Source organism: Eschscholzia californica, unplaced genomic scaffold (genome assembly GCF_041429995.1).
Source record: "Eschscholzia californica isolate CP2 unplaced genomic scaffold, dmEscCali1.0.p SCAF_6, whole genome shotgun sequence".
In the NCBI taxonomy this organism is placed as follows: Eukaryota; Viridiplantae; Streptophyta; class Magnoliopsida; order Ranunculales; family Papaveraceae; genus Eschscholzia; species Eschscholzia californica.
The window spans coordinates 7,806,240-7,864,884 of NW_028238483.1; the positions used below are offsets into that span (position 1 = coordinate 7,806,240).

A 58,645-nucleotide genomic window follows, 5' to 3' on the forward strand; every position below is an offset into this window, starting at 1 on the left:
TCTGGATAGTTGGTTTATTTCTTTATGGGTTAATTCCATTTTGACCCCCTAAAGATGACCAACTCGCCAAAATGGCCCCCTAAAGATGACCAGCTTCCAATTTGGCCCCCTTTTTCATTTTTCCGTCATCTATTCCGTCAGAAGTAACTGAGCTATCTTTTTCTACCAAAGTTACCCTTGAGCCATATCTTGTCAGTCGATTTTTTGTATTCCCTAGGCTAATTATTACTTTCTCTCTCTTTTTCTACCAAAAATGTAAGATCCAACACAACTAATGTTATGGGTATCTTAGATGAATCGAGAAGGGCAACTGAAAGATTAAAAGAGAGAACCCCAAACTAATAAAATTTAATTATAACAAATATTTGGGTAATTACAAGATTAAGCCATTAGCAATGGCACAATTAGTATCAAAATGAGTTGTTTTATAAACAGGAAGCTCTTCTCTATACCTTTCAATCCCACCAATAGTTCTAAGATGATCAAGTTCAAATAGATCCGAACTTGAATAACTTGCTGCATCATCATCTTCATCTTCATCTTCCTTTTCAAAACTCACATTACGATCTCTCGTTTCATAATCTATCTTGGTTTCATGATACCCTTTAAAAAGATCTCTAACTTCTTCAACTGATCTCCTGTTCTTCATCAATGGAAATAAAGATAAAGATAATGGTGATGATATTTCTTCACACCCTTTTTTGTAAATTTTGTTGAAGACATAAAACCTAGTTCATGATGTTCATAAATACATTTATGTCCAATTGTTCTAAAATCTTCATCTACTATCACTCTTAAAGAATAAAATCTAACTGGTTTCTTAATTGTAGTACTTGATGATGATGATGGAGTTTTACTTAAACAAGATCTTGAAAATGATGAAGCTGATGAACATGTTGAACTATACCCTGATTTTAAATCTTTATGATCACCATTAATTGATGAATTTGATGAAACATTGATTTTTTTGGGAGTTCCTCCTGTAAACAGAGAATTAATGAAAGTTGCAAGTTTACCTCCTGGAGAAATGGGTTGTTTTACTTTCTTCAAATCTCCATAAATCTTCAGAGCTCTTGATTTTGTTTTAGTAAACCCATTTCCAATTTGGGATTTTTGTTGAGGATCACAATTTCTCTGTTTGTCTAGATTAAATTTAAATAAACTTGATCTTCTCTGTGGTGCCGAGGTACTTGTTCTGATTGGTTTTGGATTTGATCTGAAACCACAAATTGATTCCGTTTTAAATGATGAAAACCCATCACCACAACAAGAATCTGAAGAACTTGATCTTGAATTGAAAGTCATTAAACCACAACTACCAGAATCTGAAGATCTTGACCCTGTATTATTAACATCACCAAGGCTATTTCTTAGAACTTGGCGATGATGATTCGAATTCGATACACCATTAATGGAGTCTTTAAGGTAATTAACAGTCCGGGTTTTGCTTGATTTTGAATTTATTGAAGAGGGTAAATGAAGAAGAAGAGAAATTAGGAGAAGATAAAGAATTTTGTTGATCAGGTAAGATATCTAACCCCATTAAACGAGCTACAAGAGTTGGGGTTTTAGTACATGGAGAATTACTACTTTCTGATGATCAAAAATCTGAAATTCCTCATTTTCTTTTTGTTTGAACTCGAATTCCAACCAGTTTCATAAGATAATTAGTATGAGATTTGATTGAAATTAATGAAGTATGAATTTTTAATTCACTTAGAGGGAAACCAAACTCTTCTTCTTTGATCTTTGAAGAAAGTACAAGTTTTCAAGATCATTTCCAAGATCTTCAAGTAATCCATCAATCCCAAATTCCTTCCTCCAATTAATTGTGTTTTTAATCATATTAAAAGCTTGATTTGACAACCTTGGGACTATAAATATTTTATGTGGGTCATCAAAGATATGGGTAGATATGTGCAGGGGTAGATCTGGTAAGAAATTGTCAACTCACTAACATCTAACGGAGCAAAGGATGGAAAAATGAAAAAGGGGGTCATATTGGAAGCTGGTCATCTTTAGGGGGTCATTTTGGTCAGTTGGTCATCTTTAGGGGGCCATAATGAAATTAACCCTTTCTTTATTGGTTTAATGTTTCTGTGTAAAGGGTAAGGTCCTTTCAACCCGCTGACAAATTTCAAATAAAAAAATTGGTTCTAAGTAGATGATAACCTAGTAAACAATAATGATTCAAAGCTATTATAGTCCTACTATTCAAAACTAGGTTAAAAATTGAAGAGGGCTATGTAAACCCTAGGGAAGAAGAAACCTACCTGATTTGTTGCACCGAGAAGAAGAAACCAAACCCTAGCAAAGCTCTTTGATCCTCCCTCTCTTTCTCCTTCACTTTCTCTCTCTAAAACACCCAAACTTTATCCCTCTAGCACTCTCACGGCTACAACGAAGAAGGGAATGGGAAACAGGTAAGTGATGCTATTTGGGTTATTAAATGGGTGTGTTGCTATAGAGTATCCTAGTTTTTTCTTTAGAGAAAGTGACTCTAAAACAAATCTGGCCAGCAACGTGGGCATATGGGTGGTGCCTTGCTATAGGCACCCCTTATAATACTCAAGGATGTTACACATTTAAATTTGCAGGCTTCTACAATCAAATTCCATATCCTTTGCAAGACGAGTTGTCAGATTTATAAGCCACAAAAGGAAGATTATTTCACGAATCAAAGTTATTTATGCAATTTTTTGATTCTGTAATTTTTGACTTATTTAATTTGTATTGTTGCTACTTTTTAGTTTAATGCAGTTATCTTTCAAAAAAAAAAAAAAAAACAAATCTAAGAGTGAATGCCACCACTAAAAGTCACCTTTCTATTAAGTCCCTCCAAACCTGATTCGTTTGTTAATCCCCCACGTGAATTTCCTAATTAAAAAAAACCTTAAATCAACTACTCTTTGAATTGGTTTGTGTACAAAATTACACATCTATCGTCATATAATTATTAGCTTCGCTTTTTCATAAAAAATAATTAACTAAATTCATTTTGTCGAAATCCAACTAACGAATATACATTACAGGCAATTAATTGATTTCTTGTGCCTGTCTTTGGCATCCACTATTAGACGTCTGCCTTTTTTTCGAGTTCTTCTTCGAGAAAGATTTATGTTTGGTTTGCTGGAGGTCTGTATTATTCGTTTAATTTTAGGAGCGTTTCCTCCCCCACTATAACAGACTGCCACTAAAGAATTCTATTTTGGGCCGACCTGGCAGGCCTGGACTGATAAGCACCCCTACTTCTATCATTACTCAAATTGCATACAATATTAAATTCACCGAGTGAGAAGAAGAGAAAATGCGGAGACACCTCTCCAGCTAAGAAATAGGGAGAATTACTGAAACCCCCCCACTTTTGATAATCCGTTTACTGAAACCCCCCACTTTTATTAGTAATTACTGAAACCCCCCACTTTCGTTAGATTTAACGAAAAATCTGGGTTAGTGCTTGTCTATTTACTTCACTGCCCTTAGTGCTTGTGTATTTACTTAACTGAAACCCCCACTTTTATTAGTAATTACTGAAACCCCCACTTTTATTAGTAATTAGTGAAACCCCCCCACTTTCTTTAGAGAAAGAGAGATAATTTCGAGGTGTCTCTCTCTCTAAAGATTGCCGATTGGAACTACATTTATTCGAGCTAGGAATCTTCGAATTAGTGGTGTACTCCATTAAAACTTCTTCAATTTCGAGCTAGGATTCTTCGAATTAGGGATATGTCCAACTAGGTTTCCATTTTTGTCTGAAATTGACCATTAATTTGTTCCAGTAAAAAAAAGATGGGGGTTCAGTAATTACTAATAAAAAGTGGGGGTTTCAGTAAACGCATTACCTAAAGGTAAGGTAAAACGTAAGAGGGCAAGAAAGTAATATTGAAAATATCAAAGTTAAATCTAACGAAAGTGGGGGGTTTCAGTAATTACTAATAAAAGTGGGGATTTCAGTAAACGCATTATCAAAAGTGGGGGTTTCAGTAATTCTCCCCGAGAAATACCAAGTGAGTTTTGGACCTTTGGGTTTCTTTTGTAGAAGGGGCTCTCTTTTGGAAGAAACCAAGAAAAACCCAAAGACGCAGAGAAGCCAAATTCATATTTAAACTAGGGGTTCTAAAAGCATCATAACTGGGAATAAATCGTGATCTAATCAAGTATGAAATATGTTTCCCCTGCTCTTATTTTGTAATTTTTATGCTGGTGATTGAAGATGGAATGCCATCGGTTCGTTTAGATTACATAACGCTTCATCTTGGTCAGTGAATCTGATTTTGTTGCAATTAGGGTTTTTTCTTTCATAGGAAATTAAGGATTTTGAGTATTGGATTTTGAGATTTCTCTTGTTTGTGGTGATAATGGCTAAAAAAGAAGATTTTTTTCTTGAATAAATAGATGCTTAGGATTCAGTTTGGGTGAAAAGATGAGTTCTAACATGACTGAGGGTTTTGTTCCTGGAGCTGGAAGGAAGTTACTGGTTAATATTGCAGAAAATGGGCATTCGTTTGAGCTTGATTGTGATGAATCAACTTTAGTTGAATCTGTTCAGAGAGTGATGGAGTCAGTTACAGGGATCAATTTAAATGATCAGCTTCTTCTCTGTCTGGACATGAAACTTGAATCTCAAAAACCCTTATCAACTTATAAACTCCCTTGTGATGGTCGTGAGGTTTTCCTCTACAATCGGGCGAGATTACTAAATGATTCGCCACCTCCACCATTAGAACAAATCAGTCTCCCTGAAATTGCCAACCCTTCGACGCCTTCGTCATCGGGAAAGTCACATCCTTTAGATGATGCTTTAGATCCTGCTCTCAAAGCATTGCCTTCTTATGAGAGGCAATTTAGATACCATTTTCAGCGTGGTCATGCAATTTTTAGCCTAACTCAAGCAAAATTTGAGAATTGCGAACGGCTTTTGAGAGAACAAAAGGTGCAACAGAGGGCATTGGAGACTGCAAGAGGTAGTATGGATCATTACTATAAAATGATTCAACAAATGTACACAGAATTTATGAAATGTTACTCTCAACAGCATCGATATCATTCAGACCTCTTGATGAATTTCGAAAGGGATATAGAGAAGTTAAGGTCGTGTAAGCTTCATCCTTCTTTGCAATCGGAAACCCGAAAACGTCTGCTGGATTTTGTGAAGGAAGAGAATTTGCGGAAGTGGGTTGACAATTGTGACAGCTCCCATAGCCAATTTGAGACGAAGGTTTCGCAGCTGAAGCAGATGTTTCATGAATTGAAGCAGAGGGTTGAAGATTTATTCTCGTCTAAAGCTTTATCTGCAATTAGAGATGTAGAATTGATGATTAAAGACTATAAAAAACATACCAATGAGCAACAAAGTATAATGCAGTCTTTAAGGTTGGTTTCCTACTCTCAACTTTAGAGTAGTTTATTTTACTACGAGTGACTAGAAAATAGCCTGATACCAGTCGTGGTTATTAGATTTTGCCATCGAGCATATACACTCATACAGGTAGTGGTATCCTACACCCATACGAGGTATTAGAGATAGTCAATCTTACAGAAAACCAAAAGTTCAACATATGTTTTGTTGTTTTAGTTACTTGATCCTTTGGTCTTCCTTACAGTTGTTTCAGAATTCAGACTACTTATTGATAAATTATACACTGTAATAGCATTTCTTAGAGTGATATCATATAGTCCTAACACGATTCTATGCAACTACACGCAAAATGTACATACAAAATCTCAAAAGATATATATATATTGAAGTGTGTGCGTATTATCTGAGTGTTGGATATAAGTAACCGAATCTGACACAGTGAAATATTAAAAAGGGTGTGTGTGCATGTAAGCATGTTGTACACTGAGTTTGCATGTAAAGAATCTTCGTAGTTACTTTTTTCACCATTAATCCCTTAGTTCATTATCTAGTAGGTGCAACTTTTGAAGGTTTAGTTTTGTAAATAGACATGCGACAAATTGTTATCACAGCTGTAGTCATCAGTTGTGATTAGAGAAAAGAGTCTCTTATCATAGTTGTTATCCAACATATGATAATACATCATCCAGTTAATCATTAGGTTCCCTTATTGTGGTTTATCCTTTGTTTCTTGTAAACTGGCTCTAGTCTTCAGCTGTCATACTAAAACCTTTGTTGCCTGAGTTTTATTTGATTCGTGTTGATTGGAGTAGATTCGTGATTAAGGTTTTCTGACTAACATGATTGAGTTTTACCTTTTTTCATAAGGTGGAAATCTAACCTAGGCATGTGCTTTTTGTGTTGCTTATTGCAAGGTTCAGAAAAATGGTTCAGGTGTACGTGAAACATACTATTTCCACGCCAAGGCACACATAGTCTTGTATACTCAATCAGAAATTATAAATACTTTTCTTTTACCTGGTTTAGAAGACTTTGTCCACTTGTCTTTGTTCGTTATATTTGTTGTTGTAGCAAGGTAGCAAGCTGTGTCTCACTGTCTTGTTTAACTTGCTCTGATCATGAATAATATTTATTTGAGCTCCCAAGATTATTTGCACTAATTACCATCTTGGGGGGGATACTCTCCTTATCAGGGTAAAACGTGTTTAGGACTAAAAATTTTCTGTCACGGCTTTATTAAAACTTAGTTCTGTGCTTTCCAAAGTCCATGTATTTTATTTGGGAAAGTTGAAGGTGATATCATTTTGGTATAATTCTTTGTTGTAACTTCGAAATAATTTGCGCGGAAATTCAGTTTTGTTTTTCGTGCAGCAAAGATGTTAACACTGTGAAGAAGCTTGTAGATGATTGTCTGAGCTCTCAGTTGTCTTCTTCACTTCGTCCTCATGACGCTGTCTCAGCTTTGGGTCCTATGTATGACGTCCATGATAAAAGTCATCTTCCTAAAATGCAAGCTTGTGATAGCGCAATGTCAGAGCTACTAGATTTCTGCAGGGCTAGGAAGGATGAAATGAACCTATTTGTTCATAATTGCATGCAGAAGGTAGCGTATATCCAGTTTACGATCAGAGATCTTCGGCTACAATTTCCAGCTTTCAAGGAGGCGATGACCCGGCAGGATGATCTGTTTAGGAATTTAAAATTGGTGCGTGGGATAGGTCCTGCTTATAGAGCCTGCCTTGCCGAAGTTGTGAGAAGGAAAGCTTCTATGAAGCTCTACATGGGAATGGCCGGACAGTTGAGTGAAAGAGTTGCCACAAAGAGGGAAGCTGAGGTCAGAAGACGGGAAGAGTTCTTAAAAGCACAAAGCACTTATATACCAAAGGACATATTGATTTCGATGGGTTTATTTGATATTCCAAATCAATGTGATGTGAATATAGCTCCTTTTGACTCCAATTTGCTTGATATTGATATAGCTGAACTCAACAATTATGCTCCTGAATATTTGGTTGACATGTTGTGTAAAGTTGAGAAACATATAATTGCGAAAAGTTCCCTTTCCATGTCTGCTGAAGTTGAAGAGAACACAATCAGTATTGGCGAAAAATATGATTCCGAGGAATTCAACAATGACTCTGAGTTGGTGGAGATTGCTGGGACTAGCAAGATGGAAGTTGAGAATGCGAGGCTCAAAGCTGACCTTGCTTCTGCACTTGTTTTTATTTGTTCATTTAACCCTGAAAAGGAGTACGAGTCACTGGATGACAGTAAGCTCGAGAGTATACTTAAAAGCACAGCTGAAAAAGCAGCTGAAGCCTTGCATCTGAAGGATGAGTATGGTAAACATCTTCAGTCTATTCTAAAAGCAAAGCACATGCAGTGCATGTCTTATAAGAAACGCATTCAAGAGCTAGAGCAAAGATTGTCTGATCAGTACTTTGAAGGGCAGAAGCTTACACATAGCAAGGATGTGTCTGATTCTGCCTTTTCAACTGCGAATGTCGACGAATGCAAGTCTGGAATATCAGGGGATGGAAAAGCAGACAAGCCTAACATATGTAGTGAGTCCATGGATGAGATTTCTTGTCTATGTTTAGATGCACATGGACGGCCGGGCAAAGCCCGGGAGAGTGTAGATGAAAATATGTCAGATTCTGTGGGCCTCTTGCGTTTGCAGTTAGATTCATCAATGGCTGATTCACAACGATATGAAATTCAAGAGGGTGATACAACTGAGAAAAAGGCGATGGACTATTTGGCTCTTGAAGAGAGTGGCTCAGCTGCTGGGAGCACAACAGGGTCTCAAAATATGCTACCCTGTGAGACTGTGGCTAAACCAAATTCAGCAACTGACCTCGGGGGAGATCTTATGTCAGAATTGCGAAGTGCACTTGCAGACAAGTCAAACCAATGCACCGAAACAGAAGTCGAGCTCAAAGTTATGCTGGAGGAGGTTGCCAACCTCAGGAGAGAGTTGGAAGTCAGCAATAAGCTCCTAGACGAGTCTCAGGTAACTTTACCTTCTGAAGGACTTTTTTTCTACGAACCAGTTGATTCATATCTTTCAAAATATGTGCTCTTTTAGGTTGCGTTTTAGTGTTTTTTTTTTTTTGGAATATCACGACCCCCTCCCATCACTGGCCCAAGAAACTCTTCTTTGTATTTAAGTGATTTTTCTATGACTTTTAGGCCTCATTTGGATACACATATAGCTTATTTTTAAGAGCTTTTTAATTAGCCCATAAAAAAACGCTTAATAACAAGCAGTTTTTGTTGTTTGGTAAGACATAATAAAAGAGCTTTTTTTATCTCCAAAAGCTGTAGCGAGGCGTTTGGGTATTACTCTAGTTTGTATTTTTACTTGAAACAATGCAGTTTTATTCATCTCATTTGTAACATGGGGACTTCTTTTTAATACTTCGTTGTTTCGGCCTTTCTAGTACTATAGTTGTGTGCGAAGTGCCCGTGTCGACACCTCATACATGTGTCTAACAGTGACACTTCTCCCAGTTTCCATGTAATATATGTTTTCTTTAGTATATTTGGTATTACTCTAGTTTGATTCCCCGTCGCGGACAGATGTGGATGTGGGAAACTTTCATAAATTCTCCTTTTAACTTCTGGCTTAGGGAAATGCTATTTTATAGCTGTTTTTCGCTAAAGAGAGGCTAGATTTCTGTACCTTCAAAATCTCCAACAGTAGTCCCCTATTCAATCTCTATCAGTTTGTACTTTCCAATTGGGATAAATAAAAACTAGTAGAGTAACCTATCATAAATCCATATAATCTGGCTGGGTCAAAAATGTCCAGTGAGCAAACATTTGATTAATTACATTGCATAATTTATTTCTTGATCTTTGAAATTTAATCGGTAAAAGAGTGATTTGTAGAATAACTGTTTTGGGGTGGGTCAGAACGACCCTATCAACCAATGTAAACATTTAGTAGAAGCTAAAGTAATATAGAATGTTTTTCATGTGTTTCCTCGTTCCTGTTTGAGTTATTTTTGTTAAGGACACCTTATAATATTGATGCACCCCTAATTTATAGTTATGCCATTCTGATAGAGATCTTGCTTTTATATCCTACCATCCTAATCTTCCTTCACATGTCTTCTGGATTATTCCTCTATCAAGCAGATGAATTGTGCTCACTTGGAGAATTGCCTGCACGAAGCAAGAGAGGAAGCCCATACCCACCTTTGCTCAGCTGATAGGAGAGCTTCTGAGTACAGCACACTGCGTGCTTCGGCTGTGAAAATGCATAGCCTTTTTGAAAGGTTTAAAAGCTGTGTGACTATCTCCGGTGGAGTGGCTAGTTTTGTCGAAGCCTTGCATGCTCTAGCTTTCTCTTTGGCCAAGTAAGCTGTTTGATACCCTTTCAGATTGATTTGGAATATTTAGTTTAACATATATCTTAAGGTGGGTCTCATACCTTTGATACTGGTATCTTGATTGGTAAAATTTCTTCGCTTTTCTTTCTTCCAATTTGATTATAGTTCAAATGATACGCAACTGATTTTTCCTCAAGCAACTGTTTTCAAACCAAATTATAAGCATCTCAAGTGATGCTTTTCTTGACTTATACAAAGACGAATGTTCAGAATAGATATTCTATCTTAAGATAGACATAGCAACCCAATTCAGAGTGTATGCATTGTTTCCACCTATCTGACTTAAATGTGTGGCTTTAAGCAGTACCTTCTACAAGGTGCCCTTTTCTGAGAGGTTCTGTAACTTATTACATGCTTTTTGCAATCAAAGAATGTATCTTTTGTTTAGGTTTCAGTTTTCTGATAGGGTGTGGTTACAAATTTTCTACTTTCAGCTCTACTAATGAGAATGAAGATGAAAGTACTGCTGAGTTAAGGACTTGCATACGGATCCTTGCTGACAAAGTGAGTTGTCTATCTCGAAACCGTTCGGAGCTGCAAGAGAGGTGCAGAAGGGCTGAAGCCGCACATGAACATCTCAAGAAGGAGCTAGAAGAAAAGGAAGATTTGATTAAGAGCTTGTATGCAAAGCATCAATTTGAAAAGCAAGTAAGTTCACCAATCTATAGATGGTATTTTATTTTTCAATATTATCATAAGGGAAGTTTTAAAGGCGCTCGCTGAAAGTGTTAATGGCGTCTCCCTCGAGGCAAATTTGAGGGTGAGTTTGTGGAAAGGAGATACCTTTAACACTTACTGGGGCGCCTTTAAAACTTCCCTTATCATAAACATGTTACTTAGGTAGTTTTTGTTTTATGGAATATGTTCACTTATTTTCTTGAGTTGGCCACAAATTTGTATACGTTCAGTAATATGTTTTCTGGTTGCATGCACATCCATGACCCATGATTGTAGTAGATGATCAAATTCCATAGTAAAGATATTGTTATAGGAGATGATGATGATGATGATAGGTAAGAAATCAGATATAATCTGCAAGTTGCGGTCATGAGCAAGTCTACCTGATAGGCTGATTCTAACTCTATCTTTATTTAAGTCTCAAATACGTATAAGGATTTTACAATGATTCTGACACTATTTACTTCGGTAAGAACGACTTGCTTTCTGACAAGCAACTTGCCTTATCAATCAAGGCTTACCAAATATAGCAAAGAGGGCAAGTGATAGTCTATGATCCTCGTGGTGTAGCATTGTTTCATTTTGCCTTACCAAAGCAAACCCTTAAAGGCTTGAAATTGTTTTATGAAACATAACAGTTATTTGAAAACCGTACTTGCAAATGTGTTGTTTAGATCATTGTCAATTTATCAAATGTAGATTTCCCCCCCTTTTCAACCCTTCCTGGAGAAAGGGGATTCTTCTCACGGCCAAGTAAAATATCCGTCAAAATCTTCGGTGTCGAGTTCAAGCATAGGCTAGAATCCACGCGTCACAGGTTCAAGCTTGAGGCGTAACGAGTTTCCGTATAGGCTAGAATACTGGCTTAACAGATTCAAGCTTGAGTTGTGAGCTTAACTACTTGCTTGTCGATTTGTCCTGTTACTAAAATATCACGTTCTTTGAACAGGCAAATAAGGAGAAGATATCTTTTGTTCGTTTTGAAGTCCACGAGATAGCTGCATTTGTGCTAAACAAAGCCGGGCATTACAAAGCAATCAACCGAAACTGCCCTCACTACTACCTCTCAACGGAATCCGTCGCCTTATTTGTTGAAAATCGTCCGACCCGACCAAGTTACATCCTTGGACAGATTGTGCATATCGAACGAAAAACTGTGAGACCCTTCCCTTCTGTCCGGTCTGACTATGGTGTCGATCAAGTGGATCAGCTGCTTTCTTCTGATACAGCTATAACTCGTCAACCATCTTCAGGTAGTAGTAATTCAGGTTCTACATCAAATCCGTATAATCTTCCGATTGGGTGTGTATATTTTATCGTTACAGTAGCAATGTTACCTGACACGACCATCCATTCACCACTTCCTTCCTGATCCTGCTGATCTGAAACACAAGAAATGATGGAAGAAGAACCCCCAAAATGTACATACAAATATTTATTCAGATGACAGAGAGAAAGCACTCATTGTTTTGGTGGGAACGCGACATTCGATCTTCTATTTTTTTTTTTCTTTTCTGTACATACAATCTGCTGAAGTAGTTTTAACTCTGCCCTTTTAATGTGATTAAAACTTGTCAATATTCTCCTACGAAGTGAAGTGTCCTTGTTGAATATCTATTCTGTGCAGTTTGATTAATATATTGATTTCAACGTGTGGTTAATTTTATCGACAATTACTGTGAGTACTTTCCTTTGAAAACTTAGTAGACAGTGTTTGCAGCTGAGCTCCAAACCTTGGAAACTAAGGATTTCGCCCCGCCTGTTCGGTGGCCTCGAAAAAGTAAGCTGTCCTTAACATGTCTGTGCATCGAACATGCATGTAAGAAAGATATTTACCCTCGTGTGAGATTGAAGTGGTTTTCCTTCTTTATTGTTTGATTTTCCATTGGGGATCTGTAGTTTTCGCCATTCTCAAAGGATTCAGAATTACGTAAGATAGTGGTGGTAAGACATTTTTCTGTGGAAAAAAAGTTCCACCCCACGAAGAACTTCCAGAATGACCAAGGCATGATAAAGAAACAGGTCGTCGCTTAGTTTAATATAGATTCTTCAGATGTTTTTTACTTTGTTAAGAAGTCTTTTTCTGTTATCAATATATTGTACAGTTGTCTAACATTACAAGTTTCTATATTTTGAAGTCCTAATTAAAGTCTGAATTTTTTAACCATCTTAACAATGTCCACATTCACTATGTCCCAGCTGGTATGATAGAAGAAAGAGGAGAATCATAGATTCTGAGCTATATCAGATTCTTTCGAGATCCATTCACCATCACTATTCCTTGAGTCTATTTTCACAGGGATATATATCTAGAGAGAATGCTACTTTCTCCTAATTAATGTGTCAATTACATAGTGATATGTCAACCTCCTAAACCGGGTAACGCCGTAACGGGTACTGTCGGATCATAAATCAAGTCCCTGCGTGAAAAAATTTCAGCTATAAAATTTCTGAAAATTGGATAAAAAGACTTGTTTTAAATTTCTGAAAATTGGATAAAAAGACTTTGTTTTAAGATCCGATAAAATTAGAGATAAAAATGTATATTACAAATGAAAAGTGGATTACTCCTAATCTTTCTTGTTACACTAAAATACAAGAAATACGATAAGATTAGGAAGTATATCTCCCCAAATTCTTCACCTGTAATCTTAACAAGGAAAACAAATAGGAATGTGATTTTCATGTGTCTTCACTGATAACCAGCGTGACGCCGTGACCTCAAGCCGAATTAACATAGAAACAATAGAAACATCATCTTCACTGAAAATTTGGATACGAGAACATTGAATTAGTTGAATGAATTTTCTTATCAAGGAAAGCGTTTGCTCGGAAAGTTAAGAGAACCCATTTTCACAAGTCTTCTTTCAGCAAACAATCATATTTATCTTCTTTCAACAGACAATCATGTTCATCTCCTTTCGACAAGCAATCCTATTCCATTAACTACCTATATAGAAAACTATCATACAGCTCAATTACCATCTTGGATCTTTATTAGCTTCTCAATGTGGCGAAATAAATCCAATATGATCTTACGCTGAAGTATAACCAGAAAGCTAATTATATATCTCCTTTAGGAGTGAAAGAACAGCGACAGTTGTGCCCTGTCTCCACCCGTCTCCAGTATAAACTCCATAAATGGTGAGTATCCTGCTAGTAATGGATTGCCCAGGACTTTGGAAATTTGTGTTCTGGCTAACTAGTATTTTTAAAATCACAAAAATAATCAGCTTCAAGAAGCAATTGCGTTGGAACACAATGTGTCTTCTGGTGTGTCTACGCCATGATTTTGATGAGATGATCCAAAAACTCCCATCTTTTCTGACAATATTTTAAGATCTTCATGCCTGTTAGTTAGCTCCATTAGAACCTTTATTCTTCTAAAGGAAACCATACTTGGCTTTTGCCCTTTCTCAATCATCTTCAAGAAACACTTATTAGCTTCCTCTAACTTGCCCATATCACAGAGCAAATCAAACAACACATCAGACACCAAAATAAAAGACCCGAAACCCTTCTCTACCATGTCATTCCACAGTTGAAGCGCTTTCTCCACCTTCTCATGTTTCCTAATCAATCTAATAAGGAACATACAAGATTGTGTATTAGGCAAACAATCAGTATCCATCATTCTCATATACAAACTCCAAGAGCTAGATAAATCGTTCAACCAATAAAAGCAACGAAAAAATAAATTATAAGTCGTAGCATTTGGATTCAAACCCTTCCGCACCATCTCATCCATCAAGTTATGAGCATCCCCAAGTCTCTTAGCTATGCAAAAGTTTCTAATAACAGCATTATAAGCTGCAGTATCAGGGTAACACCCGTATTCTGTCATCTCCTTTAAAATAGCTCTAGCTTTATCAGGCTGACCGATCAATCCTAAACCTCCAATTAAACTCGTGTAAGTAAAAACGTCAAGGGAAATATCTCGACCCCTCATCTTATCAATAACTTTATATGCCTTGTCAAGCTCTCTACTTTTACAGTACACATCGACTAAACAATTATAAGAAACAATATCAGGTTGAACTCCCATTTCTATCATCTCCTCGAAAAAACCCTCGGCTTCGTCAGCCGATTTCCATCCTGATAGTAAAATATTAAACGTCTGTAAATTAGGTTTAAACTCATGCTTTAAACTATGATAAACATTTCTTGCATCAGTCATACTCTTCTCTTGACAAACTGTTCTTAATAAGGCATTATAACAACTGGTATCGAATTCGCAAACAAGTTTTCTAAACCTTTTGAAGCTCTCAACAGTCTGTCTAACTGAACAAACTTTAGCAACCCTAGCTAAGACTACTTGAACAGTACGAGGTGTAATCAAAGATTGATCCTTTTTACGCATTTCAATCAAAACATCCCAAATTTTATCAAATTTACGACTTCTTCCTAAAATATAAAGCAGCGTATCATATGAAAACGAAGTGTGATAAAACCCACTTCTTTTACCAGTATAATTGAAGAATTCCAAAGCTTGCAAAGGGTTTCCATGGCTGAATCTAACCCTTTTTAAAACCCTATCGATGAGATCATTTGAAAGAAAAATTTGACTCTTTTTCAGTGATTCTTTCAAGTCCTGACTAGATTCAGAACTGTTGATTATTCTGTAAATAGTTTCCACTTCTTCATCGTTTCCAGAGGAGTCAATAGAACAGAAAAATCGGAAGAAAATCAAGCTAGGGTTTTGTAAATGGGAGATGAAACTTGGGTTTAGGGTTTTGTAAATGGGAGATTGAAACATAGATCGCACCAGAAACATTTTTCCCTCTTTCTTTTCTAAAACCTCACTCGAACAATTTATTTCCGAATAGGGTTTAAGTGGGGAAGTTCTAAAGAAGCCCAGCATAATTTCCATAGACACCCCATTTACATATAGAGGCTTAAGTAGGCGCCTATATCCTACCGAGTCACTAGATCTCAAGAAAGTCCAAAGACTCCAATTATTTCTAATAACGCCCCTCTTGAAGTGGAGAAGTTATATGGCCCCCTGGTTTAAACAGGTGTTCAAAAGGTTAGGGTTTCGACCCTTCAACCAAAATTCTATTTTTGTACATATTTTTGTCGCATCGATCTGTATATGTACCACAGTTCTGACTAATTAACTTACATCTTGGAATTAGGCTTAAAATCATATTAAAGTCAGAACCAATATTAAATCAGTGTGACTTGTCAAACTCAGAAGATAAATAACAATTAGGTTCATAATGTCGAGCTCTTCAATTTAGAGCAAATAATCATTCGAAAAATCCAATTTCAGATAAAAGAAATATCTCATTTGAAGTTTTGACGAAATCATTTAAAGCTAACGGAGGTTCTATTAAATTTTGAAACTAAATTGCAAAGAGGAGAAGTTAGTTTTAGCTCATTTAGGAATACCATAACGTCGAGATCCAACAACCCAAACAAGAAGATCTGATGACTCAAATCATACGTGTTGGGCTAGTCGAACAACCTTCTAGAAGGTCCAACGTCGCCATCTAATGACCGAGATGTAACCCACTCCACACTTTCTTTAGGCATGTTTTTGTTCCAACGACGCACATTCTTCTCGCCTAGCTTTTGAAGGTCTAACAGCTCAAATCCCACTCGCTTGGTTCCACTAACGCAAACACCACTTCTGTTCACGAATTGTCACCTTTCTTCACCCAACAATCACATACGCATCCGTACTACCAATGACAACATCAACTTTTGCATGTGTTTTTAATTGCAAGCACACCATACTGGCTTGAGCGTCGAAGAAGTTTTCGAGTTTCATGCAGGTTGTGTCCCCGAATCACAAGGAGCAATTGATCGTTTGGTTCATCAAATCTTCATATCCTGAATGATAACCTAAAACCATTTGTAGACATCATCATATTGGCGCTAAAAGGAAGGGTGACTCCAATAAAACTCATTAACCTTCGATATCTCGAACCACAAATCTCGGTTCAACTAGAAAGCTCGATTCCTTACAGAATCCACCTTACGTTCGAAACTGCTTCGAAATTATTGTGAAGAGGGAAATACCTCTTGAATAATAATAGCTTGAACACAGAGAGAGAAGACAAGAAAGAGAGAGAGATATGTGAGAAGATTTCTCTGTGTGTTTTATTCATTGATTTACACAAGTATTTATAGGTTTACAAGGGATTTACATATAGAAATAATTTAGGAAAAACGGGAAACTTCCCTATTCATAAATATTGGGAAACTTGGGAAACTTCCCTATTCATGAATATTACAATAATTAACAACTTTACATAATAGCAAAACTGCTATATTCTAACACTCCCCTTCAAGTTGGAGCCGAAAGGGACGTGAGGCCCAACTTGCCAATAATCGTCTTGAATGCATCAGCTCCGAGTGGTTTGGTAAAGATATCCGCTAGTTGTTCAGAAGTTGGTGTGAAACGAGGAGCGATGACATTTGCTTTGATCTTTTCCCGAACGAAGTGACAATCAATCTCAATATGCTTTGTTCGTTCATGGAAGACTGGATTATCGGCGATATGGAGAGCAACTTTGTTATCACAGTGAACCGTCATGGGTGAAGAATGTGTGATGACAAGATCTTTGAGGAGGTACTTTAGCCATTGAAGCTCACTAGTGAGATGTGCTAGCGCACGATACTCTGCTTCAGCAGAAGATTTAGCAATCGTTGGTTGTTTCTTGGATTTCCAAGAGAGAGGGCTAGAACCCAACATAGTGAAGTAACCCGTGGTAGAACGACGAGTGGAGGGGCATCCAGCCCAGTCAGAGCCACAGTATCCAGTGATGTGTAGAGAACTGGAAGAAGAGAGAAGAAGGCCATGGCCAATGGATCCTTTGAGATAACGAAGGACCCGATGAGCAGCATCAAGGTGAGTAGTGCTGGGTTTTTGTAGAAATTGACTAAGATTATTGACCACATAACAGATATCAGGACGTCTTACGGTGAGATAGAGAAGACGACCAATCAACCGTCTGTAAACGGTGGGATCCGGAAGAGGATCACCATCGGAAGGACTGAGGCGAAGTTTCTGTTCCATTGGGAAAGGAGAAGGACGACATGCCGAAAGACCAGAGTCTTTAATGATGTCAAGGGCATATTTGCGTTGACAAAGGAATATGCCTTTGGAGGATCGGGAGACCTCGATCCCTAAAAATTATTTAAGAGGACCCAAATCCTTGAGAGAGAAAGTGGTGTGGAGAAAGGATTTAAGTTTAGAAATGGCGGATTCATCATTTCCAGTGATGACAATATCATCTACGTAAACTAGAACGTATAGATGTACAGAAGATGTGCAGAGAGAAAATAATGAATAGTCAGAGAGGGATTGAGTGAAACCCTTCTTGATAAGGACGGATGAAAATTTTGAGAACCATTGACGAGATGCCTGTTTAAGGCCATAGAGAGATTTCTGAAGGCGACATACTTTGGACTCCCCCTGTTTGGAGAAATCGGAAGGTAATTTCATGAAGACCTCTTCATCGAGGTCGCCTTGGAGAAAGGCATTATTTACATTTAGTTGGTGGAGAGACCAACCTTTAATAGACGCGATTGATAGAAGAACGCGTAAAGTAACTAACTTTGCGACGGGGGCAAAGGTGTCATGAAAATCGAGACCCTCGATTTGTGTGTATCCTTTTGCTACAAGACGGGCTTTGTAGCGTTCAATGAAACCATCGGCTTTGAATTTGACTTTGTAGACCCATTTACATCCGATGGCCCTTTTTCCAGAAGGGAGGTCTATAATGGTCCATGTGTTATTTGATTCTAAAGCGGCAATTTCTTTAGACATTGCCTCACGCGAATGAGGTGATTTGACGGCTTGAGAAAAAGAAGTGGGTTCAACGGTTGTGATTACCGAATGGAGAAAGACTTGATGAGAACCCGAAAATTGTTCAAAATTTAGATATTGAGTAAGAGGGTAGACCACATTAGAATCCGGGTAAGAGTGACAGATGTAGTCATTGAGATGAGTGGGTGGTCGGCGGTTGCGGGATGGCCGTGAAGGATGAATTGGACCATCGGGAGGAGGCGTCCCTAGAGATGTGGGTGCGTGATCGATGGAGGAGGGAGCCGGGCTCTGGCTTTGGTCCGTGAGGTGCCCAGGAGTGCCCGAAGAGAAGTCGTTATCGGGCTGACTCGAAGCGGAAGGGACAGAGCCGAAAAGCCCTGAGGGAGTGCCTATAGGCACATCAGACGCTTGATCAGAGACTTGACGAGGAGCCGATGGTGATGTCCTTGGAAAATTAAAGGAACCATCATCGTGGATGGAGACCATCGGTCGGTAAGGAGGGGGAGAAGAGATCGGATGTTTAGACAACATCGAAAATTTGTCTTCGTAAAAAAGGACATCACGAGAGGTGATTATTTTACGAGAATTCAAGTCGAAAACGCGATATCCTTTTTGATTGTGGGGATAGCTGACGAAAATACCGGAGATGCTCAGGAATCTAACTTTGTTTTTACCAAAGGACGTCTAGTAAAGCATAGACATCCAAAGACCCGAAGATGGTCAAATTTAGGAGGAGAACCCAAGAGTTTTTCATGAGGAGAAATGCCTTGTAATGTTGGTGTTGGCAATTTGTTGATGAGATATACTGCCGTTAGAACACATTCACCCCAAAAGGAAATTGGGAGATGGGCTTCAAGACCTAAGGAGCGTGCTACTTCCAGAATGTGTCGATGTTTTCTTTCGACGATGCTATTCTGTTGAGGAGTATGAGGGCAACTAGTTTGATGAATAATAATGCCCTTCTTACGGAACCATGATTGAAGTTCATGATTCAGAAATTCCATACCATTATCAGATCGGATTGATTGAATTTTCGGAATAGGAATCGTTCCTTGTCCGGATTGTAAATTGGAGATGGAAGAATCAAATTGAGTTGATATATAATTAGAAAAATTCTTGAGAAATTGAGTAGTGTCGGATTTATTTGACATTAAAAAAATCCAAGTGCAACGAGTAAAATTGTCCACTAAAGTTAAGAAATAACGACAACCAGAGTTTGAGGGGACGGAGAAAGGTCCCCATAAATCTGCATGAATTAATTCAAAGGGACGAGAAGAAGTAGAATTGCTTAACGGAAAAGATAAACGTGTAAATTTGGACAAGGGACAAATTTCGCACGGATTTTTATTGAATGAAACTGATTTCATACATTGAGTTCTTAAAATTAAAGACTTAAAAATAGAAGAAGAAGGATGTCCGAGGCGCCAATGCCAAATATCGGAAACATCTTTATTATATAGACTATTACTAGAAATTGGAAAGGAACAAATCCTAATATCCGTGCGGAGAAAGTATAGTCCTTCATGGAGATCACCAAGTCCAATCCTCGTTTTCGTCACTGGGTCCTGAAAGACACATGAACAAAAATCGAATGTTACTAAACATCGAAGATAATTGGTGAGTTGGGAGACAGAAATTAAATTGATTTTAAATTCCGGAACATGTAAAACGTTTTTGAGAATTAAATTTGAATTGAAAATAATCGTTCCAATGTGACGTACTTGAATACGTTTATCGTCTGGTAAACGGACAAAACATTGAGGTGGAGCATCAACATAATGTGAGAAACGAGATAAAGAACTACATATATGTTTGGCGGCACCGGAATCAATAACCCAAGGAGAAAAGAGGAATTGAATACCTGTAATGTTAATACCTGCGTCGGTAGATCCTTGAGTAGGATTGGAAGTGCCGTTAGAATGGCATTGGTGATCGAGAAGTGAAAGAATACTTGATATTCCTCTTGAGTTAATGAGGTGGCTAGAGGTGCTCCCGTTGGAGGATCAACCGTCTCGGTTACGGTGGCGGCAAGTGGACCGGTCGGTCGTGGTGGGCGATTTGGCCGAGCACCCGAGTTGGAACGGTTTGGATAACCGTTTAATTGATAACATGTAGCCCGGACGTGGCCATGTTGTTGACAATAGTCACAAAAGGGACGAGCTCGTTTAGGACGTTGAGCGTTTGGTTTCTCCATTCAAAAATTTCGTTGATCATTGTTGTATGTTGCAAGGGTGGCGGCTTCAGGTGGATTGGAAGTAGCGGCCATGATATTTTGTTGGATTTCTTCTTTTTTGACAAGAGAATGAATCTTTAGGATTGAAGGAAAATGATCCATTAACAAAATTTGACTTTGAATTACCGAAAAACGGTCATGAAGCCCTTGAAGAAATTCCATAGCACGTTCTTGATTAGTACGATCAAGTAACGATTTCCCTTGACCACAAATACATGGATCGATTACCATAAGGGATTGTAACTCATCTTGTAGAGTTTTGAGTTGAGTAAAATAGGAGGTGACATCATGTCCTTCTTGTTTGAAGGATGAAATTGCCCGTTTCAATTGATAAATTTTGGGGGCATTGGTTTGCAAAAACCTTTCATAAAGATTACGCCAAATATCGGCGGCACTTTCATCGTATAAAACGGAAGACCGAATATCCGGAGCAATGGAATTGATAATCCAACTACTAACAAGATCATATTACACTTTCCCCATGAGTGTAATTGATTTGGAGAAGTGGGTTTGGGAATAGAACCATCTACAAACCCGAATTTATCTTTTGCCCGAAGAGTCATCTTCATGGCTCTTGACCAAGAGGCATAGTTATCTCCGGTTAATAATGGAGTGATGAGAATAGTAGTTGGTGAGTCAAAGTGATGAACATCAAACACCGGATTAGGTGGAGAATGAGGAGTATAGTCTCCAGAATCGACTTCAGTAGTAGTCATGATAGAAGAAATTGATTATTAAAAAAAACTTAATTGGCTCTTATACCATGTGAAGAGGGAAATACCTCTTAAATAATAATAGCTTGAACACAGAGAGAGAAGACAAGAAAGAGAGAGAGATATGTGAGAAGATTTCTCTGTGTGTTTTATTCATTGATTTACACAAGTATTTATAGGTTTACAAGGGATTTACATATAGAAGTAATTTAGGAATAATGGGAAACTTCCCTATTCATAAATATTGGGAAACTTCCCTATTCATGAATATTACAATAATTAACAACTTTACATAATAGCAAAACTGCTATATTCTAACAATTATCATGCCTACGGAAGAAGTGTTGGTCGAAGTCACTCGGTTAAAGGAAGAAAAGAAATAAAACGCGGAGAACATGCTGCTCATGCAATACACCCATCTAAAAGTTTGGGAGGAGATACATCTGCTAAATAAATCAAACGAGGCATAGAAAAAGAAAGAATCACTAAAATCCTAGACCAGAAATCTATTTGCCACTCTATATTCTATGTAGGCCAAACATTGAAAACTCATTCTTCTAATTTAGAGCCCCAACATAGTCTTTAGTTAGATGGCCAGTGTGTCAAGTTTGGACTCAACCTTAGGGGCACTCTACATGCACTTTTGGCCGAAACACAAAGCTTAATTTTTTAGTCTAAAGGTCCAAAAATAGGGGGTGTGATAAACCATGTATCCACTCCTAAATCAATAAAGATTATAAGACCAAAATAATAATGAAATGTAAAATAAGTCCAAAAGTTTACTTTTTGGTGGGACACAAACCTCAAACAATTTATTTTTTCTCAATATTGCCTTTCTATAAATATATTTTAAACTATTAGTAAACCAAAATTCTTAAGGTTGAATTAATCAAGATATTGTTTCCATAAATTATTAGAGAAAAAAATTTATAGCTAAAAGTTATTGCCAAAATTTATTCCTAGAATTTATTGTTGCCAAAATTCATCACTAAGGTATTTCCATATTAAAATCTATCAAGATTTTATGGTTTGTTAATGGATCTTTGGAATTTTTAATTGTTTTGTCGTTCTTCTACAAAATAAATCATTCAATAATATGTTCCTAACGTTTCTATTTCATTACAACCTATTTTATCTTGAAACTGCATATATGTTGATATCATATGGGATCTGCTTATAGAATTTTTTCTAATTCTAACAACATATTTAAATGTAACACGTTTTCTCACTTATTTGGTTAAAAAAAAGTTGAATTTTCAATCACTACAATCTTGTGTTTTATTAAAAATATGTTTGTAAATTGATATGTATTTTGCTGACATGTTCAATATTTTTCGGGGAATGCTTGGTAACCCAGCTGTTGGGCCCAGCTGGTTGACCAGCTTACGTGGAAGAATACTTTGTGTACTAATTAATAACTCTAGATTTGATCTGGACCGTTCAAAATTAACGGTCCAGATTAGATCCATTTTTTTTACTTCTTACAATACTTAACGTTACAGGTATACATCTCCCTGCATATTCCACGAGTTAATCTGGATTTGAGTTTATCCATTTAATTTTACTCATACTTATTTATATTTGGGTTTTAAGATATCAATTCAATTAAGGGTTTTAAGTTTAGTTTGGACAATCTAAAGCTTCACTATTCTAGATTCATTTCATCAACCCAAAGCCCTTTCTTTACAAAGTCTCTTTACAATTCTTGTCACTGACTTTTTTCTTTTCATGGAGTCATCTCGATCTAACTACCAACACTACCAACATATCTCTATCAAAATTTAAACTTTTGTGTTGTTTGTTGAAACCCCACAGTAATGCTTAGCTTTTTCCTGTCTCACACACATCAGTACTAAACTAATGTGAGGTTTAAGAGGTTTGAAGGAAAGGGGACCTTTTCAGTTTTAATACACAGGATGAAGGTAGACTATAAACATACACCAGTAAAAATATAATTTGGCAATAAATAAAGATGATATGTCACCAAAATATTTTTAAACAAAAAAGATGAAACCTCTCAAAACATAATAACAAATTTAAATAGTTCTGGTAGTAGATTTAAAAGAGTTCCGGTAGTAGTAGTAGTAGACGTTACTTTTTTCCTGCTCTTTCGTATCGCCGGCTTCAATCTATTTTCCCATTTACGTCCTTTCCTAGAAGTTACTTTCGGGTCAAGTATGTGATCATTTACACCACTTTCTTCCGGAGTCTTCTTCAAATCACTTGCATCATTTGACTTACACGTCTAGTACATCTTAATCTGATTGTCCGCCCATTGAGAAATTTCAAGAAAATAATCTTCATTTTCTGACGCCAAGTCAGCCACTTCGTTAAGTTTGCGAGACAATAAATTATATCGCAATTTTTCTGTAGTCTCAGTTTGTCCATTGTAACCAATTGTCATTTTTGTGTGACATCTTCTCACATCCTTCCTCCACCTCCTGAGGATGTAATTATCGGGTAACATTGTGATGTTATTTTGGAGTAACACAAAAAGAGCATGTTTGCAAAGTATCCCTTTGAACACAAACAAGTGACAAGTACACTCAACAATAGATTCGTACTTCATCAGCAACACAGTAAAAGTCATCGTCTTGGTACGCTCTCCTACCATGACATCCTCTTGTATGTCGTACTCCACTCCTATGTCTGTCTCGCGAACTGAAATCAAACGACAATATAATTGTCCAGTTAACTCGGATTGAAATTCTTGAAACTTTGATATAGTATAGACACCTTGAATCTGTTTCTCCATCATGAATATGGTGGTACATGGGATCGTATGTGAGAAAGACTTAAAATCAGCCGAAGTCTCATTTTCAATTTTTTTCTTCAAAGCATTCTCACATTATTCTACAAATTGTTTTAATGTAATTTTTTAATTAACATATCCATCAAAGAAAGCATTGACCCCCTCACTGCGCTGTGTGCTAGACATTCCAGCCCAAAATGTACGTTTTGCATAACATGGTACCCATCGATGTCTCTCTTTATACAAGTCACTTAACCAATCACAATTATGCAACTAATATTTCTCAATCATGTCACACCACTGATATTCAAATTCTGATGGACGTTGTGTTTCATACACCAAACCTTGTAAAACATAAGTTATTGAACGATACTGGGTGTAGCTACCTAACTTCAACGGCAATTTCTTCATAATGTGCCATAAACACCATCGATGCCTAGTGTTAGAAAATACTTGTCCTATTGCATTTTTCATGGCGGCATCTTGATCGGTCATAATACCCTCCGGAGCAACATTATCCATGCACTCAAGCCATGTCCTAAAGAGCCAGACAAACGACTCAATGTTTTCACTTGAAATCAAACGAAATCCAAGAAGTATTGATTGGCCATGATGATTAACTCCAACAAAAGGGGCAAACGACATTTCATACTTGTTTGTCAAATATGTCGTGTCAAATGTAATAGCATCACTAAACTCTTTGTAAGCTTTTCTACACCATCCGTATGTCCAAAACATATTTCTTAACCGATCTTCATCGTCTAAGTCAATTTTAAAGAAGAAACCATTGTTTTGTTCCAACATTTTTAAAAAGTACCGTTCAACTGCAATTGCATCTCCTTCACCTAGTCGTAATTTTCTTGATTGATCTAGGTAATTCCTGCAATCTTTTTCTGTAAATGGTAGATTAGAATAACCCCCTGCTTCGATAACCAATTTTTGATACGTCTTGGTTGGACGAATTCCGACCTGACCTGATAAATCGAGTTGCCTTTGAACCGATTTACTAATTTCTCTGTTGGAGCGAAACAAACGAGATTTGGAAGGACACAACCGTCTTTACATATGAATTTTAAGTGAAAATAGTGTAATGGAATACAAACCACCATTGTTTCAAGAATTTTAATAATCTCACCTTCACAATCTACAAAAGCTTCCTTTAGAGAAGAAGAAGATCCTTCATCCATTGGAATTTATAGTTGTATAATAGTTGTAGAAAATAGACAATCCTTCAAACCCTAAAAGGATTTGTTGGAGCAAAAGAAGAAGAAGACGAAATAAATGAAGATGGAGTGATGGATGGTGTGCTACTGCTAGGTATTGTAAAGAAGTGAAAAAATGGGGTCTAATCTGGACCATTAATTTTGAACGGTCCAGATCAAATCCATAGCTATTAATTAGAGTACAAGGTACCCTTCCACATAAGCTGGTCAACCAGCTGGGCCCAAGAACTGGGTTACCAAGCATTTCCGATATTTTTCTAGCATTTTATTGATTTTATTAGCATTATATGCGTGGCACATGTTATGACTTAGTTAGAGTAGGTGAACAAAAGTCTGATCATTTATCTACTAACATTTAATTGATTTCAACATCATGCCTATATATAACATAATTTTTGAGTTGTTTAAATCAGATTAAAATAATTTTTAATATTTTTATAAAATTTTATTAATTTTAACAACATAATTATATATAGCATGTGTTATTACTTGACTAGAGCAGGTGAACAAAAGTTGATTGTTTATCTAACATTTTACTAATCCCAACGACATACTTAGGTATAACATGTTCTTTGAGTTACTTAGTTTAGATTTACAAAATTTTCAATTTTTTTCAGGTATTTTACCGATTTTAACAACACAATTATATCTTAGAATAAAAAAAAAATCAATCTTGTTTTCAATTTACATGTAAAGTGATATATATATATATTTTAAAAAATTTCAATATTTTTGTAACATTTTATTGATTCTAACAACATAATATGAGTTGTTAAAATTTTTTCATAAATTATCTTGTAAACTCTTGAAAATTCATTATATTTTTACAATCATAAATAAGTTGGATTTAACTACAATATAAGTATATAGATTCCCCACAAACTTCTGCATTTGTGTTCTTTTACATTGATGCTTTTGTATCATTCAATGTTTATTTCTTATGTAAATGAATATATTACCCGGTCATGAAATAGATGTTAGCGAAAAAATTTCACCTGTCTCTTATATGAAATGGGGAATAATTAAAGAAGGGTCATGTGGTCCTATCTTCATCCTTGTAGGTCAAACATTATATGGATAATACTCAAAGATAATCAACAAATATTGTCGACATCGTTGTACTATTTCTAGCAATCTGCGATATATTCTAGTAACTCTCGACATTTTTAACGTATTTCACGAAATTTGTACTAAAACTCAGAGTAATTAAAATTAAGAGAAATCTATTACAAGAACTAATAACTTAAAGATTTCTTTTCCATTTATCCTTCAATTCATCCAGTAACACCTAAGTTAATTCAAACCTCTTCCTTTGCGCTTGTATTGTTAAATCTTTGACTAACATCCCGTGTGTAAAATGCTTATAGTTAGTTTCAACCACAAGTTCATCCACGTGCAAAATCACATACAACCACAATTTCGTCTATGAATTTGTAAAATATGTTAGTGTTCAACTTGTGCTTGTAATGATAAAAAAAAAAACATAAAAGAATCGAAATGTAAAACTTTGAAAAACATGGATAGTTCTACTGCGGATAGAGTCATTTTGAGAGTAACATTATTTTTTTTGTTAAATATGTTACTTTTTGTCAGAGTTCAGAAAATATCGCTAAAAGTTCCAATATTTATGTAAAATCAAAGAAGTGCTACAAGAACTTTGAGAACGTTGTTGACTAGAAAATTAACTCGTTCATTCAAAATTACAATACGTAAATGATTTTCCGAGTAAGTCAAAAAATTACAGAACGCGAATATGCTGCTAGAATTAAGAAAATGCTATGAGAATGTACAAAAAGTTTCAAAAATATAATGTCTTTTTATGCAAATTTTTTGAAAAAACCAAGATTGTAGAGAGAGAAACAGTGGTAAAAGAAGAAATTTAAACTATCGAGCATCTCGTTCTTCTTAATTTTCTGTAGGTGAAGACTAAAAAGCGTGGATGGATTTTGTCTATGTTTTCTCTTCGTTAACAGAAGGAGAGAGAGTTATGATCGATTTTTTTTTAGTCAAAAGATGAGGAAAACATTCCTTTAAACAGAAAAGACAACTTTTTGTAGGCATGAAAACTTCTTATTGAGGAATTATTTTCATGAAACTGAAAACATTATTTGTATCTTCTAATATGGATAATTATATTTAACCCAGGATAGGTTAGGTACTGGTAGAGAAAAAAGAGGTTAGGTATGTAAATACTCCTAATGAATTTATTTTATATTTTATATTTTATATTATCTTTGGCCTCTAAACTCATTGACCCTGTGATTTTGGACCTAAAATTTATCCCCCTTATTTTAATTATTTCAGACGCCCAAAACAGTTTCTCTTAAGAAGAGTTAAATGCAAATTATTTGTCATCCAATTCTTCTTTCATCTTGTTTATCTTTCTTTCTTTTCTCCCTCTCTTGTCTTGGCTACCTAAGTGATCATATTTTGTTTTTTTTCACTATCATAATCATTTTTGTGTGCACTAAATTTTAGGCAAAAAAAATTCAATTATTACATAGAATCTCTTTTGTTATGTGTAATTTTTTTTGGGTTATTTCCCAAATGGCCCCAACTTTATGACAAGCTTCCTGCCTAGCCCCCTACTTTATCGAAATTACTCAGATGACTCTTTTTTTCAGTTACCGTTATAAGTTCGTTAACTAGCCATCACCTCTCTATCCTACATCTCATCACAACTCTCTGCCACCTCATCTTCTCGCCACCTCATCTTCTTCACCGTCGAAGGTTGCCGGCCGACCAAGTTTCCGAACGACGACTTTCATACATAAAAAAAATTCATGTTTCACGTCATCAGTTATAAACTTGAACAACCAACCAATTCCCCTCTCTTTTTTTTTCTCTCTCTCTCATCATCATCTCTCACAAAAGGAAATATCTGACTACAGTAGATCAGATCTCCACCCCTATTATTCAAAAAGAAACTCTCTTCCATTTATATTAATTAGATCAAATCACTCCACCCCTAAAGCTTATTTGAGATTAACTTGAACCACCACCGGTTCTTCCATGGAGAGATCAGATCTCAACTTTACCTTTTACTTTATCAGGCTTTCTTGCTGCATAATTCTTTGAATTTTCTCTCTTTTATCACTTCCAGTGGTAAGGGGTTTGCCTGTTTCTCTCACATTTGTTCGTGTGGGATCCACGTTGGTGGTTTCTTCCGGAACCACGTTTCCCTTTGTAATTTTGTTTTCTGCCATGATCATTTGACAATATCGCATGTGCTTCAAGCACAGGTACGGACCCAGTGGGTCGAGATTCATGGTTATGCAATAACAACTGGTTATTTTGTTCATTGACCAAAAGACAAGTCAGTAACTGGGAGAATTTAGAGAAACGTCGCTCTTGGTATTGTGACTGCAGGACAATATCCGAGGCATGGAACGTACTCAATGTTTTATTTATCATTTGTTCATCAGTGATAATATCACCTCCCACTTCCAGTCTTGAAACAATTTTACAAAGACTGGAATTATAAGCAGAAATGGAAGAAAAATCTTGTAATCGAAGATTTATAAAATCAGTTCGAGCTTTTGGAAGGATGACCATCTTCAGGTGATCATATCTATCCTTTAAGATATTCCATAAAGCCAAGGGATCTTCCACATACAAATACTCTGACTTCAGGTCATCATGTATGTGACGTCTCAAAAAGCTTAAAGCATGAGCACGTAACATTTCATCTGCATTATTCCCTTCAATAATAGTGTTCAGGAGATTTTTGTATTTTAGAGTCAGTCTAGCTTCGACTGCCCATTCCATGTAATTTTTACCTGTTATATCTAGTGCTGCAAATTCAAGTCTAGCAAGGTTAGACATTATGAAATATGAATGAAAATATTATACCTTTCACCAGGCGGAGTAGCGGCCTAGTTTGTTCGATATTTCACCGATGTTGACTTCGACAATGGAGCAAAGTAACGACTTCTTTCAGTTCGCTAGAGACTCGTGCTGATAACGTGTTGTAAATTTGTCGGTATGTTTTCTCCAATGTGTATAGATATTTGCATGCAACTAAATGGAATTAAAGAAAGAGAAAGATATACAAGTAATGAGCTATACTAAAACAAAGTAATGAACTTGAACCAAACTTTATTAGAAGAATTCTTTCCAAACCTTTTCTATCTCTTACCAATTCATACCAACACTACACCATGTACATCTATTTATAGGGTGGGAGAAGTAGTAGGAAGGTGACACATAACCCATGTGTTGTAACTTGCATGGTGTGTTGTCATCAACAAGATGACACTTCTCATATGGAGCTCCCATGCAATGACACTTTTCATATGGAGCTAACATAATATGATACCTCTCATATGGAGCTACCATAAGATGACACCACATCTAAGTGGTATTATAGGAATGGTGGACTTCTATAGATATAAGTTTGGATAAGAAAAGGGATATTAAAGACACCCAAATCCCTTTCCATACCCAATGGTTTTATGGGCAGCCATATCCCTTATAACAAAAAGGTTTTTGTTTTTTTAATTTGGTTTATTGGCTTCTTTAGATTTAATTTTTGTTTTTTTAACGGTAAAACGACCAATCAAAACAACTGAAGTGTAAACTGAAATTCAAACCCCACCAACTCTTCTTGTCTTGAGAAGTTCTTCCCACCTGTCTGTTAAACTAAACGTCATCTTTATCAGGATAGTCACAACCACCAAACCACAAACCCAAGTACAGGTAAAAACATACAAGAGTTAGAAAGAGAAAAAGCCTGAAACAAACAACAAGATAGAGAGATAACATAGACACGGAAGAAGATAACAATAGCTCAAATGAAATAATCTTTATTCCTTTCTTTCCTCATCTGGACCTCTCTCGCCCTCTCTCTCTCTCTCAATCTCCCAAAGCTAAAGCCTAAAGACAACATCAATTGAAATTTCTTCCACTTGGGTGTTCTTTTTTTTTATCCGATGGATCTACAAAATTCAGAAGGGAAAAAACAGGAAAGAAGTTTAGAAGGATTTTCGGCTAATGATCCAACTAGGATCTTCTGGAATTCTCGCAAAAGATCTGGTAACTAAATTTCAATCCATTGCTTCTCTTTTATCAAAAGACTGGCTGTTGTTTGAATTTGCATGTTTTGGATTTACCCTTATCCCCAAATTTATCTTAGAAATTTCCAAACTCTCTCTCTCTCAATTTGGGTTGGAGATGAGGAAGTTTTTTTTTTTTGTTGAAACGAGATGAGGAAGTTAACTCCTACACGATTTCTCACTGTTGTGTATTTTTTCCCTTCTTTTCACTTTTGATATAATTGGGCCTTCATGGACAAAAAGCCCAATATTATTTTTTTTTTGGGATATTAGCATAGCACCATAACCGTCGAATTCAAAACTTACATAAACTACTGCTCTAAAGCCCAACAAAACTACTGGCCTAAAGTCTATCTAACTACTTCATTTATTCCCAATTTCGAGAATCCCGAATTTACGCTACTACGGGATCGAACATGATATCTCGGTATTGCGGAATAGATGCACTACCAACTGAGCTACGGGTTGTTGTTCCAGCCCAATACTGACAAAAGTCCACAAAAGAGACCCAAAATTTGACAAATTTTGGGATTTACTAAACAAACCATTTCGGCGTGACAATGTATTCTGGGATTCACCTAACACATTATTGTTGCATTACACTACTATTTTACTGCGTTAAAGGTATAGAAAATAAACTTTTTCTTACACATTTTTACACCTTTATTAAACAATTAACACATAAGTGATGCATATTTTTTTCCATTGAGGAAAAATCAGAGATTCTGAAAAATAGGCTTATTACCTTTTTTTTTATTGAGATTGGGCCTTAAACCTATTGTATTTGGCCTATCGCCTACCGACCCAAAATTCTTAATAAACAAACAGTTGATATTTGAGCTCCAGAATCACGCCTCCCTCCTAAGAAACTTAAGGGTGTTTTTGGCCTAAAATCCATCGTATACAAATGAAATGTTTCTACATTTTTTTATACGAGAGAGAGAGATAACAAAATAGTGGCAACCAAGTTATTATAATCTCTTATATTATTACCAATTTGCAAGTGAGTATATTTAAAGGAGTACATAAGCATTGACGATGTCGAAAAGTGATTTGTCTGGATATCTTCCTATAAGTGATCCATCCTCTTGGACTCTCTTTGTTGAACTGCAGTGTTAGGTCACTCAATGTGTATCTTAAAAGGCAAAACATATCATTCTTGTGTTGCTATCTTCCTTTTTTAATGGTTAAGTGTCCATATCTTGATTCATGCGCAGGCTACTTTATTAATGATATTTGAATTACTTTGTGCTTCCTCTGTTACCATCAATATCTTGAATGGAACCTGCACTCAATCTTTGATGTGGCAGCCAGTGGACGGTTAGTGGTCGATAAGACAACGGAAGACACCCCAGAAAAACTGGAGAAACAAAGGGAAGGATCTCCAATGAACATGGAGAACCCACATGACGCATCAACAGCTCCTGTTCTTTCGGAGCGTCGAAAGGCTCTTTTTGAACCACTAGAACCACATACAGATATTATAAATGTTCGAAGATCGTCGGCAGATATGTTACTCCCTCCACCAGATTTTGACACCACAAGTTACCCGAAAGGCTGGCTTATTGGGAAGAAACGAAAGCTCGTTAACATTGATGTTGTTGAGAGCATGCGGAGAATTGCCGTTCAGGAAATGAACAGAAAGGTAAACCCTCAACCATGGAATTGAAAGGCATAATTTGAACTCTTATTAGTTTGTATCTTGGGTGAGACTCTTTCACTTGAGTCCCACGGTTACCCTTATTAGTTTGTTTAGATTCATTGCGTGTGCATCTACCTTGTACATATGGCTGACTTAGTTCTGTCCATACTAGACATAAAAATAAGTCTAGAATAGAAGATAATTGCCCGAATCATCTAGAAATGACTATTGTGCGCCTGAATAGAATACGTCAAAACTAGACAATTTAATTTAGACAATAGAAAAATTAACCCCAAATTTGGATGTTGTTTTTTGGATAGGATCGGGAGATTGATGGTCTGAATGAGCAGCTAGAAGAGGATGCAAGAGCCGTCGAACATCTTCAGGTTCAACTACTGGAAGAACGTCGCAAACGAGCCAATATTGAGTGTGAGAACAGGATGCTACAGAGTCAAATCTCAATGTTGATGAATATGATGCAGGAAACAGAAGATGGTGCAGAGGCAGAAGGGACAGAAGATTCATAATAACTGTTGTTTATTCTTTATAGGATCAGTTTAAAAATGGGTTTAGACACACACAATGTTTATAAAAAATCTGTGATTGGTTATATTCATAGTTGATATCAATATTTTATTGTATGTGAAGTTTAGGGCAATAAGTCCACAGGATTGGGCAAAGTATCTCATTTGTTTTTGCAGATCTATTATTAGGTATTTCTTTTACCCAAAAAAAAATATCGAACAGTCCAAAAAGTGGGGGTAAATCCAATCTTTTCCTGCCAAAAAATTAGAAACAGGTCCAAATGTCACGAAGGTACAACTTTTCCTGTTTTTTATTTCTTCTCCTCTTGCCTTTGGACGGAATATTTCTAGCTTTTCTGACAATCTGACACACTGACAGAAAAAACATTAACTTCCCGTACATTATTTTGTTTCTCTCTCTAAACTATTCAGATTTCTTTCAAATTTGGATAAATGGCACCATTTTTTCTAAGATTTGGCCAAAATTTTGGGATCCCACCCATTATTTTGTTTCAATTCCTTCTTCCTTCTTATTTGTACTACCAAATATCTTAAACATCTTGATGCAGGCGCATAACGGGACGGACCCGCGATCCCGCGCGCCCGAGGCCTAGTCGGCCAATCTAGTTAGTTTAGGAAGTTTTAATTTAAGAAGGATTCATAATGAATCTAGGTTTAGGAAGTTTTAGGTATTTCTATTATTTAGGAATCCTAGTTTATGTCTATCTAGGAAAGTTTAGTAATCTATAAAAAGAGGTCCAGTCTTGTTTATTATTCCTATTGAACAGAAAAACCCCTTGAAGTTTAATAAAGTTTAATTTATTTACAGTTATTTTACCGTTCTTCGTTTACTTTATTTATCGTCTTTATATTTCCGCTGCGACTACATCAAGTGGTTAGATAGACTCAAATTAGGATTCCTAAATATCAAAGATACTCAAACATAGAAACTTCTAAACCTAAACTTAGTAGGAAATAGTAAAACATGGAAACTCCTAAACTCTAACCCTAATGGGCTCGGCCATGAGGCCCTCTAACTAGTTCGGCCGTGAGGCCCATCTTGATGGTCTCCATCATACTCCATGACCGAGAACGAACTTGCCCTCAAGTGAGACTCAACAATGCAATCCTTAATTCCCACTTCGAGCGAACGGTGCATTGGGGTTGAAGGACACCCACTTGGACGAAATCACTAGCTTCAATCTCATAGTGCAAAGAATCTTGCAAAAATAAATGTAGGAAAGAAACTTCCAACAAATTGCAACATCTCCCGTCATCTTTTAATTTGATGAAGAAGACCACAAACACCACATAATATTTTATGGAAAAATCAACCTTGAATTTCTTCACTTGAACGATCTTCTGACGTTCATCTTCGTGTTGCTTATAAACCAAACTCGAATATGGTTTAATCAAATTTAAACTAGAATGAACTGACCTTTTCAAGCTAAAAGAGGATAATTCACTTTGTTCTTCTTTTTCCTCCCTCATTGAGAGAATTTTATTCTTTTTGTCAAGAACTTCTTCTTCAATACCATCGAACACGGTGACCGAAATAACATTCGAGAACTGTCTACTGGATTCAATCTTTGTCTCCACATATGAAAAATATTCATCTAAAGGAAGAAAAACATACCTAAAGATGCTTTTCAATGTAGTCCAATCGTCCACGAATTTCTTCCCTTGATTAATGAGTCTCCACTGCATTGCATTGAATTGTTCATAGATTCTTTCGGACATATGTTCTTCAATGAGAAAAACCTTATCTTCACCATGGATATCTTGGTTTATGAACCAATCTTCAATATGTTGAATCCAAAAATTTATATGACATTGACCGTCAAATAGAGGAATTTTAGAAACAGTATTAATTTTTTCTTCATATTTTCGATCAACATAAAATTGTTTTGAATCTCGAAAGGGATCCCAACCTAAACGTGGAAAAAAATCCAGCATTCAAGGAGAGATGTATCCATGAAAAAAAATTCATCTTTCATTCCCAGATTCTTCAAGCTCTGAATACCAGCTGATGTAGATTGTTGCGGAAGCGTAAAAGTAATGGAATCCACCATTGTTATTAAACTAAACTAATGAAATAAAGCTGATGAAATAAAGATAAAAGCGATAAAACGATAAACTTGATTAATAATAAACGATAAACTTGATTAACAATAAACTTGATTCATAATATTCTCTGATCTGAATAACAAGGACAGACCTGACTTCCTTTTATAAGAACTTAGAATCTTCTAGATAGACTCAAATTAGGATTCCTAAATATCAAAGATACTCAAACATAGAAACTTCTAAACCTAGACTTAGTAGGAAATACTAAAACATGGAAACTCCTAAACTCTAACCCTAATGGGCTCGGCCATGAGGCCCTCTAACTATTTCGGTCGTGAGGCCCATCTTGATGGTCTCCATCACATCTAAAAAGTTTTTTGTTCTTATTTTTCAGGTGAATGGTTTCTCACTCTAAAATTTTCTGTCCCTTCATTCTTATTTTGTTTTATATTTTATCTCACTCTAAAATTTTCTGTTCCTTCTTCATTCTTATTTTGTTTCAGATTTTATCTTCTTCATCTTTTTTCATTCTCTAAAACATCTTAAAGTTTTCTGTTCTTTCTTTCTCTAAAAGTTTTATGTTCTTATTTGTACATCCAAAGGTCTTCTTATTTATAAATTGGGTTTCTTTCTCTCTCTAAAAGAAGATCAAAGGTCGACTTCATATGGTTTAAAAGATCAAGGATCAGTTATAATTTATTTTCGATTTCATATGGTTAGGTTCTTACTAAGAGATTTTTGAATGAAATCTTTGATTTTTCTGGATTCATGGATCTATTTCACAATGTTTTATGAAATTTTTAGAATCTGGTTTATCATATTTAGTTTCCCTAAATTTGTAAACGAATTTTTGCTTGAAATATAATTTACAGTACTGGAAATTTTGTTTGCTTGAAATTAGTTTTTGCTTGAAATAGTTTACATTTCGGAAGGAATGTATAGGAAATTTTATTATGTACTGTATATAACAAAATTTCCTATACTTTCTTTTCCAAAAGTGTCTAGTACATAACCAAATGGGCAGTACTTAAAAAATTCCTGGTACATAAGAAAATGCCTAGTACAAGAACTGTCCTGTACATAACAAAATGCCCAGCACATAAAAAATTGTCCAATACATAACAAAATGTCCTGTGAATTTTAAGTGAAATAGTTTACATTTTGGAACGAATGTATAGGAAATTTTATTATGTACTATACATAACAAAATTTTCTATACTTTTTTTTGTTGAAACTATTTATTAAATTAAAAACTTAAAAAGTTATTACAGCACATATTAACTAAAAGAAAAGGGACATTCTTCCACGTCTTCGTTCTATGCTTCTTTCCTGCTCACTTCGCTAGTTTATCTGCCTGCGAGTTTCCTCTTCTTCCCGTGTATCTGAATCGGACTATCTCAATTTTTTTCTGATCTCTTGGATTTTCCGTATATGTATCATCAATTGCCACTTAACTGAATGTCTCTTGTTATTTATGTTGTTGATTAAGTTGAGGTCGTCACTCTCTATTATGATGTAGCTGTAGTTGCGTTCTTTTGCCCAAACTAATCCGTTGAGGATAGCTATAGCTTCGCTTTCTTCACTATTCCTAGCCCTAGAAGTTGTGGCATGGGCTTCTATGAATTTGGATTCTGCGTTATGTATTATAAGACTTGTTCCAATAATGGATTTGATGTTCGTAAATGAAGCATCTACATTGATTTTACAAAAAGGTGTCTCTGGTGGTATCCATTTTTCTGTCTCAGTCCTGGTGTTTTCCTTTTCCTTTTGAGCATTTTCTGGGAAAGCTGTTATCATGTTTATCATCGTGCTTAGGCATTTATTTTGTGTTGGAAGCAGTGGTCGTGTTTTCCAAATGATCCAAGGAATAGTGGCATAGTGGATGTTATTTGCTGAGTAGCAGAGATGTGATGGTTCTTTCCAAGAGAAAATCCATTCCGTTACCGATTTGATATTCTCTGATATAATATTAAAGTAGAACTATATGTTTCTCGCCAGAGGACAGTGTAGAAGTGCGTGTTCTGTGGATTCTCTTTCGTTGCAATCCGGACAAATCAAGTTGTTGTCGATGTATTTTCTGATTCTTTCTCTTACTGGAAGAGCTTTAGTACATATTTTCCAAATGAAGAGTTGTATCCTTGGTACATTGGGGATGGTCCATATGAATGGCCAGTTATGGGGGGTTTGTTGGGGTGAGTTCAAGGTCATGCAAAGGTGATGGTACATTGATTTAACCGTGTAAGTTCCTGACTCCGTGAGGGACCATTTCATTTGGTATGTACCCACATTTGTTATTGGAATGGTTTTGATGAGATTCTTTGTGGAACTATCAAAGTTTTCATTTAGCATTTATTCATTCCACTTATTTTTGTGTATAAGCTGCGATACTTTATTTATGCTCGTGTTATTGATATTCGTTCGGGGGGTCGAGAGGGAAGGAATCCAATTCTCCGTCCAAATATTGATTTCCTCCCCATTATGGACCTCCCATGTGGTCAAGCTATCAATGTGATTCAGATGTTTGCGAATTGTTTTCCAGTTCCATGAGTGATGAGTCTTCGCTGGGCCAGGTATTTCTGTATCGGGGTAATATTCTGCTTTCAATACTTGAACCCACATAGCGTTAGGCTCGGATTTTAGCCTCCATGCAAGTTTATTCAGCATAGCCGTGTTGTCTAGTTTTAGGACGATGTATACCTAGACCTCCCAACTTCTTAGGGAGATATATATCGGTCCAAGATTTAGTGTAGATCCCTTTTGACATACCCCACCATAACGGCTTTTGGATGGTCGTAATGCATTTGCTCACGCCTTTAGGGATCGCGAAGCATTGCATTTGGTATCGGGGTACAGCCGCTGCTATTGCCGAAATGACAACAGTACAGTCTGCTTGGGACAGGAACGAGTAATTCCATTTATTTAGCTTGGTTTTGATCTGATCGAGAATATCTCGGAAGACCTTAGTCTTATGAGCTCCTATAAAAAGTTGTGCTCCCAGATATTTTTCGGAGGTTGAGGCATACTTTACCTTTAGTGTTTTCATAATTAGTCGTTTGAACTTTGGGTGCGAGTTTTTGGAGTAGAATATGTTAGATTTATTGTAGTTAATCGTCTCACCCGAAGATTCGCAGAAGATGTTAAGAATGGTCTTGAGCAAATGGATATTGTCAATGCTGTTGCGCCAAAAAATAATGTAATCATCTGCAAAAAGAAGATGAGAGATTTCTAAGGTATTAATGCTAGTGGGGAACCCCATGAACTTACCTGTACTGCGATTTTTTGTTAGGAGGCGGCTTAGACCCTCCATGGCCAGAGTGAAGAGGAAGAGAGATAAAGGATCGCCTTGTCTGATTCCTTTTGAGGGGTAAAATGTGGCCCCAAGTTTACCATTAATCAGAACTGCCATCGATGAGGTAGAGATGCAGGTGTATATCATGTTTTGCCAGTGTTCAGAGTATACCAGTTTCTTCATTATATCAATGAGAAAGTTCCATCTATTCTGTCGAATGTTTTAGACATATCGAGTTTAAGGCCGAAATACCCAGCGTCTCCTTTCATTTTCCTAAGGGAATGGATAATCTCATGTCCTATTATGATGTTGTCCGTTATTTGTCTGCGTGGTATATACGCTGCTTGGAATGGAGTTATGATGGAGTTTAAAGTATGCTTAAGTCTATCTGCAAGGATTTTTGTAATGATCTTGTAAGTGGTGTTAAGGAGGCTGATCGGCCGATAGTCAGATGGGGTTTGACGGGTTACAGTTTTAGGGATAAGGCAGATATGTGTGTAGTTTGCTCCATGTGGGAGAGTGGTCGTCCTAAAAAAGTTTTCCACTAAGTTTCGGATATCTTGGCTAACTGTATCCCGGTTTGATTGGAAGAAGAAAGGAGGGTAACCATCTGGGCCTGGGGCAGCATCTTTTTTGAGATCTCTGATTGCTCTGTCTATTTCTTCTTTGTCTGGGATGGCAGTTAATTCCTGATTTTGGGTGGGGGTTATAGTTGCCTGGAAAAGATTAAGAATGTTTGGATCTATGTTTTTATTTGTTGTCGTGCTGATCTTTAGGAAATGGGACGTGAATATTTGTTGAATGCTATTCTGCCCGTCCTGCCATTCTCCATTGTCATCTTTGATGGCGAGAATTTTGTTGATTCTATTGCGCTGGATAGCCTGGGAGTAGAAATATTTAGTGTTTTTATCCCCTACGGTAAGAAAATTGTTTCGTGATTTTTCCTTCCATAGACTTTCTTGATGTATATATAGTTCTTCTAATATGGAATTCAGCCATCTAGCTTCTTCCTTGTTTTTACTATACTGTAGAAATTCAATTATCTGGCTAATATTTCTTTTTATGTGATGAGTCATGAAAATGCCTCATTTGAATCTCTTAATTTGGGTTAGTTAGTCTATTTCGAGCAGTTACTCTGATGAATTGTGTATTTCTCTTTCCCAGGTGTCTTTTATGGAGTTCAGTGTGAAAAATAGATAAAATCAAGAGAAAGAACACTTGAGGGCATTTTGGTCATTTGGAGATTCTGGTATTTGGGCCAATATTAATGATCGGGTGGAAAGTAGAATCCAAGACGAATCCGACGGCGAAGACGGAAGTTGAATGGGGGTCTGGATGAGAAAGTTGTGGCAAGTCAAAGTTTGGGTCAAGTCACTTGACCAGAGTGCATCATGGAACACTCAGGTACACGTGGCGAAAATCTAACGTCCAAGGGTGCACTTTCGGTACTGTTTTCGGGTCCAGTGGCATGAAATTGGGATGGCAAGTGAAGAAGGATCTGGTACTGTCATGAACGCAGAGTTCGATACTCCCGCCATGATCCCGCGGTCTGATGTTCTGTCAGCGGCACGTGGTATCATCAAAACTTGTGCTATAATATTTCTCACACGACCGCGATGCATAAAATCAACCCGTTGTGACTGCCAACGTCGGGTCCCACAGAGAGGATCATTGATTCGTCCACAACAGCTCACTTTCTTTCCCTCTTTCTCTCTTATCTCTTTAAACTATTTTGGAAAGGTTGGACTCAGAATTAATAGAGAGAGAAAGAGATTTTATCTTCAAACCGAGAAAGAAATCTTGAGAGAGATTAAAAGAAAGCTGGAGATGTGAAGATTTAAAAGAAAACGGAAAGATGAGATTCTCCATGACCTCTCTTCTTTCTTAAAATTCGATAATATTGTGGGAACTGAGTTGGGGTGATTCGGTTTTATGAGATTATAGAAAGATCATGAGATGGAATTTTGACAGATTGATATGAGCTGGATATTTCTAAAGATTGAAGATTTGATTGGATAGAAGATTCGATTGAAATGGGAAGAGAGAGGAGGTCGGCTGGGGGTGATCGACTCTCACATAAAAGAGAGAGCAAAGGAGGAGTAAGGGGGCAGATCTCGGCTTGGGGAGTAGAGTTCTTCTCCTTCTTTTCTCTTGAGCTTCATTATATATCTTATAGAGAGAGAGAGAGAGGAGAAACAGGGAGTGAGGGAGAGAAGAATTATAGAGAGAGAAAGATTATTATTGTCGATTTGATTATCAATTATAAATTCAATCTTCTTTATCTTGATTCTCTAGTTGATTAAAAGAGAGAAAGAGATTTACAACAGAACAGAGAGAAAAAAAGGTTGGAGAAGAAGTTTGAGAAAACAGTAGAGTGAGAAAGTCTGTTGTGGAAAACAATTTTCCCGGAGAGAAATAATTTCCGGGAAGATGAGAAAATCGTGTTCCTGTAGGGTATGTTTGGTTTGTCGATAAAATTATTTTCCCAGCTGCTGGAAAATACTTCCCTAAGGCCCTGTTTGGTTGCAACAAGAAAGTTAATTCTCTTCCCACTTTACTCTCGTACTTTAAATTGTTTAAATATTTATCTCTCCCACCATGAATAACTAAAATATCTTGCTAGGATTTGTGATGAAGTTTTGACATATAATTTTGATATCTTCTTTATGCTTTAATATCTTGATGTGGTTTAAATGTAGAAATATTGAATTCTTAGTTTCGATAGATGGTGATCATTGACTATGCTTTCGATTTGATACACTATACTTAGGTTTAGTTCTTTGATAGTGTATGCTTACAGATTGATAGTCAATAGTTGAAACTTTAATATATCAAGACTTCAGAATTTAGACTTTAATTATTTTCGGCATTAATTAGAATATTTTCCGGGGATTGGTACATTCGGTTACCAAAACTCGAGTGATAAAAAGATATGCATGATTAGGTTTTCATGAGAATGTGTTAAAATGGATTCTAAAATCCTAGGCTCTCTTCCCATTTGACTTCTTCCCATTTGAGTTCACCTTTTTAATTGTTCTAATATTTTTATTTTATTTTAAAACCAAAACCAAAATCAAAACCAAAAACTGTACTAATTCTAAGTTTTAGAATAAGTTTAACTAGTCTCTGAGGAACGAACCGGTCTTATCGGAATTTATTACAACTTGACACCCGTGCACTTGCGGGTGTAGACCTATTTAGGAAACTTTCTAGGCCCATCACTATGTTTTTATAAACATTTTTGTTCCAATATGTGAGGTGCGTACTCAAATTGGAAAGTTCTGATTGTATGTTCGGGTTATGATAACCAGTTTTATTATAAGTCCATTTTTCTACAATAAAATCGTGGCAATCCGGGTGGGACATCCACGTTCTTATGAACTTGAACGGTTTGGGTTTGGGTTTAGTTGTGTAGTTGTCGGAGAGGAGTATAGGGAGGTGATCTGAACCTACCGACTCTAGATGAGTGATACTCGAGAGCTGGTATGACTGAAGCCAAGGGAGATTGGAGAGAGCCCGATCTAATCTTTCCTGAATGAGGTTATCTCCAAATTGTTTATTGCTCCAAGTGAAAGGCCCCCCTTGATAACCCAAATCCATGAGTTCGAGCTGGTTGATTATGTTTATAAATTGTGGAATGTATGAGTTGGAAGCATTGGAGCCTCCGGATTTTTCTTGGGTATCAAGGATGCTATTGAGATCGCCAATCACTACCCAAGGATTGTCATTATTCGGCCTAATTTTTTGTAAATTCTTCCATGGTTTGAGTTTGTTTTTTTTATAAGGACTACCGTAAAAACCGGTAACATTTATCGAGTTAATGTTTTGGGAGCTAGTGAGATCAGCATGTATGATAGTAGTGTCTGAGTATAAGATTTTTGTGTTCAAGTGGTGTTTCCAGTACATGACTAGACCACCCGCTCTGTTGTTGGGCTCTACCACATGGTTAGCATAATGTTTGTTGATCGAGATATATTTCTCTAGTTGATTGGATTTGTTTTTCGATCCTGCTAGGAAGACTATGTCGGGGTTGTTTTTATTGATGAGGCTTAAGAGGTGTTTTCCTGTGAGGAAGGTGGAAATTCCTCTAACATTCCAACTCAGGATGAAGAGGCCCGGTCTAAGGGGGTGCCCATAGAAGGTCTCATAACAAATCAGTCCGTCAACCAAAAACTAGTCTGAGCCTCCTTAACGGCGCCCACTAGAGAATGGGCCACACACTAATAGATGAAACAAGATACAACCAAATTGAACAGAGGAAAAGAAAGAAAAAACTAGAAAGAAGACAGAGCAGGTAAAGCTAAATCTATCAAGAAGATGAAAAAGCTAAATCATATAAGAGCAATTAACACTCGATCTAACAAAAGGATTATGCTATTAATTCATAAGGCAAATTGTTAACTACATATAAGAACAACTAAAAACAACTCCTCTATCTCAAGATCTATGGCAACTATCTTGATATTAGTTGCATACAAATTAGGCGCCAAAAAACTGTCACTAATGACATTGTGCTAGAGGAGGACAAGAGAAATAAGTATAACTATAAACTAACAAGTTAACTAAAGCAAGAAGGATAAAACATAAACAGTAATTAAACAGACTTCAAACAGACAAAGATTTAATCAACCGAGTTCGGCTGTTCATTTGATTCCTCCTCTATGGCATCTGAGGATAGTTCAGGGGACACCAGCAGTGCATCTGCAAATTTGTGTCTTGTTCACTCCTCTTGACTGTTTAAGGATTCAGGAGGTGGGAAATACCAACTGGCAGGGATGGAAGGAGAGTGAACTAAAGCATAGAGGAATTACCTGTGTACCACATCCCTGGACTACCACCCAGAGAAGAATTACTGCCCTGATCTCGATCCTTAGGTTTTTTGAAGGAAGCTCTTCTCCGTTCATCCTCCTCTACCTTTACCTCTATCAAATTATCAAGACCTTTCCTCTTACCCTTACAGTGGAATAAATCATGAGGAGGAATAAAGGTAGCTTGAGTGATAGGAGGGTGCATAACAGAGAGGGCCCAAGTGTTATTTGGGAGAGGAGGAGGGTGGTTTGTAATCATGGGAGAAGAGGCTTGCTGATCATTCGAACTAATACAAGGAGTCACAGGGTGTTCTATGATTCTGCATTTATGACAAATCGCCTTAGGAAACTTGTAGTAGCTGAAGTTCACTAGTTTACCTCCATCAGTGAAAAATGAGTTAAGAGTAGCCAACAAAGGAGTACGAACATCGTACATGAACTGAATACGAATAGTGGAGTTGGTCACCATACTAAAGTTCTTGGGTTGAATCTGTAAAATATACTCCATGCACGAGAAAATGATATGAAGATCATTCTTGTTCTGAATAGATGATGGGAGGCCTGAAAAACTACACTAGATTGACTCGAAAAGGAGTTCTGGAATCTCTTCTTTCACTGGGAAGTCTACTTCCTGCATGACCACTAGTAATCCCCTAATGATCCAGGGACGTCCTTGATAAATTTCATTCATCACGATGAGATTCCTAGGTTTGATGAAGAAGTGGTTAGGGCCAAGATCAGCAGGGATGATTCTGCACTCTCTGGAAAAGCGTGACCGGGCTGAAAGATGTTTTCTGATGAATCCTATCCCACAATCATAGTGGCAGCATAATCTGGCAGCAAAACCTGAAGCAATCTCAATAAGCTCTTTGTTTTCAGAGGGTTTAGGATAAATAATGGTAAGATTACCATAGTCAGACAGATTAAGTTGAATGGCCATTTGATTGGTTAAAGCTTCTATATTCTGGGTGGTAGGTAGAGTCGACATGAACCGAACCCAGAAAGAAGATGAAGAAGAGATAAGTCTACTTCTGGGACCTAAGTAACAAGAGAGGGAAGAGCTCTGAAGGTTGAAAAGGGTTATGAAGAGGATCAAATAACCTCATCGCCTGCTCACTACCCTCGGGAATCATCAAGAATAAAAGAAAGGAATGATTGCTTCCACTAAGAACCTAAGGAAAGATGAAGAATAAAACCCTAGAAGAAACTGAAGAAATTCACCCAATCTTAGACAGCCATAAGTCAGAGAAAACATAAAATCCGGCGCATGCGTGAGGGAAGAAATGAACAGCCTGCTCGGTTGATTTATTAGTTGTTACAAATGTTGTTAAAGCAGTTATAAAATGATAGATGTAAGAAGAAAATAAAAAAGTGGAGAAACTTCCCTGTTTGGCGTCCTTTCTCTTACCTTATTGCTTGTTTCCGAGGTATCGGCTTTAAGGTGTTGTTAATGGCTTCCTTTTCGTGCTTTGCTTTGCTGCTGCTCGTATGTGTGATTTATGATTAGAAGAGTATTGGTAGTTGATTTTTTTTATTGTTGGGATTAGTTGGGTGGTTGAGGCAATTGATTTGGTGGTTGTAATTGAGTGTTACGTGCGGTAGATGTTCGATGATTGCATGAAAGTTTAGGTTACTGTGGATAGGTTATGGATTGGCGGTTATCTGTTGGTTTGAGGAGAAATTAACTGTTCCTATGCTTATTATTGGTGTTGTATAGTTTGTATGGTTGATTGCATGCGTGATTGAGAGTAGTTGGAGTGGTGGTTTTGGCTGTGATTTCTAGGGTTTGGAGTTGATTTGGGGAAAAAGGAAAGGAGGAAGACGATCGCTGGCTGACGTCACACGGCTCTTTCTCTCTCCTCAAAAACCCCCTTCCTTCTTAGACTGCTTGGTTGGTCACAAAATTTCTTATACTTTCTTTTCAAAAAGTGTCATGTACATAACAAAATGGCTAGTACATAAAAAATTGTACAGTACAAAAAAAATGTTCTATAGATTTCCATTGAAAATAATTTTCGTTTTGGAAGGAATGCCCTATAATTGTCCATCGTATAAGGAGAGAATGTTTGATAGAAGGAAAGTAGTTAAGATTGGAGATAGAAAATTAATATGTTTAAAAACAAAAAAAATGAAGAGAGAAATTCGAAATTGGTTAAAAGTTGGAAAGGAAAATTCGGAATTGGTTAAAAATTGGAGAGAGAATAGGTTAAAATTGGAGAGAGAAAATCGAAATTGATTAAAAGTTGGAGAGAAAATTCGAAATTAGTTAAAAATTGGAGTGAAAATAGGAATTGGAGAGAGCAAAAAAAAACAGAAAAATAATTTAAAGAGAAAGAAATTTATTGAGATTGGAGAGAGAAATATGTGTGGGAAAAAATAAAAAAAATAAAATAGTAAAAAAGTAAATCTGGAAAGAATAGAGAGATGATGTTGTAAATGGCAAGTTGGTAAATTTTGTAATAGCAATTCTGAGAATTCGTGGAAAGTACAAGATTTGGTGGGAGGTGCGTCAGAAACTTTTTTAGAAATTTTTTGATTTCCGCGTCTTTTTCAATGGTAGTTTCCGTAATTTTTGAAAACCCGAAGGTCGTTTCCGAAATTTCCCCTCCACACTCTGACGTCGTTGACCTGCGACTCATTTTCTGTCATCAACGGACTGGGCTCACATTAAATGGCCCATTTTGGACTGTTCACTCAATCCCTCTATCTTTTACAGATCACCCTAAGGAGGTCAGTTTGCAACAAAAAAAAAAAGAAAAAAAAAACTAAGGAGGTCAGTATATTAACATTCTGCATCATGATGAAAATGAGTTTGAGCTCAAGTGGTTAAACATAGTTATTATTGTTTACCTTGTAAGGGTGATGATTGCATTCCTGCCATCCCTCAAGATGTTCCATCCCACAAGATGTAATAAGATCTCACAAGACGTAATAAGATGAGATAATTCCCCCCAAGAGCTTATCGTTGGGGTGTGCACTATAAGTGCGTGCTCTAAGTTTGTCAAGGCCTTTGGTGAGATTATAGAGTTTTCGCCCAGTTTGTAGCTAACGAGAAAGTTTGACCTAAAACTATGGGGGATAAGACTGAAGAAGTACTCCATAAAGTAACAAGGGATTAGTTTGAAAAGTGTGAAATATTCTTGGATAAGTACAATAATTCTTGACCAAAACTATGTGGGTGGGGGGGGGGGGGGGGGGGTAATAAAGATTTTGTAGTTTTTAAGATTTGAACAAATCCTAAATTACCAGAATGCGTGAAGAAGTAGAACACCTCACCAAGTTGCTGTAGGGTTTTTTACGTCTCTAAGACTACATATCATCTAACTAATGTTGTAAGCGGAATCTCAATCATCATATGATTAACACTAGTTATTCAGGTTCGCATGCAAGAACTAATAATGGACTAGAAACATAAAGAGAATACCTGGATTCGCTTTCCTCGAATTAGATTTCAACTCCTTTATCCCGAAGATGAGAGCTTCATATGTAGTTCCTCTACTTGAGACACCCGAGTGAATAACTTGATCTCCCTTCTTTGTATGTCAGCTAGGACTCAATTGAAGGTTGAGAAGAAGAACCGTTCTTCTTTTGACTCCATAGATAGATTGGGAGCTTTTTCTCTAAGACCCTCTCTCTCCACTTAGTTGTATATTGTGAGAGAGAAGTTATTTTCTCTTGAGAAAAATCCAACCCTTTTTGTAAACTCTAATGACCCTTATATAGAGAAACCCTAATAGGAGTCTCACTCAAATTAGGTTTCAATAAGAGTCCTAGAAAAGATAAACTGTCAAAACTCCTTCTGACCCGAATTAGGGTTTCCACCCTAATATGGTGTGGCCAACCCCTTAAGCCCATTATATGGCCGGCCCACCCACCTTATATGGTCGGTTCTGATCAATGCCCCTTTGGGCTTGATCAGGACACCCTATAAGTGGGTTTTACAAGTTTTCGGGCTTCTCTTTCTAGCCCGATTCTTTCTATCTTTTTGGCACTATCAGACTGGATCATATCCATCTTATGCTTTCAGCATAACCATCTTTTCTAATACATGCTTGCTCATCAGAATATCTCGAATTCTGAATCATGCCAAGCTATGTTCCCTGAGACTTGGGTAGAATTACTCTTTTTGAGTCTTTCACATTAGACTTTTCAAGACTTTTCTTAAATAAGTCTTATCATCTTTCACAACTTCAAGTGGGACTAGGCCATCAATCCCTTCATCATCCTCCTTCAAAGTGGCTAGGAAGGTCTCTTCCTTTTTTGCAAGACCCCTACTTAGTTGGATGGTTGAAAGAGTACCTTCCTTGGTTGTGCCTCTAGTAGCCTGGACCATGCATGGACTCCTCTCATCATTGATGCTCAACACATTGAGATATGGAATGACTGCAGCTTTGGCGGCCTCCATGAACTCCAGTCCTAGCACGATCTTGAAGTCGTCCATCTCGGCTACCATGAAACTCCTTACACCACCCCATGTGCCAATCTTCAGGGGTACGCTCCGTGCTATGCCGTGCACGGCCTTAGGTGGGGCATTCACTGACTTCATCTTGCTCCGATCTTCCTCGAACTTAAGTCCGAGCCTCTTGACTTCTTCCAGCCTGATGAAGTTGTCGTTGGCTTCGCAATCTACCATGGCTTTAGAATCTTTCACATTCAACGATATATTCACGTACATGAGGGACCTTCTCTTCTTTGGCTTGGCTGCTACTCTCCCTTTTAGAGCATTTCAGCTGAGTGCTCCCATCTGTCGCTCGTCTTCTTCGGCTTGCTGCTCCACCTCCTTAGTGAACATGGCATTGATTTTGGTCCTGTTTAGGAACTCGTATGCATAGTGATCTCCGGTGCAAATGAAGCATTTACTGGGGCGATCTTCATTCTTCCACCGTGTCTTCCAATCTTTAGGACCTTTCTGGTTCTCTTTGGGTGCATCTTTCCTATGCTCCTTCATTGGTAGCCTCTCTCCGCCACTTTTGCCCGAGTTTCTCTTTGGTTTGGGCTTCAACTGCTCCGGCGTGCAGCTTCTCCACCATGCAAAGGGTTGTGAGCAAGTCTTCGACGCCTCTTCTTCATAGCCCCGTTACAGCCACGGTTTGAGACCATGAAGGAAGTGATACAACATATCCTTCTCGTGGTACATGTACGCTTGAGTGTCATGAGCTTGTCCCTTGCACGATACTCCACGTTCTCCGGAAAGTACTGGGCCTTGAACTCCCTCTTAAAGCTCTCCCATGTGTCGATCCGGCATAGACCTCTTTCAACTTCGACTGTCTTGCATCGCCACCATAGCGTTGCATCCTCCACGAGGTACATGCCTGTTGCATCAACCATGTCATCCTCATCTTCAAGATGGATAGCGTTGAAGTACATCTCCATGTTCCATAGGAAGTTCAATCACTTCTACTGTCTTCTTCGACATACCCTTTAAATCTTCCATCCCTATCCCTATCTCTATCATCTCCATAATCCTCTCTAAACTGTTTTTTTTCTATCAACCCCTTCATCCTCGTAGTTATCCCTACATCTTTCTCTTCTAACATCACCCTCTCCATCTACATCTCTATCTTTTGTTCTATGTCTACCTCCCTTCTTGTACTCTTCATTATCCTCTCTATTGAAGGATATGGTGCCTAAAGTCTGAAGGAATGGTATCCTTCCGAAGGAGTGTCCTTCGACCAAGGATGCAATGCGTGCAATTTGGCTATTAGGATCTTAATGACCTTATTCGGAAGATCATTAGTCCGGTCCAATTAGGGGTCGTAATGCTTAGCTAGAAGCCAACTACGATCGTCGAATCAAGAGTTGATTCGCGGCTAACATAGACCGGATCCTACAAGGGTTACACAACAGAATAATGATTTGAACGGAGAGAATTGACTAGATGGATGAAGGCAAATAAGTGGATTGGATCCGTTATTGGTAAGTCCTGAAAGATTCGGAGAAGTCCGAAAGAGATAAACATGTCCGGGCCCAAAAGGGAGGCCCGGAATGGCTTTAGGGAAGCCGGCCATGTGATGGCCGGCCAAGGTAATAGGGCCGGCCATGTGATGGCCGGCTAGGCCCTAAGTGGGCCGGCCAAGGAAGCCCATACTGGGCTATGTTGGCCGGCCACACTTAAGTGACCCAATGGAGGGTATTTTGGGTGTTGCCTAATAATTAGGTTTATGGAATCCTAGTTTGAGTCTAATACCTCTTCTAGGGAAATTTATATATACCTAATTATACAACCTAAAGAGGGAGACATACAACTGAGTGTCTGAAAGAGTTTCAGAATATACATCTCAGAGAGAGAGAGAGAAAAGGAGTTTTCTCAAGTATCTAGTCAAGAAGAAGGAGTTCTTCATCTCAATCTTCAAGAAGGTCCTAGCTGACTGAAAGGAGGGAGTTCAAGTCATTATTCGGTGTCTCAAGTAGAGGAGCTACACTTGGAGCTCTTATCTTCCGAATACTGATCGGAATTTAGTTCGTGGGAAAGCGATTAAGAGGTAATCATCTTTCCAATCTAGTTCATTGGTATGTTCATGTATAGATCCTGGAATTAGTGTTAAACATATGATGTTTGAGATTCCGCTACCAACACTAATAGACAATTAGGTGTATGAGATACACTAGGTTATTCCCCTACAGTGGCATCACGAGCCGTTTGCATGAACTATCTTTGACTAGGTGAATTAGATTCATACTTGAACAACTAGATATTAGTGTTTTAATGTTTGAATAGAGATTTAAACATAAGTTTGATGAGATCAAATTAGGGTTTTGGATGAGATTCATAACCTAGAAACACTAGAAACATAGTTTTTTGAAAAGAGTTTTCATAAACAAGTGTTAGGGTTTTAGAATTTTGATAAAAATCATCAAAACCATGAAGATTGGTTGATGAATTGATCAAAAACAGTACCTAACAGCAGCTGGAACAGAAAGAAAGAAAAGAAAAAGAAGTTGGAACGGCAGGATTTTCCAAAAATTTGGAAACCCTACTGGCCGGACCGGCCAGCACGCGTCCAGGACGCGTCCGGGCCGGACCAGCACGTCTCGGACAGACAGTCCGAGACAGATAGGGACACGGACTGGAAATCCCAGTCCGTGAAGGACCGGGAATCCTAGTCCGAGCTGGACTAGGAGTCCGAGACTCTCGGGTCCCGGACATCCCAGAGCGTCTAGGACGCGTCTGGGAATCCCAGTCCAACACGGACTAGGAGTCCGAGACTCTCGGGTCTCGGACGTCCCAACGCGTGGGACGCGTCTGGGACATCCCAGTCCGAGACGGAATAGGATTCCGAGACAGGAGCGTCTCGGATATCCCTGACGCGTCTGGGACGCGCTCGAGGGAACCTATTTAGAGTCTCGGTCTAGGACCGAGACACTGGACGAGCGTCCGGATGCATCCAGGATGCGTCTGGAGCAACCAGAAGCATCTCGGATGCGACTGGAAGCTTCCGGACGCAACTCGGATGCAACCGGAGCATCCAGAAGCGTCTAGGACGCGTCTGGACGCGTCCAGAAGGCATCCCAGATGGGATGGCCTAGCCGTCTGTGCACAGAAGCGTCTGGGACGCGACTGTGGTGCACGGGTGCATCCCGGACCAAAAATCCGAGATGGCACGTGTGCTGTCCCGAGACCAGACACGTCGGGGACGCGTCTGGGAGTTCCAACAGCTCTCGGATTAAGCGTCCGAGAGGCATATGCAGCGACCGGATGGTCTGGACGCGTCTGGGATGCGACCAGGACGCATCCTAGACATCTCACCCGAGATGCCTATGGTCTGTCCTAGGACAGAAGCGTCTAGCTGGGCTAGGACGCGTCTGCCCGAGAGACATAGCACGGCAGGAAGGTGCTGTCTCTAGGACCGGCCCTTGACCAGGCTGAGTCAAGAGTTGACCAGAGACCAGTCAAGGGGCTTTGACCAGGGTTGACTCAGATCTTTTTGAGTGAGACTCAAGGGCCTTTTGGGCCATGATCTGAAAGGGAGTTTTTCAGACTTTTCTCCCGGTTCCGAGCATAATTTTTCCGACTTAGACCCGGGTTAGAGGAGTACCCGAACGGAGTTTTTCCTTATTTTGGTTTTGGAAACAATTAAGGAAGAAACGTAATGTTCTAGTTTGAGTATTGAGAATACGAAACTTTAGAAACATTAGACATAGAGATGTCACAAATTCCCACGAATAGCTATGCGATAGCAAAACCTAGAAACGAATCTAGGATACATACTTTATTTATTATGATTGTCATATTTTTGTATGTATGGATATATGTGATTGCGTAGAATAGTATACCTTTAGATAGGATTATCGTTTCTTGTTCTAAGCGCAAGGAGTTGTGCCCGAATAATACTTAGAGTATAGGGTCTTAGAATCTATTGACGAACTGAATGATGAGATCATGGTTCAAGTGGGAGTAGTCAATAGAGGTTCTTGGATATGAATCCAATCGAACCATAGGCGAACAAGAAATAAACTTAAAAGATGGGATCTTTTAAGGGGTAATACTAAGATTTAACAAATCATTACGCAAACCCACATAAACCTTTACGTAATAAATCATGAATGGTTATGCAAGAGTTCACAGTAACGCAACTTGATAAATTACGTAATAAGTCCCAAAAAGAATTTTGAGTAAAGCCTACCCAGATTAAGACACCTGTTGAGCCCTTGTTCATCGATGGTGGGTCATGCCAAAGCAGGGTGCCATCTTTTACCTCGGGACAATACGGGTAGATCTATGAAGAGGTCTACATGTCTAAATGGTTATTCTCAAACGAGTCAGCAAAAGGGTTTTGGATTTCGAGGCTAAAGGACGATTTAATGTTTAAATCGTTAACCAAGAGTCATATGAGATATGATCAGTAAGGAGTTACTCACCCAGGAGGGTGAAGTTAAGGGCAGTGCCAAAGTACGCTTAGCTTCACAGGAATGGGATCTTGGAATTATATTATTCTAAGGGGACAACAAAAGTAGAATAATATAGGCAAATTAAGAAAATTGCCAGGATAACAAGTTTAATCACTTTCGCATTTCTTACATGTAGTTTAATTATGACAACAAACATCTTCAACCTCTACAACCATACTTGAGAAATTGAACGATACCAACTTCGTTCAATGGGAGAGGAACCTGAGAAAGGTTCTAGGAAAAAGCGCAGAAATATTGGACATTCCGATCCCCGTGCTTTCAGAAACTTCTTCTGATGAAGAACGTAAGCAAGTAGACGATATTCGAAGGAAGTCAGCGCCAGTAACCGGTTTAATGCTAATGGCCATGGAAAGAAAATATATAGATATGTTCATTGAAATGGAGGCATACACCATTATTCGACGGCTAAGAGAAGTGTTTGGAACACAATGTCGAATAGAAAGATTTAGAATCACAATGGTGATACTGGGGATGAGACTGGAGAAAGGGAAACCCGTTCGTTATCATGTTTTGGAGATGATTGATCACTTCAAAGACATGGAATGGATGGGATCTCCTATGCCAGTCGAACTGGCTGTTGACATCATCCTGAATTCATTGGATGAAAGGTTTAAGGATGTAGTAGCAAACTTTGAAGATAAGTTTGGACGGGTATCCTTCGAAAGTCTACTGGCGATTCTGGAAGTTGCTGAAAGTGGTTTCAGCACCCCTGAAACTCTAGAAGAGATTCTAGGAATTCAGGAAACTATAAACACGGGAACGGAAGACGTTAGGAGAAGGAAGCCGTCTGGCAGGAGAATGGGCAAGAAAGCACCAAGACCCAGAACTATCCTTCCTAACAAGAGATGTCTTGTGTGCGGTAGTACATCTCATATTCGATTAAGAGATTGCCCGCGATTCTTGGAAGAACAAAACGACGGAGCTGGGAGTTCCGGTCAAGGTAAAAATTGTTAAAAGTTATTCAATTAAATACACATTCCTCAAGGTATGCGATACCTAAGACTCTTATCATTGTGAATGACAGGAGCAAGAGGGAGCTAAGTATTTATTGAAGAGGAGATGAACCTGTCAAAAGCTGAGAAGGCAAGAGTTGCTGGAAAAGTTCAAGAAGGATCATAAACTCGATAGGCAATACTTTAAAGTAGTTTTAGTATTTCTTTTTCTTTTTAGAACATTGACTCTGTAATGAGATTATGGGAGTGAATAAAATATGAGATATTTTATGATGTTCTTAAAAGAGCCTATCTAACTTTTAAGTAAATTTTAACAAACGATCCGACTTAGTCATTCTAAATCTTGTAAGAGTACAAGAGTTCAGTTAATCGTAGAAAACAATGTTGGACATGAAAGTCTGCGATTAGTATGATTAGAATGGACGTAAGACTTGGTTGAGGAGGAGTTTTAGAAACAAATCCAAAATCGAGGAGTGGGTCTGGATGACTAAAGAATATGATGAGATCATGAGTTCGATAGTCATCGGTCTTCCAAAACACAAAGTCTAATACGTATCTGCCAAACCACTAAAAACCTAAAAGCTATAGTGAATAATTGAGTCCATCCGGATATGGATATTATTTTAGAAGGAGTTCTAAAATTATCAATTATTCTAATGTCTAAAGAGTGTTAGACATAAGTTCTTCAAGAAGAAGAACGGGGTTTTCTCGCCAAACATCGGAACACAATGAGATTGTTGCTCTCGATGGTGTCTTCATTAAAAGGAGGGTCCTTCTAAGAAGACAAGTGGGAGGAAAAATCGAATGGGATTCGGTAAAGAGCAACAAGAGGAAGTAAGGAGTTACTTGCCTTAAAACGAAAGAGAGTAAGAGTTACTCATCTTACGTAACAAGGGATGTCAACTTGAATGGTTCAAGGGACGATCGCCTAGAAACTTCCTAAGGAGTTAAGAAGGTTGCTCAAAAACCCCGATGAGTCTTGAGAAGATTCAAAAGAACTATAGCAGAAACCACTCTGAAATTGGATCGGAAATCTAAAGAGATAAGAGTAAGAATGGTTGAATCTTGTGAGACAAGAAGGTAAGTGGGAGTGAAACAAGAGTTGTTTCAGGTCCTGTATGTGGGAGACATACAAGAAAGGACAAGAAGACGAGGGTAAATTAACCATGGGCATCAAAAGTCTATGGAGATAGACCTGAGATGATAAAGACTCGTTCAAAAGGAGTTTTGGAGAGGTCTGAATAAGAAGTTCTCTTAGAGAGAAATTCTACCCAACTCCCGTGATAAACACAGGAGAGACACTTATGTTAGAAAACATAAGAACGATCATGAGATGATTGTTGTTTACCCGTACATCTAAAAAGCACTTGGAGTACGAAAAGATGTCGTCGCCCATACAAGTCAGAAGATTGAAGAAAGTCATAAAAGTAATCTTCCGAAAACAAAGATAGGAATCTTTTAGGAAGGGCTAACAGATGGGAAAGAGTTTTCCATGCTGGGAGTCGTTACTTAACTCTACTAGATAAGAAAGTAAAATTAGAACTTGGGAAGTACTAATTTCAGTGGGAGAAAACTGATAATATCATAACAGCTTACGAAGAGTTCGAAAGCAAGATAATTACAAAGCGAAGTGAAAAGGAAACTAAACTGTCACCTTAGAACGATCATGAGATGCTCGGGTCTAGGGAATTAGGATCCAGGAGGAGAATCCTAAAAGGACTTGTAAAATTGAGAACGTGAAGGAGTTCACGCGGGTGCTCAATGATGGGCCTAAAAGGTTACCCTAAATAGGTCTACACCCGCAAGTGCACGGGTGTCAAGTTGTAATTTTTCCGGTAAGACCGGTTCGTTCCTCAGAGACTAAGTGAAACCTATTCTAAGACTTGGAAGTAACTTGGTTTTTGGTTTTAATGAGGTTTTGGTAATAAAATAAATAAAATATTAAAATAAAATTGCGGAAAGAAAATAATTACAAATGATACAAGGAACTCAAATGGGGGAGAGCCTAGGGTTTTCTGAATCCGTCTTCCTAACAATTCTAACGACAAATTAATTTGGTCTAATTCGATTGTTCTTTGTATAACTCAGGTTTTCAGTTCATGAACGGTCTGAAAACCCGGAAGGTTTTATCGTTAAAAATGGTAAAAAAAACTTTAATAAATTGTCGAAAAATTGATTAGTACGACTTCATCTAAACCCTAGATACAAAATTAGTTCTTCATGATAAAGGATTGAAGCTTAAATATATGGAAAAAGAAAAGAAAATTAGAAAAGTTGGGTTTCTTACAAAATTTCCCAGCCAAACAGAGCCTTAGGGAAGTAATTTCCTTCTGATTTTCCAGGTTTCAGCCAAACAGAGCTTTAGGGAAAGGATTTCTTCTGTTTTTTTCAGAAATCTGCCAAACGCACCCTCCGGGAAAACGATTTTCTCGTCTTCCCGGAAATATTTTCCTTGAGAGAAAATAGTTTTCTCACCTTCTTCAATTCTGTTTCTCTCACTATTGTTTCTGTTTCTTCTTCCTTTATTACTCTAATCTCTCTCTCTATATTCTCTCTTTCTCTCTCACTAGAAACAGTAGCTAAACAGAGAAGAAAAGAAGAAAAATCGAAATTGATAATATGAAATTCAATGAAGATAGTTCTCTGTTTTTTTTCTATTCCAATATTCTTCCCAAAACAACTCTCTATTTTTCTCTTCTCTCTCTCTCTCTGTAATTTCTTCTCTCACTAAAGAAAATTACAATCAATCGAAGAAGAAAGAAAAGATAGAAGATGATGATGATCGGTTTTTCTCTCACTAAAACTCTCTCAATCTCTCTGTCTCTCTCTCTCCCTCTCTCTCTCTCTCTGATTTTTTTCTATTAAGTTGAGCTCAAAGAGAGGAGATGATCCCCCTCCAAGATGAGATATTTTCTTAATCTCTCTTCCTGTCTTCTCTTATAGCCGAGACCAAAAAAAACCCGATCTCTCTATAGAAGCCGAGAAGATATCTCCATCTCCCATTATCTTTCTCTTTCTACTCTCGGTTTCTTCCTTCCTTTCTTTCTTATTCACTTTCCTTCTCTGTCTTTCTTTCCTTTCTCTTCATCTCACGTTCCTTCTCTCTCTAACTTTCTCTCTTTATTTAGAAGATAAGAGAGGAAGAAGGAGATACGTTGTCACGGGTCCTTGCTGGTTGTGGAAGGATCAGGTGCTTCGGGGCCGCGAGAATTCTGTGCAACAAGTTTCATCTGATGAGGGCACGTGTTCGGGTGAAATCTTGGACGTCCGATCTCTATGGTACACGGTAATAACATGGGCGTGGATACGTGGGAGCAGGTTTAAATGAGAATCCCAAATGCAGACCCGCTCATCCCACTAGTATACCGAGAAATGCATCTTACCATTTCGGATGCGCGCCACATGTCAGTGGACGATCTTTTTCACACTAAGTCAACTGTCTTTGACCCACATTTTGACTCGAACTTACTTTCTCCTCCGGACTCCGATTTGACTTTCGTCTTCGCCGTTGGACTCGTCTTGGATTCTGCTTTCACATGAGCACTAATATTGACCATAATACCCTTGTCATTAAAATGACCAAAATGCCCCTCAAGTATGTCTTTATCACGATGTCTTCGCATCGAACTCCGTAAATGAGACCTGAGAAAGAAAATCAAACAAATCATCAGAGTAACCGCTCGAACTGGACTAACTAACCCGAGTTAAGAGATTCAGATGGGACATTCTCATGTCTCATCAAACATCCCCAAACTTAGATTTTGCTAGTCCTCGAGCAAAACAGAAAAATAAAACTTAGCCCAGTTCACCACTTTCGTAGGGAATCACGGTTGCACTTAGCACGTGCAACAAGCCGTTAAACCTCTAGGTTACCCTAGAGGACGAGTTTCGTCTCGTGAGGGTTTGCAGTGAATATACCCACAAAATTCAAAAATTTCGAAAATCCAGAAGGGTCTAAATATGGTATGGACTAAAAATGTTTATCCGGTAAGTTTTCGAAAGTAAATAGAAATGAAATCAAAGTTGACCAAACCATACAAATACTAAAAATTCCTTCACTAGTAATCAAGACTCGAAGTGCACGTGACCAGCCAATGTGAGTATCATTTCAGTTCCGAACAGACTAGACCTCGATTACTTTCTCAATACATTTCGCCTCGACTGTTGCCTTACGGTCATACACTCAAAAATTAAAGTCACTCAGAAATGTTTCACTCAATGTGCGAGTATGAGCATGAAAGAAAACTCAACACATGGAAAAGATTGACTAAAAATTTGGTGAACGACTGATCTCATACGAAGGAAACAACCACTAATATGGAATGGGGAAGCTAACCAACTCTTCTCACCTGATCTACTATCTAACAGTGTTTCCTAGAGGTCAATAGAAACTAATGATAATGTGAACCAGAACTCCTGAGAACTTGACGTCTTCAAGAATTTCTTCGAAGGATAAACACTTAAACAAACATTTTTTTTCTCTTTGATTTTTCTATTTCTTTTCTCTTTTTTTTTTTTTTTTTTTTTTTTTTTTTTTTTTTTACGACTCATAATACAAATATTACTTTCTTCACATTATTCCTTCCTTGGTAATATTCTCTTTGCTTCATGCCTTATTCTCAGGGTTCTAACAAATGGATTTCTATCTTCCTCTAGTTGACACTGTTTTCAAGTTTCTCAGACTACAAGAGAAAGGTTTACTTCCTGATGACATCCCTAGTGGTTGTAAAATTTGAACTCAAGAGATCAACTGAGCTCTAATGAATATTGCGAGGTTGAGTAGCTCTTCACTCTACTCGGAGTTAGCGCAGAAGAGATCACTCAAAACAACAAGAAAGGCTCAGAACCTCACATAGGTTAAGTCTCCACTAATGATCGATTAAGTTCTCTCAGAAATGTCCACTCTTCACCTATCTAACACTCACATGGCTAGTGCACAAACAACTTCAAGACTCGAAATTCGTGGAAAAACTTTTAGCAAAAGCATAGTAAAACCAACTAGATTCTATAACTATTAACAAGCAAAAACAACTAGACTCACATTTTCAATCCAAAAATTTTGAAATTTTGAACCCTTTTGAGTTTTTGAAATAAGGACTTAGCAAAAATTCATTCCCCTATCCCCAAACTTAAACCGAACATTGTCCTCAATGTTCTGAAGACTATGCAAAAATAACAGGATGAAGGGAGAGATATTACCTGATTCGAAAGTCCTAAGCGTGGGTTGCCTCCCAGAAAGCGCTAAGTTTAACGTCTTCAGCCAGACGAAACAGATGACTCGAACAAATAGAAAGAACTAACCTACTGGATTACAGATATGTGTTTAACTGTAAACCAATATTCGATACATCTGTGGGTCCACCCAAAACACAAAGTTTTCGGTGAACGATAGTCTCACATTTTTTTGAATTGCAGAGAGTGCATGTGAGACTATCAAAGAAGAGGGGCAATCCCCAAACTTAGTGGATGCACAGTCCACTAAGTAACTATAACTACTCGGACCAATGACTAGAAAGTCATCAAAAGGATCGACATAACAATGAAGGGTCAATATATCCGTCGAAGGCAGAAAGTCATCTGCAAGCTTAGTGGATAAAATATCCACTACTTCCATAGACGTTCCCGAGGAGACATCTGAAGTGTCCCAAAAGGGGTCAACAACCGAGTCTGAGATCATGTGAACGGTCAAACTAGACTCTAAGGGTAAGGCAACAGGCTCGGGGACCAAGTCAAGGTCCATGGTTTCCTTAGGTAAACAGTCTGACAAACTATCTAACATGTCTCTACTGTCATCAATGTCCTCAAATACATCTGGAGTCTCGCAGTCAGGTATAATATCATGCCTTCCTAGAATTTCATCTAAGGCTGACTCCTTACAAATCTCAAATGTCGGAAAGTTCAGAATAGTGTCATTCCCAAACTTGCTCATAGCGCCGTCATTCTGGATATCAACGTCTAATACAGTCCTATCATGGTGAGATGACATAGGTGGAGGAAGCAAGACAACAAGGTCATCAGACCTTTCAGGCTCTAGGATATTATCAGTAAATTCATCGACATTTAACTTAGTACTAGGGTTAGACGTATTAACCTCGTCATCGTACCTAGTACCTTCCTGAGTTTGGGGTGGTGAACCCCCTTCCTCGTCGGCGAATAACTGTGACTTAAACATTTTCATCTGTTGAGCCAAGGACTCAGTATCCTGCTGCATTTGAGTCGTAAATTGTGACATAATCTCAATAAGACGACTCTCGGACTCTGATCGA

At 37.7% G+C, this 58,645-nt stretch overlaps 5 protein-coding genes and 1 pseudogene across 5 annotated transcripts; 2 read left to right on the plus strand and 4 right to left on the minus strand.

Annotated features, from left to right (window-relative positions):
* Positions 1-373: 373 nt before the first annotated feature.
* LOC147531540 (protein BIG GRAIN 1-like B) lies at positions 374-1,305 on the minus strand (annotated as a pseudogene).
* Positions 1,306-3,853: 2,548 nt separating this feature from the next.
* On the plus strand, positions 3,854-12,107 carry LOC147531541 (autophagy-related protein 11-like). The gene is made up of 5 exons (XM_086645994.1): positions 3,854-5,373; positions 6,731-8,372; positions 9,503-9,723; positions 10,191-10,404; positions 11,384-12,107. Exons 1-5 carry the CDS (start codon positions 4,424-4,426, stop codon positions 11,804-11,806), a joined length of 3,450 nt encoding a protein of 1,149 aa, XP_086502120.1. The 5' UTR covers positions 3,854-4,423; the 3' UTR covers positions 11,807-12,107.
* An 832-nt stretch (positions 12,108-12,939) lies between these two features.
* On the minus strand, positions 12,940-15,233 carry LOC147531542 (Pentatricopeptide repeat (PPR) superfamily protein). Its single transcript, XM_086645995.1, has one exon. The coding sequence runs from the start codon at positions 15,206-15,208 to the stop codon at positions 13,670-13,672; it is 1,539 nt and encodes a 512-aa protein (XP_086502121.1). The 5' UTR covers positions 15,209-15,233; the 3' UTR covers positions 12,940-13,669.
* An 8,169-nt stretch (positions 15,234-23,402) lies between these two features.
* LOC147531543 (protein FAR1-RELATED SEQUENCE 1-like) lies at positions 23,403-23,912 on the minus strand. The gene has a single exon (XM_086649741.1). The coding sequence runs from the start codon at positions 23,910-23,912 to the stop codon at positions 23,403-23,405; it is 510 nt and encodes a 169-aa protein (XP_086505867.1).
* A 270-nt stretch (positions 23,913-24,182) lies between these two features.
* LOC147531544 (protein FAR1-RELATED SEQUENCE 5-like) lies at positions 24,183-25,096 on the minus strand. Its single transcript, XM_086649742.1, has 3 exons — positions 25,045-25,096; positions 24,727-24,883; positions 24,183-24,621 (listed from the first exon to the last, which is right to left on the minus strand). The coding sequence occupies exons 1-3, from the start codon at positions 25,094-25,096 to the stop codon at positions 24,183-24,185; spliced, it is 648 nt and encodes a 215-aa protein (XP_086505868.1).
* A 4,541-nt stretch (positions 25,097-29,637) lies between these two features.
* LOC147531545 (Snf1 kinase interactor-like protein) lies at positions 29,638-32,528 on the plus strand. The gene is made up of 3 exons (XM_086650240.1): positions 29,638-30,166; positions 31,497-31,831; positions 32,149-32,528. The coding sequence occupies exons 1-3, from the start codon at positions 30,064-30,066 to the stop codon at positions 32,353-32,355; spliced, it is 645 nt and encodes a 214-aa protein (XP_086506366.1). The 5' UTR covers positions 29,638-30,063; the 3' UTR covers positions 32,356-32,528.
* The last annotated feature ends 26,117 nt before the right edge of the window (positions 32,529-58,645 follow it).

Bases quoted from the DNA above. Each gene is read 5' to 3' on its own strand.
- LOC147531543 (XM_086649741.1), bottom strand. From the start codon at position 23,912: ATGGAGAAACAGATTCAAGGTGTCTATACTATATCAAAGTTTCAAGAA.
- LOC147531541 (XM_086645994.1), top strand. From the start codon at position 4,424: ATGAGTTCTAACATGACTGAGGGTTTTGTTCCTGGAGCTGGAAGGAAG. The intron at 9,724-10,190 runs GTAAGCTGTTTG...TTCTACTTTCAG, and splicing joins CTAGCTTTCTCTTTGGCCAA to CTCTACTAATGAGAATGAAG. The intron at 10,405-11,383 runs GTAAGTTCACCA...TTCTTTGAACAG, and splicing joins AGCATCAATTTGAAAAGCAA to GCAAATAAGGAGAAGATATC.
- LOC147531542 (XM_086645995.1), bottom strand. From the start codon at position 15,208: ATGTTTCTGGTGCGATCTATGTTTCAATCTCCCATTTACAAAACCCTA.
- LOC147531544 (XM_086649742.1), bottom strand. From the start codon at position 25,096: ATGGATGAAGGATCTTCTTCTTCTCTAAAGGAAGCTTTTGTAGATTGT. The intron at 24,884-25,044 runs GTGAGATTATTA...TCGATTTATCAG, and splicing joins AGCTTTTGTAGATTGTGAAG to GTCAGGTCGGAATTCGTCCA. The intron at 24,622-24,726 runs GTACTTTTTAAA...CGGATGGTGTAG, and splicing joins GATGCAATTGCAGTTGAACG to AAAAGCTTACAAAGAGTTTA.
- LOC147531545 (XM_086650240.1), top strand. From the start codon at position 30,064: ATGGATCTACAAAATTCAGAAGGGAAAAAACAGGAAAGAAGTTTAGAA. The intron at 30,167-31,496 runs GTAACTAAATTT...TTGATGTGGCAG, and splicing joins GAATTCTCGCAAAAGATCTG to CCAGTGGACGGTTAGTGGTC. The intron at 31,832-32,148 runs GTAAACCCTCAA...TTTTTTGGATAG, and splicing joins TTCAGGAAATGAACAGAAAG to GATCGGGAGATTGATGGTCT.